Source organism: Carcharhinus amblyrhynchos, chromosome 3, assembly GCF_965287045.1.
Source record: "Carcharhinus amblyrhynchos chromosome 3, sCarAmb.v2.hapA, whole genome shotgun sequence".
Classification (NCBI taxonomy): Eukaryota; Metazoa; Chordata; class Chondrichthyes; order Carcharhiniformes; family Carcharhinidae; genus Carcharhinus; species Carcharhinus amblyrhynchos.
In genome coordinates this window covers 40,449,900-40,507,236 of record NC_137326.1, presented here as the reverse complement: position 1 = coordinate 40,507,236, position 57,337 = coordinate 40,449,900, and the positions used below count along the sequence as shown (strand labels likewise).

General features: G+C 41.3%; 2 protein-coding genes across 2 annotated transcripts; one reads left to right on the top strand and one right to left on the bottom strand.

The window, feature by feature from the left end:
* Positions 1 to 27,863: 27,863 nt before the first annotated feature.
* Positions 27,864 to 39,780, top strand: lmod3 (leiomodin 3 (fetal)). Its single transcript, XM_080183455.1, has 3 exons — positions 27,864 to 28,348; positions 29,423 to 30,865; positions 39,490 to 39,780. Exons 1-3 carry the CDS (start codon positions 28,061 to 28,063, stop codon positions 39,514 to 39,516), a joined length of 1,758 nt encoding a protein of 585 aa, XP_080039581.1. The 5' UTR covers positions 27,864 to 28,060; the 3' UTR covers positions 39,517 to 39,780.
* A 3,849-nt stretch (positions 39,781 to 43,629) lies between these two features.
* On the bottom strand, positions 43,630 to 57,030 carry arl6ip5a (ADP-ribosylation factor-like 6 interacting protein 5a). The gene is made up of 3 exons (XM_080183465.1): positions 56,812 to 57,030; positions 47,405 to 47,622; positions 43,630 to 46,682 (listed from the first exon to the last, which is right to left on the bottom strand). The coding sequence occupies exons 1-3, from the start codon at positions 56,985 to 56,987 to the stop codon at positions 46,507 to 46,509; spliced, it is 570 nt and encodes a 189-aa protein (XP_080039591.1). The 5' UTR covers positions 56,988 to 57,030; the 3' UTR covers positions 43,630 to 46,506.
* Positions 57,031 to 57,337: the final 307 nt, after the last annotated feature.

Sequence of the window (57,337 nt, the reverse complement as noted above, 5' to 3'; positions counted from 1 at the left end):
GTGCCTTGGGGTTAGTGCTGGGACCACAATTTTTCACAATATACATTAACGATATGGAGGAAGGGACTGAAAGCATCACTGCTAAGTTTGCAGATGATAAAGATATGTAGAGGGGCAGGTAACATTGAGGAAGCAGGGGGGCTGCAGAAGGACTGGGACAAGTTAGGAGAGTGGGCAAAGAAGTGGCAGATGGTATACAATGTGGAAAAGTGTGAGGTTATGCACTTTGGAAGGAGGAATGGAGGCATAGACTATTTTCTAAATGGGAAAATGCTTTGGAAATCAGGAACACAAAGGGACTTCGTTGTCCTTGTTGAAGATTGTCTTAAGGTTAACATGCAGGTTCAGTCAGCAGTTAGGCAGGCAAATGCAATGTTAGCATTCATGTCAAAAGGGCTAGAATAAAAGAGCAGGGATGTACTTCTGAGGCTGTATAAGGCTCTGGTCAGATCCCATTTGGAGTATTATGAGAAGGTTTGGGCCCCATATCTAAGGAAGGATATGCTGGCCATTGAAAAGGGTCTAGAGGAGGTTCACAAGAATGATCCCTGGAGTGAGGAGCATGTTGTATGAGGAACAGTTGAGGGCTCTTGGTCTGTGCACATTGGAGTTTAGAAGGATGAGGAGGGAACTTATTGAAACTTACAGGATACTGCGAGGCCTAGATAAAGTGGATGTGGAGAGGATATTTCCACTAGTAGGAAAAACTAGAACCAGAGGGCACAGCCAGAGGGATGATCCTTTAAAACAGAAATGAAGAGGAATTTCTTCAGCCAAAGAGTGGTATATCTGTGGAACTCTTTGCCACAGAAAGCTGTGGAGGCCAGGTCATTGAGTGTCTTTGAGACAGAGATAGATAGGTTTTTGATGAATAAAGGGATCACGGGTCATGGGGGAAAGGGAAGAGAATGGGGGTGAGAAAAATATCAGCCATAATTGAATGGCGGAGCAGACTCAATGCGTCGAGTGGCCTAATTCTGCTCCTATGTCATATGGTCTTATAAGATTAATAGAATAAATTTATAAATGTGTATATTTTCCAGAATATTACCAGAGCTCCAAGGATTAGATTATAATAAGAGATGACTTAAACTGGGCTTGCATTTCTTGGAATATAGAAAATTTAATGATGCTTTGATTGAGAGTTTTAGAATTTTGAAAAGAATTGATAGTTGTTTATTAATTCTTTCATGGCATGTGAGCACTGCAAGCAAAGCCACATTTATTGTCAATCCCTTTTTGCCCTTGAGAGGCTGCCTTCGTGAACTGTTGCAGTCTATGTGGTGTAGGTACAGCCACAGTGCTGTTAGAAACAGAGTTCCAGGATTATGATCCAGCAACAGTAAAGGAATGGCAATATAGTTCCAAGTTATGAAGATGAGTGGCCTCGAGGGAAATATTCAGATGTTGGTGTCATCATGCATCTGCTGCTCTTGTCCTTCTAGGGGGTAGAGGTTGTGCATTTGGAAGGTGCTGTCAAAGGAGGCTTGGCGAGGGGCTGCAGTCTATCTGGTAGATCAAAGTTCAAACAAAGAACAACACAGCACAGCCCTTCAGCCCAATGAGCCCACGCCGATGATACACATTGCTGCCACTGTGCATTGGTGGTGGAGGGAGTGAATGCTTAAGGGGGTCGGTGGGGTGCTGATCAAGCAGGCATGGTTGGGAGGGGCTGGGCATGCATGGGAAGAGTGGTATGGGTTGGAGATGGCATGATTGGAAGGGAATGGCATGGGAAGAGTGGGAAGAGTGGCATAGGAGTGTTGGATGAAACGATGGAATTGGTTAAGTACTCAAATTTGGCAGCATACATTGTGGGTCTCTACTATTATAAAAGGAATAATGACGAATACATTTCTGCCTTGTCACATTATATATAACTTTTACTGGTTGGACTTTTTTCATTTTGCTTCAGGGTTTGTCCTTTTCATACTGTCCTGATTCACCTAACTCTATTTTCATACATCCACCTGCTGGTTCTATTTACCAGAAGATTAGCTTAATTGCTGTCTTTGTTCTGGTGAATTATTTCTGCTTTATTTTGATCTGTGGTCATTTTTTTGGTCTTTTCTCTCCTTTAATTTTCTTGTTGAGTTGTTTCATTTCCTTGTTTTCTAGTTGTTACTTTCAACGTGTTCTACATTTTTTGTAATTTTATCAAAGCTACAGTATTTTATTAAAGCTAGAATAGCTTTTCTGCGCAATTAATACACAAACTGACAGACTGGTTGCTGCATTCAATGTCAAACATAGGGTTACAAATCAAAGAATGTCACAGCGAACTATCGGCTTCAGAATCACTCAATCTTCGATATTAACCCCAATTGATAGAATCTGCACCAATTCTCCAAAAGAGACCCCACCCAAGCACGTAACCCTGCCTGTTTAGCATGGCTAATCCACCTAATCTACACTCTTTGGGACACTAAGGGGCAATTTAGCATGGTCAGTTCATCTAACCTGCACTTCCTTGAACTGTGGGAGGAAACAGAGGAAACCCACACAGACACAGGGAGAATGTGCAAACTCCATACACATAGTCATCCAAGGCTGGAATCAAATCCAGATCCCAGCGCTGAGAGGCAGCAGTACTAAACACTGTACCACCATGCCACCTTCCCAACAATGGGTGATACAGAGTGTTAGGCAGGGAAGAGGATGGGATTTAAAAATGAAATATGGGGAACGTGACCACACATATCCCCTGGACTTTTTATGGTGGTGAGTTTTGGGGCTTCCCTATGCCCTGGCTGGAGGGGTGGGTTACTTAATTAACAGACTTAAATGGGGCTTTCATGGTGCAACTGGGAGCTCCATTTAAAATTTGCTGCTGCTGCATGAGTTTTCTATGGATTAGGAATCCCAGCAATGAAAGGGTCAGGGAACAGGCAGCTTGCCAAAGCAAGTGGCAGCTTCAACACTTCCCAATGACCAGGTGGAGCCCCTCCCTCACTGAGTCTAATCTCCAACCCCATCCCCAAATATCAACTTTTCTCCCACCAGCCCCAGTTACTGACCTCTTTCCCCCCCCCAACCCATCAGCCCTGATTGCCACCTACCCAGCTCTAAACCCAATTTGCCGAAGGGAGTGGATGCTTGAACACTGGAACCAAACCCAAACATGAGCCAAATTTCAGGATGAGGGTGACTAGAAAGCGAATAAAATTGTATTAAAACTGAAGTATTGATGAGAGCGGGCAGGAAACATCATTAAAGAGAAACACATCAGCCATCCTCCATCAATCAAGAGATTACTTCAAAGCTTTCTGCAATGTAATTTGGTAAAAATAGAAGGACAGATATCAGCTTAGGTATTTGAATATTGCTTTCACTGTTGAGCCTGCAGATACCAGACCAAAATATCCTGCAGAGTACACTCCAACAACACTGAGGACAAGCAATAAATGTTTAAATTCAAGAGACAGTTCAGTGTAGAGGTAAAAGGTCTTATGTTTTATGTCATAATGGCAGAGTTTAATGTTGTATGTTCTGTACGGTGGCACGATGGCACAGCGGTTAGCATTGCTACTTCACAGTGCCAAGATCCCAGGTTCGATTCCCGGCTTGGGTTACTGTCTGTGTGGAGTCTACACATTCTCCTTGTGTCTACGTAGGTTTCCTCTGGGTGCTCCAATTTCCTCCCACAGTCTGAAAGACATGCTAGTTAGGTGCATTGGCCATGCTAAATTCTCCTACAGTGTTAACAAACAGGCACTGGAATCTGGCGACAAGGGGATTTTCACAGTAACTTCATTGCAGTGTTAATGTAAGCCTACTTGTGACTAAAAAATACATTTTAAGAACTTCCATACTATAGCAGAAAATATTTGCTTTGTAAATTCAAAATTAATTATATGAAGTCCAGTATGATATCTTCTGTAAGCTCTACGTCGCAAATCTGTGCATTGACTGCATGTGAGGTAGAAAAAAATAGTTGTGTTGAATTTTAAAATACACAAATGTCCAAGGAAATTCAACTTGAAACAAAAACCAGAGGCATTTGCCACACATATCCTGTCATCGCTTAATAGTCTCCTGAGTCCAGATTTTGCTGAATGGCAAAGATACCACTTTCATCTATCATCTTTAATGCATTTGCATCAAGATGTTTTTGCCAGCAGAAATTTCTACATTTCAAGGCCAAAATTCTCCCCAAAAAATTCTAAGTGTCGAATTTGTGGATAAACTGGTGTAACTCACATTTTGTTTTCAGTGGGAGTTCAAACTAGAATCTCCCACACTCTGAGCACTGCAGAGGCCAACAGTGTGAATATCACTAGATTTCAGGGGGCGGGGGCCTATTCCTACCTGGACAAGTCACATATGCAGTGACCCGGAACTGACAGCCCTCCATTTGCTGGCCAGTTAAATCACTGGACCCCCACAGTGCCGCACCCGCAACCTCCCCCAAGACCCAATCACAGACCTCCCCGACCACTCCTGGGCCAGTCCTGTCCTCCCCTCCAACAACTCCCCATCCTGGACGGCCCTGATTTCCAGTCCTCCTTCCCCTCTCAGTCTTCCCCCAGCAGTCCCGGCCCCAGCCCCCCCCAGGCAGTGCCAACCCCACAGCAGGCAGACACCCACTCTCAGCCCATCCCGATCGCTTTCCTCCCTACTGTCTGACTGGCCCCTAGGCAAAGTACCAGTGAGACACCCCCCAACTGATTGCCCCAGGCCTCACCCCACCAGCCCCCACCTCTGTAGGCCATGCCCCCTTGGCATTGTCCCATGCCCAGTGGGCAGTGTGAAGGTGCCCCCTGGACATGGGCATTTTGCCTCTTGGGCAGTGCCAGGGGCACGGGCTGGCACTTCCAAGGTGCTCGTGCCCAGGGGGCACCACCTTCCCACTGCCTGACTTTCTGGAAGGTCCTGATTGCCCCATTCACACCAGCGGGATCGTCCTGATAGTTTCTCAAAAGCAGGAGCCTACTGTAAACCCCACTACAGTGAAACACTGGCAGAGTGGGAGGGGCCAACGGGGCTAGAGAATTCTGTCCCAGGCCTGCTAATTACATTTAAACTATATTAAAAACAGATTAAAGTGGCTTCCAGTGCAGATCTGATGGCGCCAGAAATTTGGCACTGGGATACGTGCTTGCGGCGGGAACGCATGCACAAATCCTACTCATGCCCGGCCATGAGATTCTCCACACCATTGCACTATAAAATTTGCACGGCAAGGAGGGAGAATCACCTCCCCCCCACCTCCCCCAAGTGTCTTATCCAATATGATGCCCTGAAGGATTCTGTGAACAGGTCAAGCAGATTGAAGAATCATCATTGTAACAAGAGGCCGAATTTTACAAGACTTCTGGAGATGGCCTCAGAGACAGGAAGTTGTGTCAAATGATGGCGGATGTTGTCGAGATGAAAACTGAAATCTTCTCACTATAGGATAGTACCAATGATGGGAACATCAATAGCATGGCTGTCGGCCGATTGGAGGTTGGCTAAATAATGGTCAGGTGCTGACATTTTACCAGCGTTTGGACATGTCTCCACCGTGTGGGGACACCACTAAGGCAGACTGGCAGGGGTTCCTGCTGACTTGTCTTAAAGGCCATTTCATGGCCTGGAGGGGCCACATGGCAGCAAAGGCTGCCCCCCACCCCCCTAACTCTGATATCACTGCTGATGGGTTTATTGCTGGGACCAGCCTGCCGGACACCAGCATAGTGAAAAAATTATCATACCCAACTTTTGTAGGCATCTCAACATGGAGGCATCTTCTTCACACCGCAGCTTAAGCGGTGGCTACCAGACTGTTCAGCTGACATTGAAATTGAAATCATTTAGTTTGTTTCCTATGCAACAATTTAAATGTTATTTTAATTTTATAATGTAGTAACAGTGGGCATCGACAACATCCATGCGATAAGTGCAGCAAAATCCAGGCCAATGTTTATTTGAGAACAAGTACAAGGGTCACAGCTGGGTACACAAGAGTTCACAGTTATTTCCAAACTATTGTTACTGAAAGTGGAAAAATAGAAATGCTGAGTTTTGCAGTCAGAGACTCCCTACTTATGATTCAGTTTACATTGGGCCTCAGTAGAGTGATTACTGAGTTGGTTGCTCAGGACAAAACAGCAAACCACAATCTGAAGCAACAGAGTTCAATATTAAATCATTTAAAATGAGCAATAGTCAGATTTTCATCTTAGAGTCAAATATGACACCCAGGTTCAGGGCTGCATCAGCCTCAAACAATTGCCAAGGAGACGGGTGCAATCAGAGACCAGGGAACAGAACATTTGGCAGAAACTGAAGACAATGGGCAGAATTTTATGAAAAAATTCAAAGTGCTGAACATAGAGTCCCTACAGTCCAGAAGGAGGCCATTCAGCCCATCCAGTCTGCACCAACAACAATGCCACCCAGGCCCCACTCCTGCAGCCCCATATATTTACCCTGCTAATTCCCCTGACACTAGGGTTAATTTAGCATGGCCAATCAACCTAATCCTCACATGTTTGGACTGTGGGAAGAGACCAAAGCACCAGGAGGAAACCCATGCAGAGATGGGGAGAACTCCACAGACACAGTGACCGAGGCTGGAATTGGACCTGGGTCCCTGACGCTATGAGGTAGCAGTGCTAATCACAGTGCCACCACGCCACCCATAGGGGGAAGAAATGGGAGTGATTCACACTAATTTTGTGGGCAAGTTTAAAAAAAGGCAATCTTATAACTCTTAGTCAAAAACAAATGCCAAGATGCAATTCTCGCCAGCAGGGGGACAGGTGGAGACTAATCTCTTTGGTGAAGCAGGATGCTGAGCTCTAGGAGTCCCATTGCACTTGCCCCAATCTCCTGGTGTACTGGGACATCTCCTATCATCCCCACCCCACACCCTCAACAGAGTCGGGACCTGCCGTTGATCACTCCCTTTGCCGGCTACCCACACCCAACTCTCTGTGGAGAGGGTCGGAGAGGGTCCCCCCACCACCACCACCTTCCCCCAGACATCGCAACACCCCCCTGCAAACATCACCCCAGATATCACCCGCGCCACCCTGATCGCTGGCCCGGCCGACCAACCCTACCTCCCCCCAATCGCCGCCCCAGACATCATCTCCCCTAACCCCTGCTGATTGCTGGCAGGGTAATTCAACCCCCAACTGACACCCTGGCCAATCAACCCCCCTCCCCCATAATTCCTAATCAATGCCCTCCCACCCACCCAAATCCCAATACTTGGAGGAAATTTCTTCTCACCCAGATGTCAGACTAGCAACTCCTAGAGTCTGTTATAAAGGATGTGGGTGGGTAACTATTGGGGTCTTGCAGGGATCACTGCTTGGCCCCACACATTTTCTTTTTAATGATTTGGATAAGGGAATCAAATGTAATATTTCCAAGTCTGCTGAAATGAAACTTGGTGGGAATGTGAATGGTGTGGAGGATGTTAAGAGGCTTCATGGCAAATTAGACAAGTTGAGTAAGTGGGCAAATACATGCGGGTGCAGTATAATATGGATAAGTATGAAGTTATCCACTTCGGTTGGAAAAACAAAGCGGCAGAGTATTATTTACATGGTGATAGATTAGAAATGATGATAGTTAAAGGAACCTAGGTGCCCTTGTACACCAATTACTGAAAACAAACATGCAGGTACAGCAAGCAGTTGAGAAAGCAAAAGGTATGTGGGTCTTCATTGCAAGAGGAGTTGAATACCCAAGCAAAGATGTCTTACTGCAACTGTATAAGGCATTGGTGAGACATTGGGTGCAGATTTGGTCTTATCTAAGAAAGATGTACTTGCCATCAAGGCGTGCAGCAAAGGTTCACTAGAATGATTCCTGAATTGGCAGAATTGTCGTATAGTCAACTAGGTCTGAATTCACTGGAGTTTAGAAGAATGCGAGAGGATGTAATTGAAACATAAAATTCTGACAAGACTGGACAGGCGAGTTACAGAGAAGAGGGGAGCGATTCTCCCAGCCCACTGTGCTGCTCAACATCAGTGGGGACCATTTCACGGGTTTCCTGTGGGCATCATGACTTCTACACATCTCCAGCACTAAGTTTTTTCGCATAATCAGTTCCATGCCAGAAATTGGCGCAGAGCCAATTACAGTATGGAAATTGTCATTTCTGTATGATTAGTGGGCCCGTGACTGAAGTCTGTGGGCTCATTAGCATCTCACCCTCCACGCCCCCAACCCCCCACCTTTGGGACTGGTCCCCTCCTGCTGGGTTTACTCCTCCTCCCCACTCGTGGGGAACAGGCAAGAAAGGAGAGGCCATTAAGGCACCCCAGGAGATCGGAGTTGGGGGGGGGGGGGGGGTGTCCCTTGGGCAATGCCAGCCTGGCACTGTGGCCCTGTCCTGGGGTAAATTGGCAATGCCCATCAGGCACCTTGGCACTGCTCACCATGCACCAGTGCCAAGGGGGTGGGCCTATTGGAAGTAGGACCTATTTGGGGGGGTGATTGGTTGGGGGGACCCGTGGTCACTCTGCAATTGGAATTGGTGGGGGAGGGAGAGAAGGCGGCATTCAGGGCTGGCCATCCGTGTTGGAGAGGTCTGGGTTGCCATGGGGGGAGATCGGGGCCGGCCGTGGGGGTGGATGTAACTGGCCGGGGGAAGGTTCGGAAGCCCAGCGATCAAGCTGGCCGATGAACTGAAGCCCAGTAATAGGGGGCCACTGCGCTATGCTGCCACCCATAGATTTTCAGACTAAATCACGCTGAGGCACTCTGCAGTGCACAGAGTATCAGCGATTCATTCTGGAAATCAGGCTAAAAGAAAACCGACAGGATTTACCCCCATTTTCCTGCATGTTGAGAACTTAGAATATTTTTGGAAGAATCCCAACCATCCTCTGGCTGGAGGGTCTCGAACACGGGGTCACAGTCTCAGGATACAGGGTACACCATTCAGGACTGAGATGAAGAGAAGCCTCTTCACTCGGAGGGTGGTGGGCCTGTGGAATTCTCTACCATAGAAAGCTGTGGTCGTCAAGTAACTCAATAGTTAAGGAGGAAGTAGACAGAGTTTTAGATCTAAAGGTGTCAAAGGAAATGGGGAGAGCATGTAAGTATGGCATTCAGATAGAGAATGAACCATAATCATATTGAATGGTGGAGCAAGCTCAAAGGGCAGAACGGCCAAGCTCCTATTTTCTTTGTTTGTATGATAAGTTACAGCAATAAATGGGTGTAGAAAGCTGGTGATAAAGAATAGCTGGGTGCCATCAACGTACATCACAGAGTCACAGAATACTACAGAGCAGAAGAGGCCCTTTGGCCCATCGAGTCTGTACCAACGCATGAAAGACCCTGACCTGCCCACCTAATTGCTCGCACTTGGCCCATAGCCTTGAATGTTATGGTGCGCCAAGTACTCATCCAGGTATTTCTTAAAGAATGTAAGGCATGCTGCCTCCACCACCTTCTCAGGCAGTGCATTCCAGACCGTCACCGCCCTCTGGGTAAAGTTTTTCCCCAAATATCCCCAAAACCTCCTACCCCTCACTTTTAACTTGTGTCCCCTCGTAACTGACCCTTCAGCTAAGGAGAACAGCTGCTCCCCATCTATCCTGTCCATGCCTCTCATAATCTTGAATACCTCAATCAGGTCGCCCCTCAGTCTTCTCTGCTCCAGAGAAAACAATCCAAGCCTATCCAATCTCTCTTTATAACTTAAATGTTCCACTCCAGGCAACATCCTGGCGAATCTCCTCTGCACCCCTTCCAGTGGATTCACATCCTTCCTATAATGTGGTGACCAGAACTGCACACAGTACTCCAGTTGTGGCCTCACCAAAGTTCTGGACAACTCCATCATGACCCTGTATATGTGCAATCTGATGTCATAATTTTAGTTGTCATCACTAACAACCAATTGTTTTACATTGCAACGCCACCAGCTACAGTTTTTGACTTACAACTTCATTGTTAGCTGTTGGATCAGCAGTAGGGCCATCCATATTAAGGATGCAGATGGTCCTTCCAGCACAGGACAACTGACACTACGGCTTATGTTTCAGTTGATCCCTGTATGTAAGGTCAGAAACGTTGTACTATGCCAGAAAAACATGGACAAATACCTGTAAAGCCAATAAAAACAAGTACCAAGAAAAGCTGCATGATGGAGTTACAACTGACACTGGAAGTAACAGATAGCCACTTATCATTTGATCTTCACGCACAAACCAACCCATCATAAATGACTTACGTCATCCGTCAGATGAAATGTCAAACTGTGCTTCTCTCAGGTGGAAGTAAATAAAGTCCTCAGCACTATTTCAAAGAAGATCATTGGAGTTGACCCTGATGTTATGGTTAATATTTAATTCCAAACAAGGTCACTAATTATAGATAATTTATCTCATTGCTATTCATCAAACTTTGCTGTGTGCAATTCATTTGCCACCTTCCTTACATGAAAACAGTACCTAGAGTTCAAAACATTCTTGCGACTGGAAAGTGCTTTGGTATGTCGTGAGGTTTTTAGTGGTATTCTGAGTGCAAGTCTTTATTTTCATTTAATCCAGGTAAAAATGGTAATTGACAATTTAATTCTATGTGTTGTGTGCTTTATCATAATTTGTTCTACTTGCTGAATGCTTCTGTATGTATTTTAGATACATTTTTTGTGGTTTCCCTTTCCCTTAGTTCCACAATCAAAGGCTGATCATTCAGTTACCCTTAACTCTGGGATTATCTTCCCAAACCGTTACCTTCCTATTTCTCTTGCAGTAAACTAGTCATTACCAGCTCAAATACTGAAACTGCGGGTAACTTAGAGGTTAGGACAGTGTCAGGATCTGCAAAGGCAAGTCAAGGGGCATTAGTGGTCCGCAGGCAGGCAAAGAGGTATCAAAAAGTAAGGCATTGGAGGAGTTCCGTTGCAGGGGATGCAGTTGAGGATTTTAATGGGGTGGCATACAGAAGCACCCTTTTGAACATACACACTAAGATATTTGATCCATTGGCAGTTTTTATCATTTTTTTATTGATGGTTTTTATTGCAGGATTTTGGCCAAAAGGATGCTGTGATGGAATGTTGCAGACAGATTGAAAGTGGAGCAATTGTGAATTGAACAATTGTGGTGAAGAGTTGACATCCAAAAGGAAAGGTTGTCAGAGCAGGCACTTACAACAGCCCATCCAGGATGAAGGCACCAACACTCGCTGCCAAATCCAGAAACTCATTGCAATTCATCCAAAAGCTCTCCATAGTAGTTCCATCTAAATCACATTGCCTGCAAGCTTTAAAAAAATCATTAATAGGATTTGGGCATCGCTGGCATTTAGGCCCAGGTGTTCCCACGTGTTTGCTGCCTTTGTCTTTCTAGATGGTAGCGGTCACGTGATTGGAAAATGATGCCAAAGGAGACTTGGTGAATTCCTACAGTGCATCTTGTAGATGGTACACACAGCTGCTGCTGTTCAGTGGTGGTGGAGGGAATTAATGTTTCTGGAAAGGATAGTAATCAACTGGGCTGCATTATCTTGGATAATGCCAAACATCTTGAATGTTGTTGGAGTTGCACTCATCAGGCAAGTGAAGAGTATTTCACCACACTCCTAACTTGTGCCTTGTAGACTGTGGATAGGATTTGAGGACGGAAGCAGGGGAGGTAGTTAGCTGCTGCAGGATTCCTAGCCTCTGAAATATTCTTACAGTCAAATATTTATATGGCTAGCCCAATTCAGTTTCTACTCAATGGTAGCTTGCAGGTGTTGATAGTAGGGGATTCAGCCATGGTAATGCCATTGAATGTCAATGTTGGATGGTTGGTCAACCAAATAGCCCTGGTGTAGCCCTCTCTTGCAACCGAATATAAATGATAGACTGAATGGCCTTCCTTTGAGCTGGATGTTTCTCTAAAAATGTAATGCATTGTAGAAATATATGTTTTTTAAAGTATTCTGTATTCTTAAAGTTACAAAGCTAATGCCCAGAATGGAATGGGGCAGATGCAAATCCATTCCTTGCTTGCTCCAAAAAACAAATTTCAATTGAATCCAATTTGTGGTCCTTACATGTGAGACAAACAAGATCCAAGTTGACAAGATTAGGCATTGCACTCTATCTTGGGCTTGATCTGATACTTGGTCTTAGCCAAAAAGGCCAAGATACTCATACTTGGGCATATGGGTACAGGCAGTGTGTGTCTTTGCGTGTGTGTATATACATCAGAGTAGTGCATCTTTTTTAACATTTTATCAATCCACCTATAGGAAACAGTGTGACATTACATCATTTCTTCCATCCCCTGCCACGGGAATTGTAGTGAGTAGGGGGCGGGGGCTGGGGGGGGGGCGGGATTGTGGTGACCACACAAAGGTCCACTGACCTCCGACAGGGTTCTCCAGTTTCGGGGCGAGCGCGGCCGGAGAATCCCACCCTTGGTTTCATTCCAAGGCAGACAGAATGAGAGGTGACACAAAAAAAACCCAAAATTTTCTGGCTATTGCTGCTGATGGGATCTTCCAGTTCCCCCCGACAACATTCCCTCGCGGCAGAGGGTGGAAACAATGGGAAAACCATAGCAGTTGGAACAGAAGATCCCCGCTGCCAGCCAATGGTGGGCAGACTGCCTCAAACAATGCAGGAGTCAGGGTGGAAAATCTCGCCATAATGCACAGGTAAATCAATATTCTGAGTTTCTATTCCTTAGTACCACCCTGGGCAAAGTTTTTAATATATAAGCCATTGGGGAGGATCTCTAAGATGACTTCGTGTCAAATAATTACTACTCTGATATGGTTGTGTCCTACCATGGAGTACTTCAGGGGTGAAACTCCCTGATTTGTATTGGTTTCTGTAATGGGCCCTATCCCCATTTTTTATAGTGATGACATGGAAATGATTCTCAAAGGAAATCATGTTACCAACATGTTACCTACGTACATAAAATCATATACTGAAGAAAATGTAAACCGTGTCATAACCCATCACTGATCTTTTGCTAAAAATAGATCTCCAGTACATTTCTTCAAATATAAATCTTAGTGCCCCCCCACTGTGACTAATAAAGTAGCGTCAACAGCCCATGTTTCACTAAGGCCTCCAGAGGCAAACACGAATACCAAGTTATTTCAGCTACTCCCTGGGTATCAGTCACCAATTGCATTTAGTTACTCATGTTTACTGGCTGTGAAGGATATGTGGGATTGTCATTGCCTAACTTGATCTGGATACTGGACGCATACAGCATTACTCACATTGAAAAGATATTGCAGAGGAGCAGTCAAGCACTTGTTGCGTAGCTGAGACATTAGTTCGCCTATAATATTAAACCCAAGTAAACCAAAACTGAGCTCACAATTTTTCTCATCAATTTTTAAAAATTTCTATTAGATAATACATTGTGTTGAGTGCTTTGCAAGGTAATAACATGTCAAGGACATTCCTTTGATAACTTCAGTTATTGAAGCTCCAGTGTTTCATTTCTGAATCCTGAGATGGGTTACAGCTTCATCTAGTCTATGTCATTCTGTACAATTTATATCATACAGCTTTACATCAGTACTCAGTGAAAAAGAAAGGCTGATTTTCTGTTGGGATAGGCTCCACTTAAACAGCAAGTCAAATAACTGGGGTAGTGGACAAGAGCTTTAATCTAATAAGGGGATAAGTGGGGGGTTACAAACTCAAGGGAAAACACAAAAACATAAAAACTAGAAGCAGGAAGACGCCATTCAGCCCTTCAAGCCTGCTCTGCCATTCATTATGGTCATGGCTGATCATCAAATTCAATAACCTGATAGCCTCTTCCCGCATATCCATTTAGCTCCAAGAGCTATATCTAATTTCTTCCTGAAATCAGACAACTACTTTCTGCAGTAGTGAATTCCACAGATTCATCACTTCCAGGGTGAAGAAATTTCTCCTCCCTTCAGTTCTAAAAGGTTTAGCCCTTATCTTCAAACTATGACCCCTAGTTTTGGACACCCCCAACAATGGGAAGTTTCTTTCTGAATCTACGCTGTCTAACCCTGTTAGAATATTATAAGTTTCTATGAGGTCCCCTCTCACTCTTCTAAACTCCAGTGAATAATCCTAACCGACATCGTCCCTCCTCAAATGACAGAACTGCCATCCCAGGAACCAACCTGGTAAATCTTCACTGTCCTCCCTTTGTATTCTCAGATAATGACACCAAAACTGCACACAATACTCCAGGTGTGGCCTCACCAACACCCTATACAATTGCAGTAAAACATCCCTATCCCTCTCACTTGAAGGCCAACATACCATTTGCCTGCTTGACTGCCTACTGTACCTGCGTGCTTACTTTCAGTGACTGATGCACGAGGCACCAAAGTCAAGCTGTGTATCCACCTCTTTCAGTTTACACCCATTTGAGTAATAATCTGTCTTCCTATTATTGCTACCTAAGTGGATAACCTCACATTTGTCCACATTATATTGCAACTGCCATGCATAAGCCCACATAGCCTGTAAAAATCATGTTGAAGTATCTGCCTCCTCCTCACAGCTTACCCTCCAACCCAACTTTGTGTCATCTGCAAATTCCATAATAATACAATTAGTTCCCTCTTCCAAATCATTAATATATAGTGTGAAAAGTTGGGGTCCTAACACAGATCCCTGTAGTACCCCACTAGTCACTGCCTGCCAATGAGAAAAAGACCATTTATGCAAACTCTTTGCTTCCTAGCCACTGACCTGCTTTCTATCCTTCTCAAGACATTACTGGCAAAGTCACAGCTCTAAAGCAAAGGTCAGGAATGGACAGTGAAGCTTAGGTATTGGGTATTAGGGTGACCTTTGAAGTCAGAATTTTACTCATCCCACACGGGCATATTTCTGATCTAGAAGTGCATAAAATATTGTGTGAAATAACTGGTGATAACATTACGCGCACATCCCGACGTCATCTTGCTCTCACACAATATCTTCGTCAGTGGGTGCAAGCTAGCGAGACATTAAAACAAACTATAAACATTTCTATAGGTATACAAATAGGAAGAGATTGGTGAAAGTATATGGGAGTACATTAGAGACAGACAAATAGAATTATAATAGGGAATAAGGTAATGGCAGAGACATAAAACAAATACTTTGTAACTATCTTTAATTCTGGAAATAACGGGGGACTAAGGATCTAACAAGAGTGAGGAACTTGAAGAAATAAGAACAAAGAAAAGTAACACTTGAGAATTTAATGGAACTAACTGACGACAAATGCCCTGGACCTGATGATAATGGTGACTCCAGAGACAGTCACTACATTGATTTTGACCTTCCTGAATTCCTTAGATTCTAAAACAGTTCCCAAGGCTTGAGGTGTAGCAAACATAACTCCATATTTAGGATATCAGGAAGAGAGAAAAGAAAGAACTACAAGCCAGTTAACATCAATAGTAGGCAAAAAGATAGAATCTATTATTATGGAAATGGTAGTAGGGCATTTGGAAAATCTAAATATAATCAAGCAGAATAAGTACCGATTTATGAGAGGGAAGTCACATTTCGTAAATCTGTTAAGAGTTTTTTTCAGGATGTAATTCATAATATGGATAAGGGTCAACCAGTGCATTTAATGCACGTATATTTGAATTTTCAAAAAGCAGTTGATAAGATGATATATAAAAGGTTACTTCACAAAATGAGGGCATGTGGTGTTGTGGGTAGTACATTAGCATGGACATGTACATTAGTTAATGGACATAAAACAGAGAGTAGGTATAAATGGGATATTATCAGTGTGACAGGCATTAACTAGTGCGGGGCCACCAGGATCTGTAGTTAAACTGCTGCAGGGACATTAAGATGAAACACAGCTTAAAGTAAGGCACTGTTTCTAAAGTGATTTGTACAATTAGTAAGAGCCAATAGAAGTTAACCCTTACAATTCTTGATAATATTATAGACCAATTAGTCATTTCCAACAACATTGACTAAGGTGGGCCTAAAACATCTTCAGAGTAAAAGAGGTTGCAGGAAACATCTTTATGCAGGTCTAAGGCGAAAGAGATCTTTGGGCGTAGTTGAGTATCTTCCCATCAGTATGAAAGATTGTTTTCAACTACTTTGGGGGCAGTCAAGCTTCCTCTTGTCAGTGTGGAGTTCGAGTGTTAAGTGCTGGGATTTGTTCAGTGATAGTTTCCCTATCAGTAAAAATCCCAGACAGGTATAGTGCTTCTTGGAGTTTTTCTGCTGGTGCGAGAAGTCGAAGTTGTCATTGTGTTTCTCTTGGATTGATCACCCAAGAGAAAGCTTGGAACTGGTAGAATTTCATTGATAAATATACTTTTCCTATATCTTTCCTCTATTTGTTAACGTTTTAGTTCGTTGAGAATATTGATATTTTAGTCTGAATGATAAGTTCTTGAATGTTTGATTAGCACAATCAAACTGTTGTTTAAAATGTACTTACTCATAGTCAATAAGCATTGACATTATTTCCTAATTCAGAGTCTGAGGACCCAATTTTACCATTTTGATTCCAAGTGCCAGGTGGATTTGAAACTGGGAGTATTTCAGATTCAACTTTGAGACCTATTCTCAGGCGCTCCTATATGCACTCTGCCTGAAAAAGTATCAGCAATTCCAAATTGTGTTGCAGAAGTCTGTGGGGAGGGCTTAATGCACCCAAAATTCTGCAGCTCCGATCGGCACCTCCAACTGCATATGCGCAAAAGAGATAGAATGTGGCTCCCCTGCCATATTGCTCCTGGGCTCGATAATGCCTCCCATTGGCCCATGCCCACGACACTACTGACACTCTTATCCCCCTCACTCCTTCCGCCACCCAGACTGATCATGGGCCCCTTCCTCTTCACTGATCACAAGCAGAGCGGCAGCGGACCCTGCTTCCCCCTCTCTGATCACAGGCAGAGTGACAACAGATCCCCCCCTTCTCCCTCACTGATCACAGGCAGAGTGGCAGTGGACCCCCCACCTTTCCCCTCACTGATGACAGGCAGAATGGCAGTGGACACCCCCTTCCTCCTCACAGATCACAAGCAGAGTGGCAGCAGAGCCCCCTTCTTCCCCCTCACTGATCACAGGCAGAGTGGCAACAGACCCCCCTTCCCGCTCACTGATCAAAGGCAAAGTGACAGCGAACCGTCCTCTCCTGCCCCCCACCAATCTCAAGCAGAGAGACATTGGACCTACCCCCCCCCCCTCCCAACCCCCACCAATCTCAAGCAGAGAGCCATCGGATGCTCACCACTTACCTCCTCACTGGCTGGAGCACCCAAATTGGACTTTTGTAGAGCCTGTTTCACACTGATTCTGGATGGGTGAAAGCGGTGATAAAGGGGGAAGTGCCGGTAAGGTTGGGCATGCAGCCCACTAAGTCAACTTAAATGCATGCAAATACATTTAAATGGTCGTCGTGCCTGTTTCAGGCACGGTCCTGATCACAGCCATTTTCAGGCCTTGGCAAAGTGGGAACGGGCGCAGAGGCGGGCGTGCATCATGCTTTTCACCTCACACCCAACTTTACCAAGTTTTCGCGCCCGAAAACGGGCACAACTTGATGGTAAAATTGGGCCCTGAATCTTTACCTGATGATTATATCTCTGTTAAATTGGACAGGGATTGGATATTGGAAGGGGCCTTGTCAGGGTTTAATGTGGTCGGGAAGTGGTTGGGGTTTGCAGGGGTATTTGTGGATGAGTGGGGGTGTGAGTTATGCTGTTAATTGTGGAGTTACACCAGAAATTAAACAGCCTGACATTTCCAGTGTCAACATCCAGTAAGTAATTTGTGAGTAGCCAAAGTCTCCAACACTGAAATAAGTGTCAGAGGCTTTTGCGTAGTGTCCCAGATGGGGAATAACCGCTCAGAAGTTTAAATTTCGCGGGCAATTTCGGCACCTACGCACCCATCAGGACTTTGCAGGCTCCTGATGCATATCACTAATTTAAGACCAGATTTCACTGTTCTGGATCTTGGAAGGTTTGGACTATAGAGTAGACTACCCTATTCCCCTTGGGGTTTAATAGGATAAGAGGTGATCTCATTGAAACTTTTAACATTTTTAAAGGGTTTGATAGAGTGAATGATGTTTCCCCTAGTTAGGGACAATAGAACCAGGATCACAGTTTTAAAATAAAGGGTCAATCATCTAACTATTTCACCAATGCCAGTTGTGCCCTCAGCTGCCAAGGCTTTAAGCTTTGGAATTCCCTCATTGAACTGCGTCCCTAACTTTCCTTCCTCCACTAAGACAGTCCTTAGAACCTATCACTTCTAAACTATTGGCCATCTGCCTAAATATTGCCTTATGTGAGTCAATCCATATTAGGCACTCATACAGGGCTCCTGTTCCTGTCCATTGTGTGGATACTGATGAGAACAGGACCAGGTTTAGCTCTGAACTTCTCCACAGTTTGACTTTCTGCCATCAGTCACTATGAAAATTAATATATGGGCTACCTTCATTGACATACTACACTGTTACCCATGGACTGATAAACTGGAGAGGAAATCAATGTCTTCATCAGAGAAAGGGAAGGGAGAAAGCTGAAGGATTATATTGGAGAAAACAAAGTTTTCTGCTTGAAAAAAAATCTGAACTTACTTGACCCCATTTCGGCAGGTATATTTATGTCGGTGAGATGTTTTGTATAACACACGGATCTAATTTTAATTTACAGGTATTCAGAACAAACTACTACATAACTGATTTACTAAGGAAGTTGGTAGAGTTATCAGGAACCAATCTGTACATTTTCAATTAAGATTGTAATATATAACAGAGCGATGTAAACATGGCCCACAGGAGCAGGAGTAAGCCATTTTGTCCTTCAAGCCTGCTCCATTCAGTAAGATCATGGCTGATTTGGTTGTGGTGTAAACTCCACTTTCCTATTTGCCCCACATCCCATAATCCATGACTTTTTTGTCTCTCAAAAATCTATCGAACTCAGCATTGAATAGAATTAAAAATCCAGCCTCCTTTACTTTCTGGGGTAGAAAATTCCAGATTAAAAAGCCTCAATAAAGTAATTTCTCATTCTTCTAATCTAAACTCTAATTAAGTACAAATCCAGCCTGCTCAACTTTCCCTCCTATACCAAGCCTTTCATCATAGGAATCAGCATTGTGACCTTCTCTGAACTTTTTTCCTGATGTGACTATATCCCTCCTATAGTAAGAAAACCAAAAGTATACACATCAGTTCAAGTGGCTCTATACAGCTGTAGCAAGATCTCCCAATTTTTATACCCAATTCCCCTTGCAAGAAGAAACAAAAACTGCTCAATCCGTCCCAGCATCCTCAATGGACACAGGCTCCTGACATCACCGAGCCCTGAAGGAAGCTGCATGTGATTGAATTGTCTGCTTTTATTCCAATTATTATTTATTTCTTTATCTCTGTGCATAAGTTGATCCACCTGTCATATGCCTTAAAGATGTTTCACACTAGTACTGGCAGTTGTCCCTCTAAGTAAAACGAACAACTGCAAGACCATCTGGACTGGATAACGTTCTGCCCACATACCAAGCCAATGAGCATAGACAGAATAAATACAACATGTGGTGTTTAATGTTTTACAAGTCAGATGGGTTTTCAGCTCAACCTTAGAATCATAGCAGTTGTGTTTTGACATAATTGCACGCTATGTAAAGTGACTTTCAGGCTCTGTGCACATTAGAATTGTAAATTATTCAGTAATCTAATTGCTGAGCTTGTACTACACTTCAGTTGGTGAATGCTAATGGTTCTCACCAGTAGTCTATTTTATTTTAATATAACACAGAACACATGTAAATACAACCAAACTATGACAAAATACAGAGGTACATATCTAATCCTCTCATGGTGAGATCTTGATCTCAGTCAGATTAACAGACTAAACGTTGGATGGAAACTACTTGTGTTCAAATTTCCTTCTATACCGTAATATTTACAAAGTAACAGAGGCTGGAACTGGGTACTTGTACATCCTCTTAATGAGTTAACTAGTGGGTTATGGAACTGAGAAGGAAACCAGAAAAAAAAATCTGTCCTTTGGTTTAGCTGGTTCTGCCTAACCCAATAAGTAGCGTGGTCAGCATAAGTTTCTTTAATCAGCTCACCTATTGTCTTCACTCTGCTCTACAAGGCATTGGCTTCTTATAGAGCATGATTGCATCAATATTAGTTATCTTGTCCCATTTAGTAATTGATAATGGAAGATGGGTGTACAATTGAATCCAATAGAATTGTCCTAAATTGATACCAACACATACTTGTGCTTCCAACAGGGGCCAGGTTACTGAATATGACTGCGCACAGGAATCTTGACGTACTTCACTCTTGTAAACGCAGAGCCAGTGAGGCTAGATTTGGGCTTCTTACTACCATCCCAGATGAGATCATCACAAACCTCTGCAATGACAGTACAACCCTAGCATTGGCGCTGAATACTTTCACTAATTATAGCCATTGAAAATGGTCATTGAGATTAATTTTCACATCACCAACCCAGATTTGGAAATAGGTGGAAACTCTGTGAAGGGTGCCTCTCTTCACTTCCCTTTGAAGTTAGCTCAGGCCATGACATCCAATTTCAATTGCAAGTGTTTTGTGTCGGGGTGAAACTGAATTGTAATCACTTTGCCCCAACATAAACTCAAATTTCGGAATTCCATGTTCCTGAGATAATGGATTGTTTGGCAGTGGAACATTGAGGGAAATTGGACAGAGAGGATTATCCACTGAAAAGGAGCTGATCCAGTTTGCTGCACACTATTATGGAAACTCTTTGGGTATTGCTCATGAACCAGTCAGGATTTTCTTTCAGACTATCATTCCAACCACTGAAGTGTTATGACCTTAAATGTATTTTAAACTTATAGTGTGTTTTCCTCAATCATAATTAAACTTTTATACCACAGATAATATTCTGATAAAAGGCTTTATGTAAAATAGTATGTTGCTTTCCAAATCAATTGCAGCATTAAAGGCAAAGTTTTTCTAAGTCCAAAAGCAATTTTTGATTGTGCAACTTGTCTTTGTAAATAAACAGCAGCTGAGGAGTGACATGGAATATTTTCTGTGAGTGCTGGTAATCTAGAAAATATGTCACTGCTACAAGTAAATAAAAGGAATATTTTTGTTGGTATATATTGATTTGTCCGTAATAGCTTCCATTTGCTCTCATTTTCACTACAAAAACAAACACTTACATAGTTGACCTACTATCTGAATTTCTGATTAAAATTGATAAAATAGTTAAAGATTGCCCTTAAATATAAAATGCAGATGCTCTAATGCGTTAGTCTGTCATTTGACTCTCTGCTATTTTAGTAAAGGCATTATCCCATTGAAAATAAATCGGTCATCATTGCTGCTATAACAGCTGAGAGTGGAGTTGTACACCACTGTGGTAAGCACTTCTATGACAACAGTGTTCTTGGCACTACCTAGTGGAAAGTCATGGTATAGAATTACAATGCTCGGTCAAAAAGGATACAATCAACAAATGTCCTCTGTATTATGATGCTGACAGAGACAGCTAATTGTAATGTTACTGATAAATCTTATTCATAGTGTGTTTTCATAAATGTACCTTGTGTCAATGTACCAGACATACTGTCAATTTAATGAGTTTAATTTGGTGACGTTTTCGTTGTGTAAAAATCATCTTCAAACCTCTTTACTTTTCCTGAGAAGTTGATGTTATTGGATATTGTATATTGTAGATTTGTTACAGTGCAGAAGGAGGACATTTGGTCCATTGTGTTTGCAAGAACTCGCCAAATGAGCATAATGACTTAGTGCCATTCCCTTGCCTTTTCCCCATACTCCTACACAGTGCTTTTACTCAGGTAATCATTTAATGTCCTTTTGAATGTCTCGATCAAACCAGCCCTAACCACACTTCCAGACAGTGCATTCCAGACCTGACTTTTTTTCTCACATCACATTTACTTCTTTTGAAAATCATTTATATCTGTGTTTTCTCATTCTTGATTCTTTTAGAAAGGAAAACAGTTTCCCTCTATCTATTCTGTACAGTCCCCTTATGATATTGGACATCTCTGTCAAATGTCCTCTTAGCCTTCTTTTATCCAAGGAGAACATCTCCCGTCTGCAATCTATCCTCATAACTGAAGTTTCTAATCCTAAAACCATTCTTCTAAGCCTCTTCTGCACGCTCTCTAATGCATTCACATCCTTACAATAGTTTGGTGCCCAGAACTGTACACAATATTCCAGCAGAGGTCTGGTCTAACTAGTGTTGCAAAGTTGAGTTTGTGAAGTTGGAAAGTAATGTTGATAAGGAAGTAAAAAATTATAAAAATGCTAGAAGAAAAAACATTGCATGGTCCCTTTAAGAGCTGGTTTTGTTTCAGTGCTTGGAGGTTTAAAATGTAAAGTACATCCAAAGTCCAAGCTGAAACATTTATATCAAAAAGTCAAGCAGTATTCTTGACAAAGGCAACCTGGTATTGTTTGAATTTTGCCCAAAAAATTTAAAGCTGGCACTCAGCTACCAGGAACCTATAAGATTTGAATTTGGTGATGTTGAAAAAAAAGACCAATTCCTATTGGAGGAAAATTGATAGGTCATCACAGGTATAAAATAGAATGCAAGAGTGAAAAAACAGGAGATAGCAACTGCCATCTCTCAAGCCTTGAGAGGGAGAGGACAAATGCCAGTTGCCAAGAGCTAAGAGTTCTCAGCTCTCAACCCTGTCAGCTTAAGAGAATCCACCATCTGACCAGTGAAAGATACCAAAATCAACAAGAACTTACAGGCAGAGATATCAACTGAGAAACTCCAAAAGGTTCTGAAAGGATGAAACCTGATTTTATTTATTTTTAAGAATGACTGAATTCTATTTTTTTTTGGTTAATGAATGGATCTTGTCTTTATTTGAGCAGCATATCAGTAGAATCTTATTTGGTATGTTACTTGTTTAACATTTATTTATTTGTCACAAGTAGGCTTTCATTAACACTGCAATGAAGTTACTGTGAAAATCCCCCTAGTCGTCACACTCTGGTGCCTGTTTAGGTACACTGAGGGAGAATTTAATATGACCAATGCATCGAAATCAGTGCATCTTTCAGGTTGTGGGAGGAAACCGGAGCAGCCAAAGGAAACCCACGTAGACACGGGGAGAACATGCAGACTCCGCAGATACAGTGACCCAAGCTGGGAATTGAACCTGGGTCCCTGGCGCTATGAGGCAGCAGTGCTAACCACTGTGCGACTGTGCCACCCATGTTAGTTAAAATTGCCTGATGGTTAAATACAGTTAAGTGTTATGTGTTCATTTTAAAGTGAGTGTCAGGTATTTCTGTTAGTTAACCACTAAACGCCACTGAAAGACAGTTCACCTTCCCACACATTTTTAACAGATTATGAGGCAAGATATTCTTCTTTGGGAGAATCTGCATTACTTCTCAAAAGGGGGTCAATCTCCATGTCATAACATTAATGTCTTGAACAAGTTCAAAACTTCCTTGGTCTTGTAATCTACATCAATAATAATAAAGTACAAAATACTATCTGCTTTATTAACTGCTCTCTCCACCTGCACTGTCACCTTTAATGATATATGCATATATACACCTGTGTCCCTCTGCTATTGCATCCCTTTAAGAATTTTACAACTTATTTTGTATTGTCTCTCCATGTTTTTCCTACAAAAAATGTATTACCTCACACTTTCCTGCTTTGAACGTCATCTGCCACCTATTTGTCCACTCCACCAACATGTCCATGCACTTCTGAAGCTCTACACTGACCTCTTCACAATTTACAATGCTTCCAAGGTTTGTGTATCTGTAACTTTCAAATTGCCCCCTATGGAAAAGCAAGCGTACCAATAACAAATACAAACCTTCCTCCAGCCCAAAATATATCCATTGAACATTACTCTCTCCTTCTGATTATTCAACCAATTTTGTATCCACATGCTGTTTCTTTGACTGCTAATTCTATACCAAATAATTGTTTCTAGAAGCTTGCCCACAGCTGACGCTAAACAGATTGGACTATAGTTACTGGGGCTATCCTTATAATATTTTTTGAACAAGTGCATAACAAGTGCAGTTCTCTGGTCTTCTGGCACCTCCCAAGTCTAGAAAAGACTGGAAGATTATGGCCAACACCCCTGCAATTACATTCACACTTCCTTCAGTATCCTTGGATATATATCATTTAGTCCTGGTTCCTTGTTAATTTCCTTATCAATTTTGCACCCCTGGTGGAAACTTCATGTTACCATGTCAATTCTGTGAATCAAATATAGGACCAAGCATGTTCAATGCTACAGGTTATCTTTGAACACAGCAGGGGGCTGAACAGTGTTCTCTTGGTAACATGTAGTGCAATCAATCTTCTGTTCTCAAAGGCAGTCTCTCCCAAAAATAAATTGCATTGATTAACAAAGGGCTGCTATGGAATGCATATTCGGTGTGCTGCTGGACAGCTTGATTCTCCTTTCAAAAATATACACACACACACACACACACACACACACACACACACACACACACACACACAAACAGGCGCCTGCATCTCTTTCTCACACACACATTTCTTTCACACATATGCTCATGAGTGTGCCTATCAGAAGCCAGTGCAGTACAAGAACTCCTGGATACGCTCCACAGAGCCCCAAGGTTTCATGGAACCCAGTTTGGGAAACACTGGGCTTCAGGAAACATCCTAAAGCATAAAATCTTATTGTTTCATCCATTCAGCAATTAAACAGAAGTTTGAATTCCTTATCAAAAATTCTTGATGTCTATGGGGATTGTAATAAGTCCCACAAGAAGTCTAATAACCTAAGGCAAGTGGGCTGCATCACTGAATCATCACATGACACCTGCTACCCATCAGACCACAACCTCTCATGCACCATACCCTGATCACTCACAGAGTGAAGACAATTTGTGCCAGTTCATTAGATAATGATGTCACCTTATCTGACATCAGCAGATAAGAACTTGAATGAAGTAGCACACAGAATGTTGATAGGCATGCACACCAAGATGCCAAGTGAATTATCTGACATGCCATACAGCCTCCTGTCACTGGTAAGGAGCAGAGAAGAGCCCATTTCCAACTTGGCAGAGACCATTTTATGCAAAGTTTGTCCTCATCAGTCTCTGATGCACTGCAACTCTGTCACAATATCGGCTGCAGTTTTTGCATAGACAGGTCATCAAATCCTCCATCCTTCATGTGAGAATGTAGCAATACTCTCCAGAAGATAGTCTTTATCTAATGAACTGGCACAAACTAGAACCAGAAAATACAGGAACTCACCACAACGCCTCCAAGGCACGCAAGTACTTTCACTTTATAGTAGCAGAGGTTCTTCAGATTGCAAAATGGGTGGCTAGCCCTTTCAGTGATGTGAGCAGCTGAAAGGCTTGATGTTCTAAGAATAACATGCAAATTCATTCAATTGACCTGCTTGATTCAAATTTGGGCAATGTATGTCACTTCAGCAGGTAGGGCTGTGTGATATCTGAGTAGCACCAATTCAGTGTGCCACATGGGCACTCTGCCCAAGATGGCACACTGTGCAGGCCATGACAGATGTGTGTTTTTCAGTGCATTATACAGTTTTACTTGGAGCTGGTGTACTTGGTCATCGCTTTTATCCCCTCTGACACGACATGTTTGGCCAGTTCCTCAGGCCATGGGAACTGGCCAAACCAACTGGCAGCAGGCACACAGCAGTCTGGGTCTCCTGGGAGCTCATGTTATGCGCCTGTTGTAATGGGTCAGGCAGGAAGCCTCCCCAACAATGCACTCAAAGACGTTGTTGATGAAGGAGTTCATGGTGCTCTTGACCTTGGAGGAGACGCTGGCGTTGGGGTGAACCTGCTTCATTACTTTGTCGGTGTAGTTAAAGTAACCGTCCTTCCTGGACCTCTTCCTCTTCTTGCTGCACTTTGGTGGTGGCTTCTTCAGAGCTTTCTTGCCATCCTTCTTGGAAAATTGCTCTTTCTTATCCTCACCCATTATCACCTTCAATTCTGGAGGCTGCCAGCATTCCCCACCCACCCACTCCCCTTCCCCTACACAGAAGTGGCATCTGTAGAACCTTATTCAGAGATGCAATTTGCCCTCAAATACTTTTCTCAAAAACTTCAAGCAGGAAAGACCAACTGGTTCACCTTGTCTGTCCTATACCGTCATAACACCTCATGCATCAGGACTCAGACACTATGTACCCATCAAGAACCCTGTATTCTACTGAGGGAAGCAATAATGGGGTTGAAAACCAGAACTAAGCTGAAAGAAAAATGTTGACAGTTCCTTTCTAACTCCCACTAGAATGCTAAAACCAGTTCACAGTGACCAGGGCTCTAAGTATCTTGTTTAGTTCAACCTGGGCACAGACCATTACCTAGGTGAAAAGTTAGGGGCAACCTGTTCCTGATACTGTCCTGGAACCGAATGCTAGGATATATATCACAAGCTAATTTTGCCTCCCTTTCTCACATCTTTGATGGGGCAGCAAAGCTGAGAGAAACTAAGATCTCCTGCACCAAATTTAAAAAAAACCTAATTAGTTCAATTGGCAATGTCTTTCAGTGTTTATGACACTCTGAACTTTGGTCTGACCTAAACAAACCAGAAAATCATTTCTTCTATGGAAATCATTTTGTATCTTTATTTGCTAAGGTCTAAAAGCAACTTCATCGAATTCCTATATGTGCAATAGTATCCAGTTTTAAAGACAGCTTAACATGGTGGTTAGAGCAGTTAGCACTGCTGTCTCACAGCGCCAGAGACATGGGTTCAATTCCAGCCTCGGTCTGTGTGGAACTTGCTCATTTTCTCGTGTCTGCGTGGGTTTCCTCTGGGTGGTCCGGTTTCCTCCCACAGTCCAAGAATGTGTGGGTTAGTTGCATTGGCAATGCTAAGTTGCCCCTTAGTGTCACGGAACTAGCAGGGTAAATTCATGGGTTACGGGGATACAGCCTGGGTGGGATTATTGTTGGTGCAGGCTTGATGGGCCAAATGGCTTCCTCCTACACTGTAAGGATTCCATGATTTTTTTCTACCAATAAACTCCAGCCTCCCATCCATTGACTCTGTCTACACTTCCTGCTGTCTCGGCAAAGCAGCCAGCATAATTAAGGCCCCCATGCAAGCTGGACGTTCTCTTTTCCATCTTCTTCCATCGGGAAAAAGATACAAGGGCCACATACCAATCAACTCAAGAACAGCTTCTTCCCTGCTGCCATTAGACTTTTGAATGGACCTACTTTGCATTAAGTTGATCTTTCTCTACACCCTAGCCAAGACTCTAACACTACATTCTGCACTCTCTCATTTCCTTCTCTATGAATGGTATGCTTTGTCTGTACAGCGCGCAAGAAACAATACATCTCACTATATGCTAATACATGTGACAATAATAAATCAAATCTGGCTTAGTACATTCCTGTGTTTGCCATTCAGATAATGCCCGACAGTAAATATTTTGTTCTCCATTATACAACTGCATCTCAGCGGGGGTTACAAGCGATTGAAGTATAGTCATTAAGCAGGGCAGAGTGTCATGCCATCTGACTGCTTGGAAGAAACCATCGGAAGTTCAGGGGTACAGTATTTCAAATTCAGCTGCCAATTTAGAAGTATTCATTGATTTAGCCTCCTGTTATCAGATCTCTTCCCAGTTTGAGCAAATAATCCAAATAAATAACTCTTTGAGATCTCAGCACCTTTACGCCCCTTCACCTCCACCATTAACACATCCAGCTAGGCTAATATTTACGTTGTAAATGCTGTGTTCCCATCTGTTTTAAGTTTGGGTTAGGCTGCCAAGCGAATGTTCTCGAAAACCTCCTATGACCTGCCGACTGAAGGGACCCCAGCTGTAGTGAAATGTCAAAGAGTGACTGCTGCAGCTGACAGAAGTTTCTGAAAAGGGAGCTGCTCAGGAGGCTGTAGTGCACAGAAATACTTTGGCACAGGGCTGTGCTGAATATAGATCTCCAGCAGCTAGGGGCTGCTGCATTCCTGCTTCAGGCTGCACCGCGAACACTTTCTCCGGGAGGATCGAGGGACTTCACAGGACAGGGACGGAAAGCTTCCAGCTGAAGCCCAAAGTTGCCCAGCACTCTTTAGCTGCACTCCAGCAAGCACCATGTCAGACTGCAGCCCCGAGTCCGATGATATAGAACACAACAGTGGGGACGAGGATGAAATCCTCGCCACCCTGTCTCCCGAAGAGTTAAAACAACTGCAAAACGAGATGGAAGATCTAGAGCCTGATCCGCTTGTGCCCTTAGGGCAGAGGCAGAAAGATCACACAGACAGAGCGCCCACAGGCTCCTTCGATCACAGGTCCCTGATTGACTACTTGTACTGGGAAAAGGAATCCAGCCGCCTCTTGGAGGAAGAAAGGGTCCCGGCCACTCTGCTCGACAGTGAGGTGAGTTTTGTACAAGCTGGAGATCTGGCACATCCAGGGAAATGTAACCCATTCCCCAGTCCTCCCTGGGGACAAGGCAGCAGAGAGTGAATCTGGCTCAGTGAAAGCCATGGGGGAAATGGCAAGGCACTAGAAGCAGGTCAATAAAGGTTTACTCGACTAATCCCAGGAATGAGGGCCAAGTTAGGTTTGTATCCACTAGAGTTCAGAAGCGTAATTGGCAACTTGATGGAAATCTTTAAAATCCTGAGGGGTGTTGACAGGGTAGATGTGGAGAGATTGTTTCCTCTTGTCGGAGAATTTAAAGTTAGAAGTCGCTGTTTAAGCACAAAGGTTCACTTGTTCAAGACATAGATGAGAAGAAATTGTTTCTCTCAGACGGGGATGAGTCTCTGGAACTCTCTTCCTCAAAAGGCAATGGAAGCAGAGTCTTTGAATATTTTTAAGGCAAAGCTAGATAAGATTTTTGATTAACAAGGAAAGATTATGAAAGGGGTAGGCAAGAATGTGGGGTTGAGGTTACAAGTAGATGAGCCATGATGGTATTGAACAGGGTCAAGAGGCCGAGTGATTTACTCTTGATTTGTATGTTCGTTTGTTTGCAATATAATGATATTATTTCCATTACTCAATATTCACTCTGAAATATTATGACTGTCACATAAATGGACCATTTTCCTTTTATTTCTATTTGATGGAATTTTAGAATGTGCTCCGTTCTATAGACCTGTGGAATCTAACCCTGTGTCTGTGAGGTATATAGTTAGATATAGACTAGAAAATCAGCATGCTCATCTTAGTTGTGTGCGTTAGCTGGTTACACCATGGTACATTATTAATTTGTTGCCTTGTTCAGCTCCCAAAGGAGTTTACATTGTGTCCTGTGACATGCAACAGTGGAAATCTTAGTCAAGTGCTTAGAAAGATTTCTAAATGAACCAATTTGAATCCCTATGGGAGATTTGTCTTCAGTAGTCAGTGACTTTTATACCCAAGCTTTATCAGAATTAAGGAACTCTACGTTACTAAAAGCAAAAAGAACCCCACAAAACTGAAAATCTCTCTTCTCCACAGCAAACTTTGGCAAGAAAAATTGAAGAAGAACCACAAGTTGAAAAGGAGTGCGAGGAAGAAAAGGATAAAAGTGAAACAAGAAACAGAGAGAAGAAAGAAGAAGGAAGCGGCAAACACCTGAATAGAAATGGTCAGTGGACTCAAGAAGTGGAAGATGACAAACCAGAGAGCGAAGAGATCAAATACAAATCAGAGAAAGAGAAAGAAACGATAGAGGTGATGAAGTCACAGCAAAACAAAGATGTGCCAGTTACTGAACCTGAACCAGAAGCTGCAGGCAGTAACCAGCCAGAGAGAACAGCAGAGAAGAGCCCAGATCAACACATCAAACAGTGGAAGATTGAAGACACCTTTCCCTCGTGCAACAAGAAAAAGCCAGGTCCCTCTACTGAAGAGCAGCGTGAAGACAAGGAAAGCAAGAAAAGCAGTGAAGAAGAAATTTCTACACCTCCGAAAGAAAGCCAGGAAATTACAGAGGTGAAAACAGGCAATGGAAAGGCAGGAAAGAAGCTAGGATTGGATAGCAGTTTCCTCAAACTGACTGCAAGACCTTCAGGAAACCCAACGCTTTTAGATGAGACACTGGCAGATATTCGCAAAAACAAATCTGACCTTACAGAGGTCAACCTGAACAATGTGGAAAACATCCCTAAAGATATGCTGAAAAGCTTTGTGGAAGCTTTGAAGAAGAATAAGCACATCACTACATTCAGCATCACTAACACGGGTGCTGATGACGAAATTGCTTTTGCCATAGCCAACATGCTGAGAGAGAACAAGAAAATTGTAACTCTCAATATCGAGTCCAACTTCATCACAGGCAAGGGTATTGTGGCTATCATGAGGTGCTTGCAGTTCAATGAGATTCTCACTGAGTTGAGGTTTCACAACCAGAGGCATATGTTGGGTCACCATGCCGAGATGGAGATCGCCAGACTCCTCAAAGCCAACACCACCCTCCTGAAGTTGGGTTACCACTTCGAGCTACCAGGCCCCAGGATGGTCGTCACTAACTTACTGACTCGCAATCTCGATCAGCAGAGACAAAGGAGGTTGGAGCAGCAGAGAAACCAGTTTATGCAAGAACAAGAAATGATGCTGAATGCCTGTCAGAAAATCTCCCCTGACCAGCTGGAGCTGTTGGGTGGATATGTGCCCAATCTCGCCACCTACCATAAAGATCCTCGTCTCCCACCAAACACCTTTCACAATCGTCCAAAAAGCAACATTCAACGAATACAACTCAGAAAAGCTCCCAAAAAACAGAGTAAAAATAAAGCTGGTCAAGAGAGAACAGATGGGAATGACAAGCCAAACCTCAAGGCAATGATAAGGTCACTAAAGCCAGTTCCCAGGACTCGACAAGCACCTTTAGTTGAAGATACTCCTCGAGACCAGTTGTTAAATGATATTCGTCAGAGCAACGTGGCTTATTTAAAACCTGTGAGTAATATTTCCATAAGCTCCCATGTGATGTTTTATGCAACCATAGGATCCCCACAGTGCAGGAGGCCATTTAGCCCAGTGAGTCAGCACCCACTCTGCAAAAGAGCATCTTACCCAGGCCCACCCCATCCCCCAATTTCCAGAACCCCGCACATTTACCATGCCTAATCCACCTAACCTACACATCTTTGGACCTCCCTTCTCTCCGAGCAACACCATTCAACAGCCATCAATCATAACTGGCATCAATTTTCCTTGTACGTTCAAAATTTTTGGTGAATATCAAATTAATTTTCATAACTTTAAAAAAGTCAAACACTCAACTTTAAACATTAAAGGGTGGCATGGTTACACAATGGTTAGCACAGCTGCCTCACTGTGCCAGGGACCTGGCTTAGATTCTGGCCTTGGGAGACTGTCTATGCGGTGTCTGCATGGGTTTCCTCTGGCACTTGGCAGACTGTCTATGCGGTGTCTGCATGTTCTCCCCTTGTCTGCATGGGTTTCCTCTGGTGCTCCAGTTTCCTCCCACAGTCCAAAGATGTATGGGTTAGGTAAATTAGCCATGGTAATTGCACTGGGTTACAGGGGCAGGGTGGAAGGGTGGACCTGGGTCAGTGTTCTTTTGGGGAGTCAGTGCAGACCCAATGGGCCAAAAGGCCTCTTTCTGCACTGCTGGAATTCTATGGTTAACTTATTTCATTTAACAATCCTAAAAATGTTGAAACAAAATCCTACAGAAACTGGAAATCTGAAACAAAAACACTGATATTGGGAAAATTCAGCAAATCAGACAGCTTTGTAAAGAAAGGAAAATATTCATGTTTTAGCACTTTGTTAGAAGTGAAGGATATTGCAGATAATTACTGAGATGTGCCTTTATATTTCAGGATTTGTTGAACATTCCTTTTTCCAATCCAACTCTTGTCCCATCCCTCACCTCTTCAAAAAGTCTAATAACGTATTTATCTAGTTGGTGCATCATGTAAACTTCATTAGGGCGCTGCCTTGCAGTCATTTGCATGTATCCATTATTCTCAACTTTAATTCGTAATCATACTCAGGTATTCATTATTTTGAATCTAAAAATGTAGCTTCATATGTCCTATCCAATTTTCTCTATTATTGGGAGAATTCTTCAAATGCATTTCTAACTTCACTTCGGTTATGCTTTCTATTTTCACTCATAGTGTAAGTATTGTGTTGCAACATATGTTATTGAATGTCTTCAGATCTGCATAAACTTAAGATGCATAAATTAAAGTAAAAGTTTACTTATTAATCACAAGTAAGGCTTACATTAACACTGCAATGAAGTTACTGTGAAATTTCCCTAGTTGCCACACTCTGGCACTTGTTCAGGTCAATGTATCTAACCAGCACATTTTTCAGGCTGGAAGGAAACCATGATCAGCGTTGCTTCACTCGTCCCTGACTTGGTACAGACGTGAAAGAACAAAAAATTACAAACTGCTGTTGAAGTAGACTTGTTCGTGATTGCTAATGACTTTATCACAGTGTAAAAATATCACTGACACTAACGGAGGTAACTTGTACCCTTAAACTTGCATCACCAGCAAATTCAAATCAATTTTTGTCCCATGCTGTAATGTTTCATACATGTTAAAATGAACTCTCCCTTCAAAAATACGTATGTTGACTCATTCAAGAAAAACACAAACCAGAATGAAGTTGATTTGTAAACGGAATGTTATGAGTGAAAATTTCTCCGACTACTTTCCACCTGTTCCCCTGGTACAGGCCCTTATTGTAAAGCCATTGTGCACAGTCTGCCACTGTTATTACAATAGATGGAAAATCAAATGCATTGAGGCTGCAGTTTTTCAATTGTTGTGCGTGACACCCTGTCAGCACCTTGAAAAATCAAATTTAATCTCAGAGAGCACTCCTAACACACTCTAAATCATTGTCCATATTTGATCAATGAACCCACCAAAAGACAGACACATTGTGTTTGGGGCTTAATTTATTGATTTTAATAAATGGTAATGAAGAGAGGTTAACATAAAAGGTATTCTGCTTAATTATCACCTTATTCTAGATATAAAGGAGATCGCCATATACTTGTCAGAAACTCTTAGTTGCTCCATTAATTTATTTATTTTAAATTATTTGGCAGAGCTTGCATGGAAAGCTCATCAAGATCTCATGTAGCATTCTTTTAGCAATACATTTTTAAAAGTTTAAGTTTATTTATTAATGTCACAAGTAGGCTTATATTAACATTGCAATGAAGTTACTGTGAAAATCCCCTAGTCACCATACTCTGACGCCTGTTCAGGGATAGTGAGGGAGAATTTAGCATGGCCAATACACCAAACCAGCATGTCTTTTGGACTGTGGGAGGAAACTGAAGCACTGGAGGAAAGCCACGCAGACATAGGGAGAACGTTCAAACATCACACAGATAGTGACCCAAGCCAGGAATCGAACTTGAACAGACAAATTGGACATCTAGAATCATAGAATCCCTACAGTGCATAAGGCGGCCATTTGGCCCAACAAGCCTGCAGCAACAACAATCCCACCAGGCCCCAGATGACCCCATGCATTTACCCTGCTAATCCACCTGACACTAAGGGGCAATTTAGCATGGCCAATGAAACTAACCCACGTACCTTTGGGTTGTGGGAGGAAATCAGAGCACATAGAAGAAACCCATACAGACACGGGGAGAATGTGCAAACTCCATTTAGACAGTGACACAGGCCAGAATTGAACCTGGGTCCCCGGCGCTGTGAAGCAGCAATGCTAACCACTGTGCCACACTGCCACCTACTATCTATTCCCATTCATGATGTTTCTGAAGTTATACCTCGTAGGAAAGTTCCACAGAAAATATACATTCTTAACATAGTTGACAGTTTTAAATATGATTAATTAAGAAAATGAAAAAACAAAAAAGTTATTTTCCTTTACAACATTGAGGATGAGATGAAAATTCAACAGTATATAGTTCATCTCAGTTTGAGAATTCTATCTTCTAATAGGCAACAAAAATTGTGTTAAGTACCTGAAATTTAAAAAATCTTTCTGGTAGTTACTTTCTTTTTTTGAGATGATCAATTAGTGCTCAGGTAAGCATTGATGGACCTAATAGTTTATCACCCTTCTTTGCAAAAATTGAATTATGTTCTCACATGCTTGCAAATTTACAATACCTAACAGGAGTGAGCTTTCTAATCTCTGGACAGTAAATGCCAACATCTGAGCTCACTTCAAGTTCTACACAACTTAATTTTCAATAGGGAATACTGAATAGTGATTGGAGCAGATATCATAAACACAGGAGAACTTTGGTCAATTGTCATACCTGTACTCTTCTCCATGGTGAGATAAGCTAGCCAAACACAGACTGGAACTTTCACAGTCTGGAAGATCAATAGCACAGTAAACCAGGCAATTATGTGATAAGCTACTAGGAATGTAAATCCAAATCTCTAAATTATAAGACTGACTACATAGAATCATATAACAATGCAGCACAGCAAGAGGCCATTTAGCACCAGCTTTCTCGAAGGGCAATCTAGTTAGCCCAATTTCCTCAACCTTTTCCTCATATACCTACAATTTGTTTCAAGTATTTATCAAAATAGCTTTTGTAAGTCACTGTTGAGTCTACTTCCAACACCCTATCAAGTAATCTATTCTGAATCCTAACTAGTCATTATATGAAAAGGTTTTCTTCATGTTGCGTCTGGTTCCTTTTATCAATCATCTTATCTCTGTTCTCTCTGATGGTTGGCCTTTCAACCATTGGAAGCAGTTCCTCTATCTAAACATTCCACTATTTTTAACAGCTCTAGCGATTCTCCTCTTAGCCCTTCCTCGTTCTAAGAAAACCAATCCCAACACCTCCAGTCTATCTGTAGTTCCTCATATTTGGAAGTATCTGAATAAATCTCTGTTATACCTTCTTCCTATCTCTCATAAAGTGTGCTGCCCAGAGTTGGACACAAACTCCAGTTGGGACTGAACTAGTGTTTTATAAAGCAGCATAACTTGCTCCTTTTGCAAAAACTACTGTTATGTATAAAGTATTGATCCAATATGCTTTATTAACTGATTTGTTAACCATTTTCAAAGATTTGTCCACAAGCATCCCCAAGCCTCTCACATCTTGCGCCCCCTTTAAAATTGTACAATTTAGTACTGGCTCTCCTTATTCTTCCCAGCAAAATGTAACACATCACACTTTTCTGCATTGAATTTCAGCAGCTCATTCCACCAGCCTGGCTATGTCTTCTTATAACCTGTTACTATTATCCTCGCTGTTTACTGCACTTCCACGTTTTGTTTCATCCGTAAATTTCAAAATTAAGCCTATAGGGGACATGCTAACAGGGTACTTATTGAACATAGTTTTATGAAAGGGCTGGCATTATGAAAGGGCTTCTTTTCCCCTAACTTCCCAACATCGGATTTGGGGGAGTACTCCAAAGATGCAATGGAGCATCCCTCTCAGAAGTTCCCAGGTAAGGCACTAGGTCGCAATTGTCCAGAAGCACTAATTTCCTCTGAACAATTACGATGCGTTGATAACCATCCACAAACCAGCGTTATGTTAATAGTTACTCTGAAAGAGTTAAGTATTAAGAATCAGCGTTAAGTATTTTGAACACCGAGACCGAGCCCCGCATTGGACGCCCTCCACAATCCGGACCCCCAATTTATCAATCCCAGAGTATTCCCAACACCCCTCCAAAACGCCCTGATCAGACCCCATTCCCAACTCGCCGACCAAATAGGACCCAGAGTTGGATAGCAGACTCAGACACTTAATGCCCCCACCTCCCCTCCCCTCAGTGGACCTGACCAGCCAAATTCCATCCACTTACCTTCGCCCTGGTCCGTCAGTTTCACGGAGCCCTATAAACCTACCTGTTTTCCAGCAGCCAGTGCAGTAAATAGAAGGGGCCATGGCCTCCCTTAATTTGCTGTTGCTGCACTCTGGTCTTCGGGAACGCTTCACTGCAAGTTCCAACAGCTCCAACCAGCGGAAGCTTGAAGAAAGTTTCTTAAAGCTGGAATTCCAATGAGCCATCCTTTTACGCTGCAGTTATAACTTGCGTGCAGGAGATGCAACACCTACTTTTTCACCTCTCTCTCCTCACTGTCCTTACACTTCCAGGCTTAACAACAATACAGGTGCACTTCTTTCAACTTAATGTACCATCTCACTGCTCACAATGCAGTTGTGCTGTAGATTAGGGACATTAAATGCAGACTGGGTGACCACTTTGAGGAACAGCTCAGTTCAGCCCACAAACATGACTCGGAACCTATCCTTGACCTCACACCGATCTCTCAATCCTTGGCCACCTGCAATGTCTCAATCAACCTCAACGTAAAACTCATTTATTCGTCAGACATTTTACAGACTTCTGAACTTCGCATTGAGATTAATATTTCAAACTGCAACCTCTGCCCCCATTTTGTTTCCTTTGTATCTTGCAGATTTTGCCTTTTCTCTTGTTTTGGCACTTCAAACAATTTGCAAAAGTTAAAAAACTGCTTCTTTTCCCAAGTAGTGACACGTGTGGAGATATATTATTGGCACTAATCAACTGAATTAAATCCTTTTTTTGCAGTGTTAATAAAAGTCTTACTTGTGACTAATAAATAAACTTTTACTTTTTTTGCAGCCTGTCCTAATAGCCTTTGAACTGAATGACCAAATGCTATATTCTTGAAAATATATTTCAGTAAAATTTACAACCCTGTAAGAACCTAATTCGGAATTTTAGCAAGTATGAATCCAGAGAATAGAATTTCACTATGTGATTGCAAAAAAAAGTGGTACTCACAATCTACCTTTCATGATGATAGATAAATGCTTCTTAAATGTCTCCAATAACAAAATACTGTTGATTCCATAGATCGCATCAGTTTGTGTGGAAAATGCTCCCTCTACTGTTGCAGCATCAATAAATGATAACCAATTTCCTGGTTCTAAAACAAGATCACCATTCTGAAATGTTAGCTGTTTCTCTCTCCACCGGCTCCTCCTGATCTGCTGCATTGCCATAATTTTGTAACTTTTATGAAAGGAAAATGGTTTTCAGATCTATTGAAGCTTTTCGATAGCGTACCAGTAGATATAGCATACTTGAATTTTCTAAAGTCATGCAATAATCCGCAACACCCTACATTGTTACATTAGATGAGAGTTCATAGGATTGGGATGACGATATTAGCATGGGTCGGGGATTGATTAATAGACAGAAGGGAAGCACAAATAGGTCATTTTTGGGTTGGTAGCTGTAACTGGTGGCGTGCCACAAGGATCAGTTATTTAGAATCTTTATCATTATTTAGATGAGGGCACCGAGTGTAATGTATCCAAGATGGCTGAAAAAAAAGTGAGGTGGATACGTAAGCTGTGAGGATGCAAAGAGGTCGAAAATGATTAGACAAGAACATGGCGGATGGAATATACTGTGGGGAAATTTGAAATTACCCAGTTTGAAAAAAAATGAAAGAAATATGAGAAATTAGAATCATACAGTGCAGAAGAAGGCCATTCAGCCGATTGAGTCTGCACCAACCACAATCCCACCCAGAACCTATCCCCACAACCCCATGCATTTACTCCAGCTAGTCCCCCTGACATTAAGGGGCAATGTAGCGTAGCCAATCCACCTAACTCGCACATGTTTGGACTGTGGGAGGAAACCAGAGCATCCAGAGGAAACCCACGCAGACATAGGGAGAACGTGCAAACTTCACACAGACAGCGACCCAAGCTAGGAATCGATCCCAGGTTCCTGGCGCTATGAGGCAGCTGTGCTAACCACCGTGCCACCATGCTGCCCTACCCATCTTGATGAGTTGGTATTCTCAGGAATTTGGGTATTTATGTACACAGTCACAGAAAGGTAATATGCAAATACCACACGTAATTAGCCAGGCAAAAGTTTTGTTAGCCTTTCTGACAAGCAGGCTAGACTGTAAGAGTAAGAAAGTCTTGCTGCAATAATATGGGACTAATTCCATATCTTTAGTACTGGTACAAATTTGGTCTCCTTATTGAAGGGAGGATATATAAAATTAATTTGCAGTTTGACTGAGGTAGTGCCAAGATACTGTTTCCCCCGACTGAAGAGTACAGTCTTGAGCCCAACATGCGGTCCCATTTAGGACTGAGATAATAAGTGTCAGAAAGTTGTGAAGTTTAGGAACTCTATGCCAGAGGGCAGTGCATGCTCAGCTGTTGATTATTTTTGTTCTCAATGAATCTATGCTGATTCTCCTTTACTAGACCATACTTGACTAAGTGACTGTTAATTTTATTCCAAATTGTTTGTAAAAGCTTTCCCACCACAACTACACTTGCCAGGTTTATTATTCCTGCCTTATTTTGTCAAAGTGTGTCACATTTTCCAACTCCAGCCCTCTGTTACTGCCCATATTTTAGGAAGATTGAATTGTAGCCAGCCAGCATTTTCATTCTTTCGAACCTTACTGGCCTCAAGCTGAATTATCAATTGTGCCCTTCCAACCTTCCTAATTCCTGCTTACCTGCTTTTTGTTTTACCCAATTCAATTTTACTACAGCTATTTATTCAAACTTTTTACTGCAATGATGAAGGAGATTAATGTTGTTATTTTCTGCCACATTGTAAAACCTAGAACTTAATAATTATTGGTAGTGCTTAACATGTTTTAGTATCTGTTAATTTATTTAAATTTTCAAAAACAAAAATATTAAACGCACTTAAAGTTTTCAATTGATATCACTAATAAGTTACTTAAGGAATAAATTAATGATGATGGTGTCTAATGAAAAGTTGCATTTGTTTCCTGTGTCAATTCAACTTCGAACACAGATGTAAGAAATGGATGACCAGACACATTCCACCTCCTGCCTCAACACATTACATTGGCAAATTTACTCAAACATCTGGACTCAAAGATTTGGAGAACTGACACCAACATATCAAACCCCAACTAATGATATAAAGTAACCCAAATCCTAATTATTAATAAATTTTTCAAGTATGTTACTCAGTATTAGGAATTGTATCCCTTCACTTCAACTCTCTATTTCTAAGAAACATTTGAAAATGATCACTGTGCTACCCCTTGTCTTACCATTTTGTTTCCTTCTTGCCTTCCTGAAGGTATTGACTCATGGCTGGAATACTGAGCAGCCCCGAATCTCTCAGCCAAGCAGTCACTCACCACATGCTGCCTTAGATGATGCACAGCAATAGATTGTTCAAGCCAAGTTCAGGCACTAAGAAACCAGCAGGACATGCCTTTCTTTCCTTTTCATTCTTTTGACATTTTGAAGTGTAATAAATAGATGCTGTCTTAGTCAACATTCCTTCTGTGACCACTACCAGCCAAAACAGATTAACTGATTTTTCATCTAGATTGTTCTTTGTCAAATCAGTCTGTCCATGGATTGGCTGTTGCAGTTGCTCACAGATTGCACTTCAACTATAATTCATTGGGTGATATACACCATTCTGGGATGCCACAAGGTCATGATCAGACAATACACACATCTCAAGGAGATATAATGTCTTTGTGCAATTTGTAATTAATTCAACCAAATGCTGAAATTTACACTTACTTTCTTGTCTTGTTCACAGGTTCCACTCCCAAAGCTGTTGAGTTAGTCTCGTAAAACGTGGAGAGCCAGTATGCCAGCTGTTTAGCAAAAAAATTCAGAGTTGTGCAACAATAGGGATGGAGTGTCACAGTAACACGTGGACTGTTCCCTACTGTTAGCATATCTGTGTGGGAACAATTACAGAACATTAAGGGGGTTTTTTTTGCATTAAACAAACTATGTGCATTAAAAGTCTATTGTCTTAGAAAGTTATTTATTCACTTTGATTTGTATCTGGAATGTATTATAAAATAAAATGATTGAAACATTAGTTCCATCTTTATTTTCCACTTGGTTATGTTTTCCCCTTCACATTTTAACATTGCTGAACTCACTACAAATTAATGCCCAATTGACCAGTCACAATCCCTGTCAATATTATACTTGAGTCTCTAACAGACCTATAGTTTAATGCCCTAGTCAAAGAAGCAGCTTTGCTTCCTTGGTCCATTAGTGAAAGACCAAAATAAATTTCTTTCCCCCTACTTGGGCAGTGAGCTCAATTCTAGGCATTTATTCAAATCTGACTTTCACCATTTCTATAAAATCATTTGAGAGGCGCAAAAATCTCAAGTTTTTGCCAATCAGCTAAGTTGGATGTCATGCAAAAATATTAGAGTTTATTTTTTGGATCAGGGTGTCAAGATGATAAAGGGTGCTACAATCAGACCCAAGTTACAGTGTCTGTTGGTATCACATTTCACCCAGTGACACACTGTCTGCTTATTAGCAGTTATGTTCATTAAAAGGAACACTTGCATTGACTGATTAAAAATAAAGTTCAAAAAATTCCATGGTCATCTGACTTTGTATGGACCTATGGCATAAGAGACTACCTCCTCTGGGTGTTCCAATATCTCCTGGTTACAATACATTCAAGTTAGATCATTAACAATTTGATATCACTGCTAGTAGAACATTACAGTGCAGTACAGGCCCTTTGGCCCTCAATGTTGTGCCAACCTGTGAAAACCAGTCTAAAGCTCATCTAACCTACACTATTCCAATATCATCCATATGTTTATTCAATGACCATTTAAATGCCCTTAATGTTGGCAAGTCCACTACTGTTGCAGGCAGGGCATTCTGTGCCCTTACTAGTCTAAGTAAAGAACCTACCTCTGACGTCTGTCCTATATCTATCACCCCTCAACTTAAAGCTACGTCTCCTCATGCTAGCCATCTCCATCCAAGGAGAAAGGTTCACTGTCCACCCTATCTAATCCTCTGATCATCTTATATGTCTCTATTAAGTCACCTCTTAATCTTCTAACGAAAACAGCCTCAAGTTCCTCAGCCTTTCCTCATAAGACCTTCCCACCATACCAGGCAACATCCTGGTGAATCTCCTCTGCACCCTTTCTGCTTCCACATCCTTCCCATAATACAGCGGCCAGAACTGTACACAATACTCCAAATGTGGTTGCATCAGAGTTTTGTACAGCTACAACATGATCTCATGCCTCCTCAACTCAATCCCTCTGTCAGTAAAAGCTAACACACCATATGCCTTCTTAATAATCTTATCAACCTGGGTGCCAGCTTTCAGGGATCTACGTACATGGACACCAAGATCTCTCTGCACAACCACACTACCAAGTAACTTCCCATTAGCCCAGTACTCTGTATTCTTGTTACTCTTTCCAAAGTGAATCACTTCATTTTCCCCACATTAAACTCCATTTGCCACCTCTCAGCCCAGCTCTGCAGCTTATGCCCCTCTGTAACCTACAACATCCTTCCCCACTGTCCTTATGTCTACCAACTTTAGTGCATCCACAAATTTGCTAACCCATCTATGCCCTCATCCAGGTCATTTATAGAAAATGACCAACAGGAGTGACCCCAAAACAGATCCTTGTGGTACGCCACTAGCAACTGAACTCCAGGATGAGCATTTCCTGTCAACCACCACCGTATCTTCTTGTAGCTAGCCAATTTCTGCTCCATGCCACTAATTCACCCTCAATCCCTTGCTTCTGTATCTTCTGCAATAGCTTACTGTGGGGAATTTTAATCAAAATGCTTTACTCAAATCCATGTACACCACAACAATTGCTTTACCCTCATCCACCTTTTTGGTCACCTTCTCAAAAGGACTTCAAGGTTTGAGGCACGACCGACCCTTCAAAAACCATGCTATCCCTAATCAAATTGTTCCTTTCTAGATGAATGTAAATCTTCTCTTATAATCCTTTCCAAAACTTTGCCCACAACAGAAGTAAGGTTCACTGTTCTATAATTACCAGGGTTGGCTCTACTCCCCTTCTTGAACAAGGGGACAACATTTGCTAACGCCCAGTCTTCTGGCATTATTCCTAAAGATCAAAGCCAAAGGCTCTGCAGTCTCCTCCCTGGTTTTCTAGGGAATCCTAGGATAAATCCCATTCAGCCCAGGGGACTTATCTATTTTCACACTTTGCTTATGAATCTCAATCCCGTCTAGTCTAATAGCGTGTATGTCAGTATTCTCCTCAACATTAGCATTCACACAGGAAAAGACAAAAAAAACTCATTTAACATCTCTCCTATATTTTTGGACTCTGTGCACAACTTCCCACTGTCGTCATTAACTGGCCCTCATCTTACCCTAGTCATTCTTTTATACCTATTAGAAAGCTTGAAGGTTTTCCTTGTTCCTACATGCCAAAGGCTTCTCATGTCCCCTCCTGGCTCTTTAGTTCTTAGGTCCTTCCTGCTAATTTGTAACTCTCAAGCAACTGAGCCTTCACATCTCATCTTGATACAAGTCTCCTCCTTCCTCTTCACAAGCGATTCAACTTTAGTAAACCATGGTTCCCTTGCACGACCACTTCCTCCCTGCCTGACAGGTACATACTTATCAAGGACACAGCTGTTCCTGAACAAGCTCCATGTTTTAATTGTGCCCATCCCCTACAGTTTCCTTCCACATCCTATGCACCCTAAATCTCAACTAATTGCATCATAACCTCCTTTCCCCCACCTCTTGCCCTACAATACATACCCATCCCTTTCCATCACCAAGGTAAATGTAATCAAATTGTGGTCACTTTTACCAGTGTTCACCTACCTCCAAATCTAACCCCTGGCCTGGTTCATTATCCAGTACCAAATCCAATGTGGCCTCACCTCTTGTTGGCCTATCTACGTACTGTCAAGAAACCCTCCTGCACACATCAAATGGGTCAGTTTTTGTCCAAAGTACACAAACTGTAGCTTTTCCAGTCAATATTTGTGAAGTTAAAATCCCCCATAACTACCCTTTTGCTCCTATTCCAAAGCACTTTTGCTATCCTTTCTTCTACATCTCTGGAACTTTGAGGCCTATAGAAAACTCCTAACAGGGTGACCTCTCCTTTCCTGTTTCTAACCTCAGCCCATACTACCTTAGTAGATGAGTCCTCATTGCCACCATAATGTCATCCTTGACTAACAATGCCACACCTCCCCCTCTTTTACCACCTTCCCTAATCATACTGAAACATCCAAACCCCAGGATCTGCAACAACCATTCCTTTCCCTTCTCTATCCATGTCTCCAAAATGGCCACAACAAAGTCCCAGATACCAACCCATGTGGAAGTTCACCCACCTTATTCCAGATGCTCCTGGCATTGAAGTAGACGCACTTCAAACCATCTTCCTGCCTGCAACCTTGAAACTTTATTCATGACCTTCCCACTCGACCTCCTGTACAGCGGATTCAGGTTCCCACCACCCTGCTGAATTAGTTTAAACCCTCAAAGCAAATTTCTCCCCCAGAATATTGGTACCCCTCTGGTTCAGGTGTAGACCATCCCATTTGTAGAGGGCCCACTTACCCCAGAATGACCCCCAATTATCCAAGTATCTGAATCCCTCCCTTCTGCACCATCCCTGTAGTGGAACAATCTTACACAATACTTTAGTCAGTAAGTAGGTAACATGGAACTGAATTAACAAATGTTTACCTTAGATACTTAATGTGCTACAAAATTAAAATCAACTCAATTCTGGGCAAAAGGGTCAAACATAGATTGTTATTTATTGCATTAATTGTAGTGTCCCAAAAAAGAGCCATTGATGTCTGGATTTCAGTTTGTTTCATAAATTAAAGCAATTTTAAAATAGTGAGACAAAATGAGTATGAAATCTTGAGGTCAATCCTCAAATAACTAGATTTATTGAATTTATCACAACTTGCAACCTTGTTCCTTTTGAGTATATGCATATTCTGATCAAAATTAACAATAGTAAAAGGGCAGAACGGACAGATATTCCTATATATTCACCAAATATGAACAATTCCCAAAATTCATTGGGCAGTCCACTGACTGGCTGTGACCATTTTAAACTTCTCCCTTATCTCAGTTACACTGCAAATCAACACAGAAAGCAAAAGAGAGATCTTATCTTCTGCACCTAGTCTCATTAGGCTTCTCTAGTCTACAGCTGATTCAAAGCCAAAACAGCTCTTTCAAAATCACAAGCCAGGAGAGCGACCAGGCCAATTCTGACAAGGAAGCTCCAAAACAAGCAACTAATAAAAGTTCATACCAGAAAACCTAGCTTCCTTTTATTTGGTTTGCTCATTAGTTCAGCAGAATGCATTGATATAGGAAAAAAAAATGGATCAAATAGATGAGACATTGTGTCAACCTACAAGTTCAAGAACTAACCAGATATTTCTGGACATTAATTGGACAGAAATGGAAGTGATAGAGTTAAGATTAATTGAAAAGGGAGAGATTTCTGGACTTCTGTCCAGAAAAGTTAAAATTTAGAGCTTACTTGGCATATTAATTTTCACTCATTGGGAGTGAAAAGGTGAAAAATTAAAATTCCTCAATGGGGCATATTTGTGAATATAAGTGAGTTTGATTAAACAATATATCCTGTTGACTTGTACCATATTCTTTTATTATTTGGCTAATTTTTAAAAAACTTATACCTAAATAATGACATTTACAACATCCTGAAGTTGTAATGTTTTACAGCCAATCAGGACTTGAGACAAGAGTCCTGAATTTAAATATAGGAATTAGAGCCAAATTGTGCACAGCAAGGACCCACACCCAATGAGGATAATCAGATTGTGTGTGTGATTGAGGGTTAAATGTTGGCAGGGATACATTGGAGGTTTCCACTATTCTTCAAATTATCATTCCATCTTTGACACCTATATCTTTGGGTCAGATATTGCCTCAGTTTAACATTTCATCTGAAAGTCAATATCTCCAGTACTTGGGGTGGTGGGGGGCACAGCACTGAAAAAAAGTGTGCAAGACTCTAGAGTGGGACATTAAATCACAAAAAATTCTTCATGAATCAAGCCCAAAACCAGGGACTTCAGCCCTATGGACTGGGTAAATACACCTCCAGTATGGCAAAACCTTACAGCATCAAAATTTGATCACTCTAAGATGCAAAAGATGACCAGTAAACCAAAGCTGTTGGAATCATTAACACCCTAGCTTATCTACCTCATCTCTGAAATAAAATTTTTGGCCAATATAAAAGATCAAAAAAGGAGACTAAGCCTGAAAGCAATAGGAGCTATTTGAATTTTACTAAATATTAATAATTTGAGATTCCACTATTACTGACCTGACAAATGTTATTTTGCAAATGGGAGTACTCCGTGGCTACAAATAGCCTTTTAAATTGGTATAGGCCAATTGCATCCTTCACTAAGCCACGTGAAAATGTTCACAGGCAACCACTGCACAATATGTTGATGTCACCCCCACTACAATAACTTGCATTTGTACTGCACCTTTTACATTGTAAAACAGGTTCGCAGGAGCATTAATAGATGATTAAAGTATGATACTGAACTGCAGTGGGATCACATTTGGCAGGGTGGGTGACTAAAGTTTAGTCAGTCAATCAGGCAAGTTTCAAAGATCACCTTAAAAAGGGAGGGGAAATAAGCTCAGGAAAGGAATGCAAAAGCTTTGAAGTCACCAAAATACCTGTATATATAGTTCCAATTAGTCATGAACAATATTAAAATCTTTCAAATGCACAAACAATTAAGTAGCTTTTATTGCATGCATGAGATGTTGCATATCTTTGGACCTGCAAACAGTTAAATGTCAGACAATTGTCTGTCAAGCATCCTAGCAGCTGTTTTGAAATGGAATTGCAATCATTTCATTAATAAAGGAGCTGAAAATCCCAAGAACATAATTTTTAAACTCACTTTTCCAGAGCTTTTAGATTTGGTAAGAAATGAAATGGATGTTGAAACTGCACATTTTTCAAATCCTACCTGGGAGTGTGACTTCTGCTTTTTCTGATGTAGGATTTAACTAGTTTTGCAACAATGTGATAAGAATTTGAGACCTGATGTTTTGGTTACATTTTACTGAACCTCTCAAGCCTAATTTCACAGAATATTAATCCCTTTTCACCTGGATCATCTCAAAAGTCAAACTGGGTACACAATATAAAGTGATCATATTTCCCTATATACCTATAATCAAAAAACCAATACAAAAAAGTTTCATTCATATTCATGGGCAAAAAACACTGAATACAAGAATATGAAACTTTCTACATTTGAAACTGCAATTGGAAACAAGATTGTGGATATGTCAAACTGTGTTTTTATGTAAAACCAAATATCCAGATCCATGTATTTTGATTCTTGCATACCCATGAATCAAAATGCAACATTGCATCCTTAAACCCAAAAACAAAAGCTGAACAATTAACAATTAATTTAACACCACAGAAAGTGCTCAAGTATACACATCATCCAGGTAAACTATATGGTGTCAGCATGTTAGTTAGCAGCTATTTTAACAAAACATCTTCAAAATGCATAAAGTCTAGAAAAGCATAGCCCGGCACTATGTCAAGCTGTTTGTTTTCTACAATACATTTTTGCTCTACAAGAAACCATCCATTTGTGCTTTGGAATACTTGACAAAGGAGTATCACTATCAGGTTGTATATTGATCACAAAATATTACTCCAGGAATACTGCACAACATGAGTTAACGGTGCAAAATTAGTTGATAAGTTCCTCATTAGTCTTTGTTTTGAGCTGCCAACATATCAGCAAATTTAGAGAGGTGTTCTTGTTCTTGACCAAGTGCATTCAGAAAGATTCCCATGGGGCTCTTCTTCAGTCCAACCTCTTCCATCTTGTTTTCAAGCTTGTTTTTCAAGTTACGAAGTCGCAGGGAAGCATGTACAAACATCACTGAAATAATGTTGTTAAAAGGTTAAATTTGAGTCTACAATTTAAGTCAAAAACTAACTTATGTAAAGCACTTTTATCTATTAAACATCTTGTATCCAAGCAAAAGAACTCACTAAGTGAATTCTAGAAAGGAAGCCATCTGCTACTTGCTCCATATAGGATTTCACTCAATATTATAGCAGGCAAGATTTAGTAAAGCCATTTCTGAATTCTATTAGGCCTCTAGACTCTATAATATTCAGTTTTCTAAAGAGTATATATTGAAATATCAATATTCTACTAATAATAGTGATTGTATATCACTGGAATGGACCAAGGACATGAAGTACTATATTAATTCATTTTCTGGCAAACCTACCCAATTTAGAAATAGATTTTTCTTCTTTATCTTATTACATTTCCCCCTTTTCAACCATTTGATTGTCAGAAAGGGAGGAAAATAAGACAAAAAAGTCATCGTCAAGTCCTACATCCTTTCTTCATCCAAGAATGCACAATGATTAATGGCGTTCCTGTTTAACTGCTAGCCATCAAATTTGTGCGTCAACACTTCTGCCGAAGCTCAAGATCAGCTAACTCAGCAGAGTATAAAGCAACATCATCCTGGTTCACAGCGAGTAGTCCATTTACTAAAAAACATATTGGGGCTGCAGTCTATTTTTTGCACAGATGCGTTTTAGCCTTATTTAATCATTTACACATTTGATGGAGACATTACTTACAAAGTAAGGGTAAAGTGATTCCAAACAAGAAAACCATCACGCCACCAATGATGGAAATTAAAAAGTAGCTCATCAGCAAGATGGTGAAGACAAACACAACTGGGTAACGACGCTTGAAATGACCGATAGCTGCCTTATTTTCAGAAGCCCACATGGAGCCCATGAACATCAGTACCACCACTGCTCCACCTAGGATGATTTCCAGGGGACTCATAAACCTGTCAACAAAAGAAAAAAGTTAATTAGTAAATGTAGGTTGGCAGCAGTTTAAAGTTCAATTCTGCACAGGAAATCCAAGCTTCCCAGGGAAGTTCAAACAGAAAATACCCTTTGTAGAACTGAATATTTCAGTTCAAGAGATGAATGAAATTGGAAGTGTACATTTTAACATTTCTTGGACATCCACAATTCAGAAGCAATTCTCAGCTGTATATTTGCAAAACTCAAAATAGCAGTTTATCTCAAGTGCTTTGGTCAGAGCAGAGTAGGAGGGAAGGGAAAGGAAACAGATGTAGTTAGTAAAAGGAAGCTTAGGAGAAAAGATAATGGCTTTGGTAATATATTACAGTAGTTGACAAATGCAACATAAGATTCCTAAGATAAGCTTCAATTATAGAGGTTCATTAAATCACATGTTGCAAAGCTACATAACATTTTGCACAGAACACGCTACAAACAGGCAGAACGGGGTTAAAATCTAGAACTTTGCAATTAAATATTCCGCATTCCTCATGTTGGCCTGAGTCAGGTACACAGACTAGCTGGTAATAATGCCAAAACAACTAAGCAGTTATAAACACTTATTTTAACACTCAGAATAAACCAGCCTCCTCTTGCAAAGCTTCATCTAATTACTTTAAGTACATCAAATACTTCAGTGCATCTCTTCATTATCCAACACGCACATAAATTGCTAACTCACTAATTATACTCTGGCAAGACAGAGCTGCTAGTACCCATTGAGAACAACGGTGAAATAGTTGGAAGATTTAAAATTAGACTGCCCATTAGGCAAATTCTACTTTTTCCTCCCTGAATTGTGTACATCAAAGCCAAGGTAGGGACATGGCCTGAATACTCTACACAATGACATTCTCATCCTTTTGATAAGGAAAACATTAGACCTCTTCCCTTATTTTGTAAAGGTGGTCTCCCAGGCATAGTTATCCAAAGGACTCAGGAGAATGAGGAGCTGAAGGGAAATAGTACAAGATAGATTATAATGGTGAAATTAATGGCTCTGAAAGTTAATGAAATCCAAGAGCTATCATGCATCCTGAAGCGTTGAAAGATTTGCTATACAGATAGTGGATGCATTGGTGATCATGAGAAAAATATTAGAATGGTTCCTGAGGACGAGAAGGTAGCAAATGTCACGTACTATTTAAGAGGGGAAGAAAACAGAACTACAAACCTGTTAGCTTTTTTTTTTAGGAGCTGCGAAGCAGCAATGCTAACCACTGTGCTACTGTACTGCCATGCAGTTTGAAGATCATTGGGGAAAGGGCTGCGTAATGGACTGGAAGAGTTGCTCTTGCAGAGAGCTGGCATGAAAACATTGGGCCAAATAGCTTCCCGCTGGGCAAAAAGCATTCACTGATTGGAACTGGAGGGGTCACAGCACAGATTTGCCAAATGGTAACAGCATTAAGAGTTGCATTTTTTTTGTTTATATCCAATTCAATCCAAAGTCCAATTCAAAGTCTCCACAAGTGAGACATTCCAAATCCATGCTGACAAGACAGGCTCATCACTTCCTGTCTTGGGTTTGATCTACATGATCTAAGCTGATTGGAGCAGGCATTGCCCCTTCTCCAAAGCTGGATCTTATTTGCATCTTAACCAAAAGGCCGAGATGCCACTTTAAAAAAATTGCTTTAAATGAAGCCCCAGTGTAGCCTCAACCAACTGCAGGATGCCAAAACTACACTTGATCTTGGCCGAGAAGCGATAAGAGTTGTATTTGTACAATTGAGGTCAATGTAATCTTGAGAAGAAATGAAGAAGAGCTGGTGTTACCCAACAGGAACTCTCCTCTTGTCAATCCACCTAGAGCTTTTGTAGGAAACTGGAGCACCCAGAGGAAACCCACACAGACACAGGGAGAACATGCAGACTCTTCTCAGTGACCCAAGCCGGGAATTGAACCTAGATCCCTGGTGCTGTAAGGCAGCAGTGCTAACCACTGTGCCACTACAAACCTATTAGTCTTACATTAGTAGGGAAAATACTAAATCAATTATAAAGGATATGATAAATGGATTCTTGGATAATTATGTGGTCATAGTCAGCATGGATTGATGAATGGCAAATCATGCATGAGTTTTGCTAGTAACATCCTCAAAAAAAAAACTATCAAAGGAGATTCAATGGACATACTTGGATTTCCAGAAGGCTTTTGATAAAGTCCCCCATAGGATGTTGATTAACAAAATGGAAGCACATTGGCAGGTGATAACATACTGGCATAGATTAAGGATTGGCAAACCAGCAGAAAAAAAAATAGGGATAATAGGTCACTTATGTTGGAAGACTATACCTAGAGGGGTTTGCAAGAATTAGTATTTGGGGCCTGAGCTGTTCACACTTAATTTGGATGTGGGGATCTAGTGTAAATGCCAAGTTCATAGATGATAGAAAGCCAAGTGGGAATGTGTAAAGCAGGTTACAAGATTTGGACAGATGTAGAGAGTGGACAAGAATGTGGCAAATGGAATGAGGTAATCCACTTTGTCAAAGGAACAGATGTGCAGAGTATTTCCTAAATAGTAAATTAGGAAGTGTAGATGTACAAAGGGATTTGGGTATCCTTGTCCATAAGTCAAGGAAGGCTAGCTGCAAGTGTAGCAAGCTATTAGAAGGCTAATGGAATGGTAGCCTTTAATCACATGACGACTTGAGTACAGGAGTAGTGAAATGTATAGAAGCTTGGTTAGACCGTACCTGGAGAATATTTGCAGTTTTGACTCCCTTACCTCAAGGGATATTACCATAGTGTGCAAAGGCTCACCAAACTTGTTTTGGGAACGGAGAGACTGGACAAACTGAGTCTATATTCTTTAGAGGTTTTGAAGAATGAAATGTGACCTCATTGAAAGCTACAAAAACTTAACAGACAGGGTAGATGCAGGTGAGATGTTTCCTTTGGCTGGGGAGTCTAGAACCAAGAGGCACAATTTCAAAATATAAAAGGAAGAAACCAATGAGGAGGAAAGATTGAGAATTTTTGGAGTTCTTGATCCCAGAAGGCTGTGGAAGCTCAGTAAGAGTAAAAACAAAATCGCCAATGACCAAAGGCCTCCCTATTCAAACTTATTGGGGGTAAGAAAACCTTCCCATGTCTCACTGGGGCCTACTTCTGGTTTTACACTCTGGTTTAGAAAAAAAACTCCGAAAAAAGGTAAAAATCCCTCTTGCCTACAAGCTCTCTTTACTTAATCACCACTCCAACTGCTCCACTTGAAACAATGAGTTGTAAAAGGGCAAGTTTTTCAGGGGGATGGTGAATACCTGGAACATGCTGCTGGAGGAGGTGGAAGCCGATTATATAACATTCAGGAGGCATTGGGAAAGTTACATGAATAGGCAGGGAATAGAAGGTTATGGACCACAGAGGCAAGAAAATATTAGATTGGAGGGGCATTTGCATCTGCACCCACACAGATTTGGTGGGCCAAAGGGCTTGTTCTTGTGCTGTGTTGTTCTCTTTTAAGAAGCTCCTTAAAAAGGAGCATCTTCTAATTTGACATTTTTCTAAGAAATAAAGATGCCACCATGAAATGAGATTTTTTGCCACATTTAAAAAAAGGTACTAAATTAAACATTGGGAGTGACTGGATAACCATTTTTCCATTCTTTCCCCTAATTACACTTGGAAAACAATTTGAGGAGAACACATCCTCTGGTCTGCAAAAACACATAAGGAGACAACAGCCCTATTTTGCCATTACAAGGTGCAGTTTTATACATTTTTAATAAGTCAGTTCTCAGCATAAGAGTTTGTAGATGAGCTTAAAATTAATGGATGCGAAAACCAAAGATATGCTTCTTACAGAAGAGTAAGACTTGCCTGCACAATCCCTTATAAATACTCCACAAATCATCTCTGCATTTTAAATGTTTTGTAGCTGCAACAAACTTCAGCCACAAATTGGTGTGATAACTACATCAGGAGTCAGTGCCAAAATGTGCTGCAGCTATCAGTCAGGTACTACAGCAGAGTAAGGGGATGAGGAAACAAAGAAAATTCTGTGCTCAAGTTATTTCCCTTCTTGGGGCAAAATACTAATAAAACAGAGGATGATACCAAACCATGTACACAACCTGCAAGTTGGACTCAAAAATGGACCCAACATCCCAACTTCCAAATGTCAATTTACATCAAGTATCTTCAATATTTCTTCAGAATATGTCCAGACATGTACTGGATGAAAGTGAGTGAATAACTGGGGCCCAAGGAAATTGCCTCCTGGATGTCATTAAACATGACAAACAACTAAATTTAACCAGTGGAATACTACTCCAAAATCCAGCTTCTAGCAGCAAATTACTGTTAGCATTTACAGTGAACTATGTTTTTAAGGCCCTATTAAGGAAACATTTTATAATATGACTTGCACTTATTCCATCATTAAAGGAAACAAAATAGCACAGGCTTCAGTGAGAATTTTTTTTTAAAAAAAGTGTCATCCTTGACTAACTTCCTTCCCTGCCATACCAGAATATTTCACTGCACAAAGTGACCAGACATATCCTATTATTTACCCCACCTGCCACCTGTGGGCAGAAGGTTTGAAGACGACATGGGGCATATTGTAGTTGTGTTTAACACACAAATACCATGATCTTTTAACCCACAGTTGTGTTGTGTCCAGGTATTATCCATCTCTGGGCACAAATGCCAGAAATCTCCATGCTCCTTGTTGTATTCCCTCAAGCCACTGTTGTATCAGTAACTTAACATCTAAAAGAAAATGCATAGTTTCCTCATGCACCATGGAAAACTGGTATCACAAGGACAGGAAACATGAACTCATCCAGGGAAAATGCTTACCCCCATGTGAAGCAAACTGGTCGACTAATGACAGCGCCAGTCATTCCACAGCACTGAACTCATCATCTATCTTCTGCTTTCAAATTCACTGGAAACAATGAGGTGTGCCTGGTTTACTGCAGCCTTGCATTAGTTATCCTTATTATTCATAACATTTAGAAAGTCAGCTCCAATTTTACAGGCTGCAATATCACACAACCTACATGTAGTCAAAATACCAAAGTTACTTGCAACATTAATGGTTAGGCATCATAAGACCATGCCAAACTGCATTGGAAGTACAAATGCTTCAAGGAAATAGCAAGGACATATACTGATAGTTAGGTACACCTTTTCTGCTGAGCAGTATGAAGTCCCTTAAACCATTTCAGTTTCATTTCAATCATTCAAGCAATACCCATTAGAGCTACCACTTAACGTAGTAAAACATTAACAAGGTCATTTAGGCCAGTGTTGTGAAAATGTGACCAAACTCTAGGGAACATTAAAGTCCTGCAGTGCATTCTTTGAGTATTGTCAAAAAAGATATTCTTGATTGAAGCCAAAATTGTCTAAGCCCAATGCTTCAAACTCAATGTTACAACATAGAAATGGGCCCAGTTAACTACCACATCCGCACCAGCACACTTTTCCACAAGCCAACTAGCCCAAATCCTCTCGCCATAACATTTGGAACTCCTCGTATTCAAGCAATCATCTAACTCTTCAAAAAGATGGCATCTGCATCAATAGCAGTCTATGGTTGACTGTTAACATTATCCATATCCTTCCCTTGAAGTCTTTTAGACATTTGTGGCCTTCGGTTACTGACTCTGACCAGTAGAACTAATGTAGTTGATTATAATTTTGAAGACCTCCCAATTTATCATTTCTTGATCTTCTCACATCTGCCCTCAAATTGGGATATTTTGTTACATCTGCCCTAATCACTTGTACCATCCCAGTGAAGACAAGCCACATGACATTATTCCTCTTTCTATCCTTAGACTAAGATCTAGAATTTTATATACAACTTCAACTGTGGTCAGATAGTTTTATATAGGTTCAATATTACCACTACCACACCCTGCCCTCCCATCTTTAACCCCTTTTAAAACTTTTAGACAAAACCAAGAATTCAAGTTACTTATTTTACAGTGCCAAACTCCTTGATCAACCTCATTTAAAGAGATACAATTCAAGATATTTACTTTTTGAAGTGTATTCTCAGTTTTGCTTTCCAAATCATTTTGTGAATGATTACCTATCACCATTTGTCCACTCTCAAAGTCTATCACAATTTTAAATGCACTCGCCATATAACAGTATCAGCGAGGTATGTGTTAATCCCCAAATCCAGACCAATATACAGAACTTAAATACAACAAGAAATAAGATTAATAGTAAATTAGAGTAGTCCTATGCATAACCCCCTCAGTACATCTAAAAGGTTTGAAAAATTTGCCATTACTTTTCACTTTTTGTCATCTGTATAGATGGAGCCATATTTCCCCTTAATTTCACGTTACTTTTGTTGAAAAAGTCCCAGGTGGTCCCATATCAAAATGTATTTTTTTGAAAAACCATTCAACTGTCAGCTACTGCATTTCCTTCATCTCAGCCACAATTATGATTCTTTGAAGTGGGAAAGCATGACCTCAGAAATACATGTTGATTCCATGTACTGAGCAATTCTCATACTGTAGATTAAAACAGCTCAAAAATCTGAAGCAACAGGGTCAATCTCCTGGCTAATCCCAGCCTCCTTTTGTAAAGATAGTCATCACGTTTGCCACTTTATGATTTTTCTTTCAAAGAACTCAAAAATTATGATCAGTTCCTTGATTATTTTGTCCCCAGATGGGCAGGTAAAGATCAAGAGAAGTATCAAATCCCAGTTTGGGATTTGTCTACCATAAGCTCAATTAACTTTAGTTTAGTTTTCTTCTTTAAAATAATAGTTGTTCTACACACCCTATTCCACTTGCATATGTAGGAAGTTCAATACATCACATTAAGGCTACTTGTTATGCCCAATAACTAATTCCAAAGTATTTCAAACATTTGAATTAGTGATGATATTCTAGCTTTGCTTATTGGAGGGGGCATTAGGTTAAGTGCATTTGTGATCATGATATCTGAAATTTAACCAAAAATCCACTTTCATAATGGGCTATATCATTTTAGTAGACTACCAATAAAGATGACCCTTTATTAGATTAAGTGGCAACTGGTTTGATCAAGTGGAACTGAACTATACAATGCAGTAAAGTTCCAGATTCAATACTCAAGTGTGCAGAGTTAACTAATCGTTAGTCTCAGCTGGGTCAGCAATAAGGGTGGAACAATTGTTCAACTAGCCTTAGATTTAAGGATAAGCAATCAATTTGGTGGTTATCTTGTACTTCTGTTACACAAGTCCACATGACCATCAGGTGAGAACAGGCCAGTACTTTGTTGCAAAGTACTCCTATCTAGGACCACATCAAACATTTCCTTGCAGGTACAGTACTAAGAGCAGGGAACAGGTTTTCAGCTTGTTTTAAAAAAAAGCACCACTTCTGGCTGAAATACAAAGCTTTATTTCTTAGATGGCACAAGTACCCCAGGACATTTTTAAAAAAAAAAATCAATAAACATCAAGCAGAGTTCAGTAAAATAAAATCTGGAGCAAGAGCAATGCAGTCACTTAAAATCAGAAGTTAGGCTGTGCCAGTTATTGTAACGGACTATTTAACCAATAATTCATGATAACATTTCCAATTATGTGAAATTATTTTTTGAATTGGCCTCTGGATCATTTCCAGAATGCTTTCAGCATCTTGCAGTAAGAGTCACTGTAAGATATTACAATATCAGCCAATACACTAATGAAAACTATTACATCACTATTGTTTGATCAAACGAAAACATGTAGATTTTCTAATGTAGTGCCCAAGAAGCCTTCCAGAAACATTATAAACCAAAATATGGTACTACATATTACAGATAGGTTTTGAGTATCTTAAAAGATGAGAAAGGAAGGCAAACAGGCTAAAAAAACATCCAGACTGTATGCCAGAGCTTAGGGCATTGGCAACTGAAGTTATGACTACCAATGGTGGAACAGTTAAAGCAGGCATGCTGAAGAGACCAGAATCAGGAGGAGATAGAGGGGTGCAGGTGGAAATTACAGAGATAAACAGCACTGACAAAGAGGAATTTGAAATTAAAAAGATGGAAATTTTAAGTCAGTCTTCAACCAAGTAGACCAGTGAACCCAGGATGATACAGAAATAGGAGTTGCTGGAGTTCAGATTCAGAATACCATTCCATGGTGGTTCAAAAAATGTTTAAGTAAGGGATAGATTTAAAACTTGTATAATTAGTTTTAATCATTTAAAAGTGATCAGAACTAAAGAAAATATTAGTTTATAATTTACTTCAGTAAATGTTATGTAATGATAGGGGAGGGGGTAGTGTTAAATCCTCATTTCTACTGAGCGTTCCCAGGTTTGTGGCACAATAGTCAACACTGCTGTCTCAGTGCCAGGTACCTGGGTTCGATTCCAGCTTTGGGGGACGGTTTGGAGTTTTCCTCTCTCCCCACGTGTGCATTTCCCCTCCGGGTGCTCCACTTTCCTCCCACAGTCCAAGGATGTGCAGGTTAGGTGGACTGGCCATACTCAGTTGGCCCTTAGTGTCTTAGTTGGTTGGTTTGGGGGCAGGGGGAAAATTAGCCAAAGTAAACGCTTGGATTAAGGGGATTGTGCAAGCCTGGATAAGATGCTCTGAAGGAAAGTCAGTGTAGGCATGATGGGCCAAGTGGCCTCCTTCTGTATTGTAGGGATTCTATGATTTCCACGGTCTGACAAAACTAAAAAAAAGGGAAAGAAGCCAGCAAACGTTACTGTTCTCTCCAACAAAAGATACTCAGTCAAAACAAACTTGGCTGTGTCCCATCTACACAAGTCTACTGATTCGTAGCTGAAGATAAAATGAATACACTGGTCACCCTAGGCCTTGGTAGCAGAATGCACACATTGCTCAAGGGAGGAGGGTGTCTGCGAACTAATTCGCCAACTAACTCAGGCAGGGACATCAAGCTAATACATGCAGTCAACTCAAAAGCAACGTAGCATATATTGGTACAACATGAAATTACCCAGCTTTCAACTAAATACCAAAAAGCTGCTGATTCAACCATTGTAAAACGTGGTGCAAGCCACTGCGATATTAAAAGAAATGCGAGAAACAGCACCTTGCCGAATTAATTTAAACAAAACGAGCCTGCATTTTTTTTTGTAAAGGAAGCAGCTGCTCCAAATACACCATCCCCCTTTACAACAACTTTGAAACAAGGCGGCTGCGGGCCCAGTCACAACAGCTCCTTTACCCGATCAGTAGAAAGATGCACACAGCCATGACCAAGTAGTTACTCTGGTAATACAGCAGGTTGCTGATCACTCGGTTGTTCCATTTGGCCAAATCTCGAAAATCCGGCTGGGCGAAACGCGCCGAACCCAAAATAAAATCATCCCAAGGTCTTAAGGGAGCGAACTGCACTTCCATGGTGGCTAGCTGCCGCACTGAATGTGGGACAGGAAGATGACAAGCAGCCGCGCAGCTTAAAGAGGCGTCACCAGACGCCACCCAAGACAGCTGCAGCCTCACTCGGAGATTTGTGCAGCCGTTCAAAGGCCGTGTGATCCCCTTTTCCCGGGATCATGTGCAAGCTTTAACTGGGGGGGGCATACAGCCACACAACTCTTGCCTTTCCCAGTAACCAATAAGAAGACGCTGAGTTGCTCCCCCAGTTCATCAAAAACATGTTCCTCCAATCTTTCATCTTTCTTGATTACATTGATCACTAAATAAAGAACAAAATTCTGTTTTTTTAGAAAAAGGATGCATATACAAAA

What these genes read in the sequence shown, in the direction of transcription:
- arl6ip5a (XM_080183465.1), bottom strand. Translation starts at nt 56,987, where the DNA reads ATGGAAGTGCAGTTCGCTCCCTTAAGACCTTGGGATGATTTTATTTTG. An exon ending in TGCATCTTTCTACTGATCGG is followed by an intron (nt 47,623 to 56,811) that starts GTAAAGGAGCTG and finishes TTTTGTTGACAG; the next exon opens with GTTTATGAGTCCCCTGGAAA. An exon ending in AATCACTTTACCCTTACTTT is followed by an intron (nt 46,683 to 47,404) that starts GTAAGTAATGTC and finishes ACATTATTTCAG; the next exon opens with TGATGTTTGTACATGCTTCC.
- lmod3 (XM_080183455.1), top strand. Translation starts at nt 28,061, where the DNA reads ATGTCAGACTGCAGCCCCGAGTCCGATGATATAGAACACAACAGTGGG. An exon ending in CCACTCTGCTCGACAGTGAG is followed by an intron (nt 28,349 to 29,422) that starts GTGAGTTTTGTA and finishes TCTTCTCCACAG; the next exon opens with CAAACTTTGGCAAGAAAAAT. An exon ending in ACGTGGCTTATTTAAAACCT is followed by an intron (nt 30,866 to 39,489) that starts GTGAGTAATATT and finishes TCTTGTTCACAG; the next exon opens with GTTCCACTCCCAAAGCTGTT.